Raw genomic sequence first — 55,019 nt, forward strand, 5'->3', positions numbered from 1 at the left:
AACATTATGTAAAACGATGCAAAAATTTGAGCTTACTTTGATTATTTTTGCATAACTTAGACACGATAAAATACAACAAAAGTATAAAATTAGGTACATTCGTCAAATGACCACGCCATGTCACTTCTTGGGTTTACTCTTTGAATAACTATTATAAATAATAAATTATAAATTTGAGCTTATCAATCTACTTAAACTTAAACACAAATGACAGTATGATACAACCAACACGAGCCAATGACATCTTTAATGTTGCAAAACGGGATTGCTGTGATGTGCTATTATTATACCATATGCGTTTTCCATATACTCTTTTTAAGAAAAAGTAAATGAAAATAACGCTATCTATATTCGTGCTAACCTGTTATAAATACCATCTCCAATTCCCCCATAAACCTTCATCATTCAAGCCTCGATATCTACTATTTCATCCGATCGTCTTGAGAGTTTGAAAAAATCCAGTAACTCTACAACAAATCAATCATGGGTCTTAAGGTTTATCTTTCTCTAATTTCTTTTCAATTCAATTGTTATTCTCAGCATTATTCATGTTGTTAATTTTTTATTTGCTTTGTAATTTTCATAATTTTATGATTTCATACATTTGATCTGAATTTATTTATAGCGCAAGAAATTGTCTGATTTTTTTAAATTATTCATTTATTGTTTACTTAATTTAATCTTTAGATCTGGATTTGTTGATGTGAACAAGATTAATGCTTGAAATGTTAACTCTTTTTTATTTTATTTTATTTTATTTTATTTTATTTTATTTTATTTTTTTTTTATCAATTTTATGTATGTAAGTTGTAATAATTATTATTGTTTAATCATTTTATGTTTGTTGAAGAATTTCTCCTGGAATTGGAAAAGGAAGAATTAAAGTAATGATAAATTAATTTATAGGAAGATGTGGTGAAAATAATTGATGGTTTTGATGGAGTTCATTGCTTAATGGCCTTAGGGTTTAGTTGATGACATGCTGTTCTGGTGAATCAAATAGGTTGATCTGTGATTTGTGAATTACATTGCAATTGTTTTATCGCCTTATAAAATTGAATGAACTATAATGGAGGAACTCGCTTGTACGCGAGCTTTAGCCCTCCATTGTTAGTGAGGAGGAAAATTGGTGCAATTTGCTTTGTAAGATCAAGCCCCCGGAAATGCCATTATGTCCTTAAACCAATTCGGGTGGTTTGACATCCGAATAGAGCTCTAACCGAGCCATCCTAGTGATGCGGCCAATCTGACCCGTGTTGCTAGTGTTAAAAGGTAGAAAGACTGGCTTTGTTTCATGCTAAGATTATGATGATATTGGATTCTCAGACACGTTTCCATATCGGAATATCATCTTTGTATTGTGTTTTGTCCTTGGTTTTGCTTCTTTATTCGTGTTGAAAAGGTTATTGAAATGGCATTGATATATTTGATGTCTTCATCTTATATGGGATAGGTTCCTAGCTTAATAATATAACTTGTGAGGTTATATTTTGCAGGAAGACTTTGAGGAGTATGCTGAGAAGGTCAAATCCTTGCCTAGTTGTTCTAATGAGGATCTGCTCATCCTCTATGGGTTATACAAGCAGGCCACAGTTGGAGATGTGAATACCGGTATACACACATTTCATCATCCGTTTATCTTCTGGTTTTCTTGAACTAGTGTTTATCTAACCCTGCGCTGCTCCTTACACTCTTGCTGTTATTTTTTTTCCCCATTTTTCAGAACGCCCTGGTTTGTTTGATCCAAAAGGAAAGGCGAAATGGGATGCTTGGAAGGGTAACGAAGGTATAACAACTCAGAACTATAATGCTCAGATTTCATTCTGTTTCAGCTATCTCTGCTTTGCAATTTACTCATCACTACGTTGCATGATTTCTTTTTTCCATAAACAGGAAAATCTACAGATGATTCCATGAATGATTACATCACAAAGGCCAAGCAGTTGTTGGAGGCAGCAGGTCTTCCCGCTTGATGCTTGTTCGTGGCTAATTAATATTAGCTCCATTCATGTTGTTTCTTCCTAAATTGATCAAATTTGATTGCTGTAGTTTATTAAGTCATGGGAATGGAGTTGTGTGAACCTTAAGTTGTAATCAAGGATCATAATATTTCAGTAATATCCACTTTAAAAATGCAGCTATCTTTTCGCTAATGATTGGTAATTTGGTATTTGATACCCCTTGATTTTATGTTGGCGAATCTTTGATGGCATAAGCCGCATAACACTTTAGCGAGTGGGGAAAGCATCTTCTAAATTTTACAAATATCCCGTCACTGAACCAAACCAAGGTTGATGTATTGCTCAATATATATTTGTATGATTGAAAACAGTATTACAGATTCACAGTATTCAATATCGAAACATCCTATGACAAGGAAAATTGAAGGAGTAGCAAACCCGAATACCATTTTTGCATCAAAAAAATCACTGTATACAATTAGCGTACATATATAGTTTGGCTGAGCACAAGCTTCTCTAAATGTTACAGGGTCAGGGGGAACATCTGTTTCTAAGAAATTATTTACCTACCTACCTGATCCACTATCAACATGAAGATTTTGCATTTTTACATGACAATCCTAAGACCACTTCTTGGCTTAAGGATCAGCAAAACACCAGGACTGATACATTAACATAGTCATAAGTTAGCTGTAACTATTAACATACGGATATCTAGGGCAAAAATAGTCTCTTGAACGAGAAGCACCATCCCTAGCTAGAATTCCTTCAAGATCTCCCATAATTCTGGCCAACCATACTTCTAAGTTTCTTTGGATTTCCTTGAAGTTGGTCCGAATGCTGTCAAGCGACCGTTTCATGGCAACTTTTGTTTCAACCCCCAGCTCATCCCCAATACAACTAGTATATATCTCAGTTTGTAATGTCATGAGCTTCTTCCCAGTTTCTGAAGCGCGTTGCTGGAGTTGAAATGCTTCAAGTAGAAACTCTGTTTGTCTCTGTGATCGAAACTCAGAACTCATTGTAGGTTCACTGGGATCACTAGCTTGCTGCAGGAACCAAGAATTGCACATTTTACAATCATGTACTTCATTATGCAAAAGACTTTAGATAGTTTAGAATTTAGATGATTCTAAAGTGATAAAAGGTTTATTGTTGTCCAGTATTCCTTACCCCACCTACACCTTTCTATATTCCCCTGTTTTTTCTTAGGCTGAGGTTGGGATGTTGGGTCATGACTCATGAATGGAGAAAGGGGGCATATATTCCTTGGAGAAAACAGCACATCTTATTTCCATATTTCAATTGCTTGCTTGGTTGATGATAATAGTGATTTTCTTTCCATCTTGTTACGGAAAAACCTGATGCCATAGTGATGACACAATTTTGAAGTACATGTTTCTCTTCACATATTACTATTTGGTCCATCCCGCCTAATACATCTATTAACTATAATGGTAAAAGACGATGCTGGAAAATTGAAGAAGAAATCAAGGGATACAGGCTGCATATTGCTAAGGACATCCGTCAAAATTTTAGAGAAGGGCCTGGGAAAGTCCAAAAGAAAGTCATCTTAGAGTTAGTTGGTGATGGGAGTAATAGCTACTAAGCTTACAAAGTGAATGATATCTCTCCTACTTTTTCACAAATGAGGGGTTAAGGGATTTCAAGTTCATACAATCCATTGTCATTATAGTCGTTAATAAGCCTAGTGCCTATAAAATAGGCCTTTAAAGGCTAGACAGAATCTCAAACCTAAGGACTAAGTCTAAAATTAAAACTCCATGGGTTTGTAGACATAATTCTGAATCCTAATTGGTTCTTAAAATCTCTTACACTTTGTTTGGATAGGAAGAAATGGAAGGAAAAGAAGAGAAGAGAAATGGATGGGGACAAAATCTCTTGTTTGGGTAAAAGATTGGGGGAAGGAAGGGGAAGGAGAGGGAGGGATCCATTTTCCCTCTCTCTTTAGTAACCATAATCTCTCCAAAATTGGAGAGATTTGGAGGGAAAATGGAGCTCACCTCCCCCTCCCTTTCTTTTCCCTTCCCTTCCTCCATTTTCCCTCCCCTTCTTTTTCTTCCTTCTTTGCTATCCAAACAAAGCGTTAGTCTCTAATTAGTTGACACTTGACAGGTTCTTAAGAAGAATTTACTATAATTATCTTTTCCAGGGGCTAGGATTTCAGTTAAGGAAAAATATCAGATTCTAGAGTGCATATAATAGCAGACAAAAACAAATATACTCTATTTTCGAGCAGTAAAAGTAACCTTGATTAGCAGATCTAAAGAACTAAACAAGCATTAGAATGATCAATATTACTCCGTACCATTCTCCTGCAAAGGTCGTCAATCTTTCCGGAAAGCTCTTGATACCGCTTAGCTTGCTTCCTCATTGATGAGGCCACCTTTGGTGAATTGCTCCTCCCTACTTTTTCCAAATTAAGTAGCTCTTCCTCAAGCACTTTCAACTTGGATGGAACTCCTGTTGATTCACCATCAATCTTCCATGGGGACTCTCTCCTGCAAAAGAAGAAATTTTACTTTTTTTACATGCTGATTATTTATCATCTCTTCCACTTGTGACTTACATGTCAGGAGGAGAGGTTTTACCTTACTACAAAATGCTTTACATGATGTGTGGGCTCAATAGAATCATATTGCATGTCCTGCTGCAAAACAAAATTTTGCAATGTAAGACTCTTTCTACCAGCAAAGTAAGCAGCAAAACAGCATATTATACACAGCATTTATTGATTGTATGAACAAGCATAGCCAAAATTTTTGCTAATAAGATAAAAAGACATTAGAGAATCTAAGCCAAGATGCACAATCACAAGACTAAACAACCCCAACGTTCTGAGTTCTGACAGATTTTTTTATCTTATTTGATGCCTCATCATGTTCCCCATGACTAATGAAGTTGGCGATATCATTGGAACACAAAGAGATGCCACGAGGTGGGATACAAGATGGGACATAAACTTCAAGATTCAAGAACAATAGAAATCCTCCTTTTTTTTTTTATTTTCCATTCTAAAGACAAAAATGGGGCACATGGTACAACAGAAGTTCCTATGTGGCCAATATCTGAAGTCTATAATCTTCTTTCATACAAACACATTACATACTTCGTATTGCAAGAACAATAGAGATCCTCCTTTTTTATTTTCCATTCTAACGACAAATATGGGGCACATGGTACAACAGAAGTTTCTATGTGGCCAATTTCTGAAATCTTCTTCCATACCAACATATTACATACTTCGTATTGCAAGAACAATAGAAATTCTCTCTTTTTTTTTTTCTTTTTTTTTTTTAATTTTTTATTTTCCATTCTAAAGACAAATGTGGAGCACATGGTACAACAGAAGTTCCTATGTTGCCAATTTCTGAAGTCTATAATCTTCTTTCATAAGAACATATTACATACTTCGTATTGCAAGAACAATAGAAATTCTCCTTTATTATTTTCCATTCTAAAGACAAATGTGGGGCACATGGTACAATAGAAGTTCCTATGTAGCCGATATCTGAAGTCTAAAATCTTCTCTCATACGAGCATATTACACACTTCGTATACCATTCCTTGTTGCTACAAGTATTAACATTTCAGTTTTCAGTTGAGATTAAAATAATGCTGGCATTATGCAGTTCAGTCGTGTAACTCAACTACACAAGGGAAAGAATAATAGGATGTTTTAGGAGAAAAGTCTATGATTACGACATGATGGAGACTCCACATAATTCTAGGCCAAGGATGAATCGAACATTACAAAGGAAGCATAACAAAGTTTAATTTACCCTACAAAGTAACAGTACACACACCACAGAATCAAAGTCCCACTTACAGCTGTAAATGAACACTATAATAGTCCAATCCAAAGACTAAACATTAAGACCCCGCTGTAAGGATAAAGAATTAATGATACCACCACAATAACATACAGGACATATCATTTACTTCACATGTTGCATAAGGGACAACGTTTTATCCACAAAAATCATCATAATACGGAACAATAATTCATCAACCACAAATCCAATGCTAATCACATACCAACTAAAAAAACAACATTAACACAAAGTTCATCCCGTTCGTTTCGGAGATTTGTGACAATCTCAACCTCACAAACTAGCTAGATACTACTAGAGAGAAGACATTAACAAAAAAAGGAAGTGGTGAATCACATGAATACAATAAATTCAGCTTGAAGAATACCCTTAATTACAACTGCCAAGTACAAACAACTTGAACTACATTGTAAAATTAAATCCAGCATTAATCATATTGTTTGAAGAACAAAAGTAACAATTATACACAAAATTAAATTCCCTAATATTTACAGAATTCTGCTAAAATTAGGCAAGTGAGGAGATAAGAGAGAAAAAGGATTTTAGCTAACCTGCCATAAATTAGGAGGAGAACGAGGTTCACCCCAGAATTTAGAACCAGAAGACAAGTAATTAGGATCAAACCCATCATTATAATCACCATTACCCAGATTCCCAAACATCAATTTCACACCCCCATTTCCTTCATCTTCACCACCCCACTCTCTCTCCTCCCCACTGACACTCTCGCTTTCTCCGGGTTCGCCCATTTCATGGGTTTTGTGGCGGGACATGAAGTTGAGGAGCTCGTCTCGCTCCCCAACTTCCCGCCTCAGGTCATCAGACTCAGCAAGAAGCTGAGCCTCGCGGGTCTCGACCTCAGAGAGGCGTGACCTGAGGCGGGAGATCTCTTCGGCTGATTCGTCGAGGCGGCGGAGGAGGCGACGCTCTTCCTGCTGCCAGGCGTTACGATGGGTGGCGAAGATCTCGACCACCCGAGCGTTCGCCTTGGAATCCTCCTGCCGCCTCGACCGCAGCTCGAAGAGCTCCTCCTCCGCTTTCCGAAGGCGGTGGAGGAGGTAATGGTTTCGAGACTGAAGAGTTGGCAGCAATGACATCACATTATCAGGTAACAATGACAAGAACACTGCAAAGCTAACTCCCAAGTAACTTGAGTATATTGTCTGGGTTTCTTCCATGATTACACCATTCTTTTGCTGCTGTTGTTGTAATGATGCCGCCATTGAAAAGGTGAGGAGAGAGAAAGAGAGAGAGTGAAGAAGAGAGAGTGTTAATGGGATTGGAAAATGTGATGTGTTCGGCTTTTAGCGTTTGGTTTTTGGTTTGGGGGTTGAGTAATTATCAGCTTTTTGATGGTCTCCTTTTCAAGAGCTTTTTCTTGGTTATTTAGATTATAAAAGCTTTTTTGGCCATATCCTTTGGTTTCATCAACTTTTAACAACTATATGGAGGTGTTTGTTTATTGGTTTAGCTAGCTTGCCTTTTGTTGGCTTTAAATATGGCATGGTGTGAGTTGGTGACATAAACATGGAAAAAGGAAGCGATTCATTAACCCATATGTCACCTTATATTTGTTGATCTAATCTACTCTCATCTTTGATATAAACTTAGGGCCTCTTCTGATATACTAAATTGAGCTGAACTAAACTGAACTGATTGGAGCCGAGCTGAAATGAATAGTTTATGAAAAAAAAAAAATTAAGAGTTGAACTGAACTGAACTAATTGGAGCTGAACTGAACTGAATTGAACTAACTAAACCGAAATTAAGCTGAAATCTGATTTGATATGATCTTATCTATTCTAATCTAATGGTATAATTTGACTAAATTTTAATCTTATATATACACTAATTTATGAAGGAAAAAAAAATGATGAAATTTTATTATATTTGTATTAGTGTATATCAAATACAGAGTAGTAAGTATGAAATTTCAAATAAGTAAAGTCATCATGGATCAAAGAGATTTAACAATACAAAGTCGCATATGAGACTTGAGTAAGATCTTAACTTCTTTATATAGGTATGATTGTAATAAGTAATTAATAAGATACTTAAATATAGTGAACTGAACAATAACTTAAGTTTTGGCCATTTAACCGTGTCAACCATATGTATATCAATTAAATTAGTTTATACTTTATACTCACTATGAATCTAAATAACTGTGTCGATTTGACTTTTGCATTATTCACATTTTAGATAAAGGACCAATATTAAGATGTTATATTTTGCTTACTTAGTCACAACGTACATGCATGTAATATCAACCTTTTTTTTTTTTTTTATTGTTTTTGCTAATAGACAATATAAGATATTAATGGTTAAAATTATGCTTTAGCATGCGTATTAGTCAAAATGATGCTAATTTTTTGTTGAATTAGTCAACATATATGGCATAACTGTAGTACCAACAGATACAAAATCAGAATTTGTTTTTTTTTAACTCTATATTTCATTTATATGATTTTTTTTTTTACAATATAGCTATCAAATAAATAAAAGCGATATTACAACCTAAGAGAGCTAAAAGAAACCAAAAAAAAAAAAAAAAAACTAACACGAACAACCACAAAAATAACCTTGTGTTTAGATGCTAAGACAACACACCTAAACCTACCATCATATAGCGGCATAGCGCATGCCAATGACCAATATAGGAAATACGAAGAGAACCAGAGTATTAGATAAGACTTGTAACACACCAAATACTACAGAGCTTAGCCAACCAAGAGAATCGTACCACATCCTCAATGTGGACCGAGAAATGCCGAATTAATCATAAAATTCGAGATGGACTGAAAACACAATATAACCACTCCACTCCTAGGGATCGAAAATATAACCACCGAAGAAAATCAAAAGTGGCACTGGCACCGAAAAATGAGTGTACCCTGATGTTGGAAAAAAGACCCTTGACACCTACGGATAGAAAGATATAGCCGCATTCTAGGAGTCTTGGAACAAACCCAATACAGTTATATATATACTTGAACGACTCTATCATGAACTATGCATTTCAATGCAAGTTCTCTTTCTGCAACCCTACCAATAAAGAGTGGAAGACAATAAAGGACTTTACTTACCCCAAACATTCGTATTTTGTTCTTTATGTAATTTTAGGCACCAAGGGCTAGATTTTATACTCCATTTGATTTTGTGGTTGGCTTTGAATTAGAAAATTCTTGTAATTTTGTAAAACCTCGTCCCCTTGAATATCTAGGGATAACATAAGCATTTTCTATTTTTCTACAAGGCTATAACAATACAGAATTTTATTCAGGTGCAAATTCGGCCCATCTAAAATCCGGCCCATCTAAAATCTGGCCCATATTAAAGCAAGCTACAATTGGGCCGAAAAAAAACGCTCAGAAATTACGAAAACTCCCAAATTTTTATGACGCCCAAATTGATAAAAAGAAATTAATTTTCAATTTGAGGCAAAAATCAAAATCATTTTCAACTGGGTTCAAATTTTAATTTTAAAACCAGCTAATGAAGAAAAATTATTGAGCCACAATTTTTATTTGGAAATTCTAAAATTTCAAATTCAGTGTATCGAGTATCTTACTCTCAAGGCAAGTCTCTTTATGATTTCTGCGATTATAATTTTCAACTATTCAATTATATTATTGCTGCAAATTGGTAGTTTAAATTCTATTGAATTGATAAATTTTCGATTTTTTTTGTATTATTATTTACTGGGAAATGGAATTTTAAATCCTTGAATTTATGTATCTATATTTTGTTTGAAATTATAAAAATATTCAATTTTTAGCGTATCGAGTAATAGAAGTGTTAAATTGCTGTGTAATGGTGTTAATTTTGGAAATATTTTCTGGGAAAATGGAATTATTTTTGGAATTATAATTATTTGATGAACTGGGTATTGTTTAATTTTAATTTTTCTAATGCTATTGCTAAAATGCTGATTACAGGTATATAATTGGGTGAATGAGTTGCTGGGAAAATTTGGTATTGGATTGATTAGTGGAGATGACTATTCTCAGCAGATTCTTCCACAAAAGACCCCCTGATGGGTTGCTTGAATTTGCTGATAGAGTTTATGGTGAGGAATTTGTGTAATTTTCTGTATTTAAAGCTGCTTTTATGAATCTATGGTGAATTGGTGATAGCTCTAATTTGTGGTGATTTTGGCTTAGTTTTTGAATGTTTATGCTTCTTGATAAATGGGGTTTAAGTGTTGTTGTATGCTGTTTTAATTTCTAAGTTTATTGATTAAGCATTGTTTGAAATTGTGATTTAACTGACAAATGCTGTTATTGACATTGGTTCATTTCATGGTGTTGGTGAATTTAGGAATGAGATTTAGTTGTATACACGCTATTGAGGTTTAATTTTAGGTGTATAGTTCGTTTACCATTCTCAGTTACTAGTTTTGTATACGGGTATGTGTCCATGTGTCATACTTGGTTGAGTTATTACAACTTTGCATGCTTTGGTCCAATACGAAGAGTCAAGTCACTTAAGTGTCTATATCCATGCTGGAGTGTTTTGTATTTGATAAGGGTGCATGAAATAAAAGCATACAGTCCAAGTAACAAAGGTCAATGTTGCCTTGCAGTTTTTGATACTTGTTTTTCTACGGACGTTCTGCGTGATGGAATTTACCAAATTTACCTCCATGAGGTCATAAATGAATTGCGTGAAGCATTTCCTGCTTCGTCCTTTCTTGCTTTTAATTTTCGAGAAGGCCAGAAGCGCAGTCTGTTTGCTGAGACAGTAAGTGGATATGATGTTATGGTACTGGATTATCCAAGGCAATATGAGGGATGCCCCGTCTTGCCATTGTCACTGGTACATCACTTTCTTCGTGTTTCTGATGGTTGGCTGTCTGGGCGTAATCAGCATAATATTATTTTGCTGCATTGCGAGAGAGGTGGTTGGCCACTTTTGGCATTTCTCTTGGCTAGTTATTTGATTTTTAGAAAATTGCATAGTGGTGAAAGAAGGACACTTGAAATGGTCCATCGCGAGGCACCAAAAGGTTTTTTAAAGCTGTTATCTCCCCTAAATCCGTTTGCGTCTCAGCTCCGCTATCTTCAATATGTTGCACGGAGGAATTTATCTCCGGAGTGGCCACCTCCTGAAAGGACACTTTCCTTGGATTGTCTTATCCTTCGAGGAATTCCTAGCTACGATAATTTCAGTGGCTGCAGGCCTGCCATCCGCATCTTTGGCAGAAACCTACATAATAAGGATGGCTTATCAACTCAGATGCTCTTCTCTATGTCTAACAAGAAAAAGAGCCTTCGACATTACCAACAGGTTTGTGTTTATAGGACACATCCAATGTTATCTTTTATCAGTACTATCTTTTGCTGCTGACGTGGATGATCTTTCTCTGCAGGCAGACTCTGATGTGATCAAAATTGATATCCAGTGTGTGGTTCAAGGAGATGTTGTACTGGAATGTGTCCATCTAGACCTGGACTTAGAAAGAGAGGTTATGATGTTCAGAATAGTATTCAACACTGCTTTTATTAGGTCAAACATCCTAATTCTGAATTGTGAAAACTTGGATATTCTATGGGATGCCAAGGAACGATATCCGAAAGGTTTTCGAGCTGAGGTTTGTGCATCGAATGGGTTGCATAATACTTGAGAGTTTGAGTATTTTCACTATTTCTTGCTGACTTGTTTGTTTCATTCGATGCCTAATTAAAACACAGGTACTGTTTGGTGAAATTGAGAGCTTGTCTCCCTTGAAAGAACCAACTGCTGTTTTGAATGGTGAAGAGAGGGGTGGATTGCCTATGGAAGCATTCTCAGCAGTCCAAGAGCTATTTAATGGTGCAGAATGGGTTGATAATAGTGATGATGCTACTATGTGGTTGCTCAAGCAACTTTCTGTTTTACAAAACAGATTAAGCTCGAATACATCGCCTGCTGATTCAGAAGAGGCATCGAGTGTTGCTGATTCAGATTTTATGGAGACTGAAAACTTCTATGAATCATCAAATGCAAGTATGACAAATTTTCTTGATGATCCTTTGTCTCATGATTCTGCATCTGATGAAGCATCAGATCTTCTGTCAAATCCTTCTGGAGATAGAAATTTAGTCCAACAAATTGTTAATTCGGACCTTGGCAATGGTGCTTTACATGATTTGCCCAATCAGCTGGAAAATATAGCACTGGTTGACGTTACTCCTTCATTGGTTGCAAATCAATCGCTAATTGATGTCAACGAAAGTGCAGCTCCACCTTCTATTGTCCCTGATACAAACAAGCGGGAAGTTTTGTCAGCACAATCAAGTACAAGATTGCCTCCAACTCCTACTCCTTACATGAGTACAAATCCAGAATCTCAATTGCCTATCACACTGGATGATAATAGTAGCTCTGATCCTATTCAGTCACTTTGTAATCCTCCACCACCCCCACCGCCGCCTCCACTTCCCTCTGTGGCTACCACTAAGAAGTCTGTACCTCCTCCTCCACCTCCTCCGCCCTCTTTTGGGGTTTCAACTAACAAATCTGTACCTCTGCCCCCACTTGAGGCTACAACTAACAAGTATGCACCTCCTCCACCTCCACCACCGCCTCCACCCCCTTTTGGGGCTACAACTAACAATAATGTACCTCCTCCTCCACCCCCGCCTCTACCCCCCTTTGGGGCTACAAATAACAAAAACATACCTCCTCCTCCACCACCTCCTCCACCTCCTTTTGGGGCTACAAATAACAAGAACATACCTCCTCCTCCACCACCTCCTTTTGGGGCTACACCTAACAAGAACATAGCTCCTCCTCCACCACCTCCTCCACCTCCTTTTGGGGCGACAACTAAACAATATTCACCTCCTCCACCACCTCCACCTCCACCTCCTTTTGGGGCGACAACTAAACAATATTCACCTCCTCCACTACCTCCACCTCCACCTCCTTTTGGGGCTAAAATTGACAAGTTCGTACCTCCTCCATGCCCCCCTCCACCACCACCTCCTCCTCGTTCTTCAGCACTTGGTCAAGGAGATTCTTCGAAGACATATGTCCCCACGCCCCCACCGCCGCCTCCTCCACCCCCCGGCTTAAGTAATCATTTGAAGGGATGTAGTCCTCCTCCCCCCCCACCACCACCACCACCACCTCCCCCATCTCACGGTCTAAGTAATTCTGCAAAATTAAGTGCTCCTCCTCCTCCCCCTCCTCCCCCATCATTAACTAGGCCATCTCCACCTCCGCCTCCGAAAGGAATGCCTCCCCCTCCACCTCCACCACCACCTCAGTCCAATAATTCAACAAGGCCGTCTCCACCACCCCCACCACCCCCACTTTCAACCAAAGGTAATTCCACTGTTATATCTACACCAGCACCACCTCCACCACCTCCACCTTTGCAACAATCATCAAAAGCTGCCCCACCTCCACCTCCTGCACCAAAAGGTCTTGCTCCCGGGCCGCCTCCACCACCTGCACCTAAGAGCACGGGTGCACCACCTCCCCCTCCTTCTGTTGGAAGGGGGAAAACCTCTGTAGGGATGGCTGGTTCAAGAAATAGACCTGCCTCTACAACCGCTAAAAAATCTTCATTAAGACCTCTGCATTGGTCAAAGGTTACTCGAGCAGTTAAGGGAAGTTTATGGGCTGATACACAAAAGCAGGAGAGTCAAGCAGCGTATGTACACTGGTTTATCTTCTTTATATTTGAGTTATTATGTTCTTGTAGCTACGGTCTGCACTTGTACAACTTCAATATCTTACTTTTCGTTTCTGTGTATTCTTTTCACTCAAAAGTTTGATTGCGTAAACTACTGCAGGGCCCCTGAGATAGATATATCAGAACTTGAAAGCTTGTTCTCGGCAAATACTGATGCAAGCGGCGGGGGTAAAGTAGGCGTTCGACGTGGCCCTAACATTAACAAACCCGAAAAAGTGCAATTGGTAAGAGATATTGCTATATTTTAAAATTTTGCCCCTTGTCTATGAAAAGTTCAACTTTGTGGGCTGAACATATGTTATTAAGCATTTAAGCATTCTAGTTTGTCATTTATTGCATTAATCAGCGTTCTCATAAGACCCTTATCCCATATACTTCCTCCGTTCTATTAATATTGCAACAATGGACTTTTTGCACTATTCATCACTCTTGTTTGACCATATAATATGATTTAGTTAAGCAAAGTATAGTCACGTGGGATCTTGTTGGATTTGTCTCATAAAATACTTTCACAGTATCAACTTTTTATAATTTTTACTCTTGCACAATTATAGATATTTAGCATATAAAATGTGCTTTGGGATGCGTAATTTCATACTTATTGCAATATTAATAGAACGGAGGAAGTACTTTATTTGAAAATTCCAGGGAGGCAAGAGGGTAGCTATTATGAAGGTTTGGTAGATAGTTTTAATACATTCTTTTGACCGGAGGACTTTTGATTCCCAATGTTTTCTCCCGAACTCTTGAAATTTGTCTGTAGGGTGTTAAGGCTTATGCATATCAAAATTATTGATATGGATCCCTGAGACAAAATTTCTATTTGAAAACTTTACTATGTGGTTTTTGAGAAATATCAAAGCTATTTTCATCTTTGATTTAGAAATTTGGGATAAAGAAGATTTATCTAGCAAATTGTTGATGTCCATGTTCGAAAAAATAGAGTTTCTATGATTTTTTTTGCCAATAGTTAACCGCTCCATGCTGTGGATGCCTTTGTGTGTGTGTTTTTTTTCTTTCTATTTCCTCAATCATAATCTTCTCTATTTATGTCAATGGAAAGCCAAGCTATGGAAGATAATTACTACATGGTCATAAGCTTAAGTGCAATTACCTTATAAGTATGAATAAATGGTGACCTGTGAGGGCTGTCTTTGAGCTTCTTCCTATTTGTTAAGTTACCTACAATTTCTGATTAGTTTTAGTCTGGTTTGAAGTTCAAAAATGCTATATTCATGTTTTTCAATATCCTGCTCGAGTACTATGAGATGGTTTGGCCTAAAATGAGCTGGAGTCGTAACAACTAGGATGCAGACTTTTATCATTTTATGGTAGAGTCAATGGGGTTTTATTTAATCTGACTGTACTGATTTCATGTACAGTGTTTGGAGGTACCTAGTTTTGTATTTGACTTGCTTTCCTGTTGAATTTTTAGCTTAATCAGATTTGAAGCGGGCATTATTGTTCTTTATGGGTTTCTTTAAATCTGTTCGTTTTTCTGTCTAAAATTTAAATCTGAAGTTGATTGTGTTGATTGTCAAGTAGTATAAAACTACCCTCGTAACTGAAAAGGGTGTTTCCATAATTCTTGAGTACTATAATGGTCTATTCACTTTTATCTTGGTTTTATCCTTTCACAGGTTGATTTGCGTAGAGCTTATAACTGTGAAATAATGCTTACAAAGATAAAGATGCCTCTCCCAGATATGTTGGTAAGCTTGTATGTTTAGCATACTTATGGTCAAGATGCTTATACCTATGGAAATGATCTCTCTCTCTCTCTCTCTCTCTCTCTCTCTCTCTCTCTCTCTCTCTCTCTTCAAATGTGACATTAGACCCGAATTAAAGGACCTTAGTGTTGTTATGGGCCTGGTTTCCGTTTGTTTCCCAATCAGGTTATTCTAAATGACAAATTATTGCTTTTAAGTAGCTCTCCTTTGAGTATTGGACTGGGTTGGGAGGATACACCATACACATTCTCCTCATCTCAGTATGATCTTTAATTCTGGCAAATATTTATATAATATATTTGACATATGCCTCTTCTTTGGATTACACATATAATGTTTTTATATATTATAGTTTATATCTTGCAGAGTGCTGTTCTTGCATTAGACTCTTCAACACTGGACATTGATCAAGTTGAAAATCTGATAAAATTTTGTCCCACAAAAGAGGAAATGGAGACGCTGAAGGTATTTTTTTTGGATGAATGTATTATTACAATTTTCTTTTTTCTGATTACAATGATACTCAAATAAATTAACAGATTCTCATTTGAATACCCATTTACCAGTGGGTTAATTCATGAATAACATGGTGGGTTGGCTGTATATCATCGAATGGTATCTGAATTCTGCAAGGAATCAATTTTAAGAAGAGGGCATGTTAGTCATAGTCTATCAGTAGTGACATGAGGAATAAGATAGTGATTTGTTAGGATAGATTTTCTATATATAGGCCTCATTAGGAGGGAAGAGGATATGTTGAATATTGTGAGGTTTGTTATTGGGAGAGAGTGATCCTCTCGAAAGCTCATACTTGGGAGAGAATACACTTCTCGAAAGTGGAATTATCATTTCTTTTCCTGTAAGTTTCATCCTCATACTACAATCTTCAATTTACTTCTTTTTTGCTGCCATTGTTAAGCTGACAAATTATGTCAATTCCTAGCAAAATCCTTCCACTTTTGTATCATTAGCTTTCTGATCATGGTATGATGGTATTATTACATAAATCTAGCTTTAATTTGCTTGATATTTCTTGCCTTATTTTTTTCCTCTGTTTATGCTGTCCAGAATTACAATGGGGACAGAACTATGCTTGGGAAATGCGAGCAAGTAAGTTTCGGAATTGGAATGCTTTTAGTGTTGGGCGACACAAATCATTTGTTTTACCTCTGAAAATGCTTTTTGCCATGGACATTTCAGTTTTTTTTGGAGCTGATGAAGGTCCCACGAGTAGAATCCAAATTACGAGTATTTGCTTTTAAAATTACATTTTCTAGCCAGGTATTTGGCATTTATATGCAATAATTAACACGTTTGTGTGTACTTAGTCTTGTTCTAGCTTTTCCAGTAGCTTTATGTCTGCTCTTTGTAAACATTATGTATCATGTGAGCCATGCAGGTTAGTGATTTGAAAGGCAACTTGGATACCATTAATGCTGCTTCACGAGAGGTACATTTAAATTAAGCTCATAAGATAATATTGTTGGCCGGACTCATTTCCCAGCTCTTAGCTTATTTATCTGTCTTGCCAATACTTATAGGTAAGAGAATCTGTGAAGTTGAGACAAATAATGCAGACTATTCTGACTTTAGGAAATGCATTGAATCAAGGCACTGCTAGAGGTAGAGATTATGTATGATAATTTTTTTTTGGTAATTATAATATGTCCAAGTTGATCATCATCTTCTGAAAAATTTCATATTTAAACTTGTGTACCAGGTGCTGCTGTTGGATTCAAACTAGACAGTCTTCTTAAATTGTCTGATACACGTGCCAAAAATAATAAAATGACTTTAATGCATTACCTGTGTAAGGTATGTAGCTGAAAGTATATTGGTATTTTTGGTAGTTTTAAAGTTCCTTTATTGTGTAATGTGTCATACTCATCTTAGACTTTTTTTAAGTCATTGCTTACAAATCACCACTGTTTTGTGTAAATCAACATTGTCAAACCCTCTACTGCTTTTTGGCAAACTGTTCTGAACCTCTACCACTGCTCTTTCTGCTGTCACAAGCTCATGAGTTCACCTTAAAATGGGGATCCAAAACATTTTATGAATACTGACATTGTATTCATTGCATCTTTTGCCTAAGCAGAATGGTCTTATACTCTCATCCCATTGTTAAAAGAAATTATACTACGTATCTTTGATCTTCTTCCTTCTTATAATGAAAAATAATTTTAATTGTTTGTGCTTGCTGCTAGGACAATTAATATTTCTATGCTGTTGACAACATAAATATTGAAAATAGTGTATTTGTTTTTTTCAAGCTTCTAGCTGAAAAAATGCCGGAGTTGCTGGATTTTGACAAGGATCTTGTTCACTTGGAAGGAGCTTCAAAGGTTGGCTTATTATGCTACACCTTAGCACATTTACATCTTATTAGTTCTTCTGTAGTCTGTTTTGTCCATAGTTTTTATTTTTTTTTACTAATGCGTTGCTCTGGCCTTCGCTTTTAAAATCAGATACAATTGAAGTCATTGGCTGAAGAAATGCAAGCTGTGAGCAAAGGCCTTGAGAAGGTTGAGCAGGAACTTGCTGCATCAGATAATGATGGAGCTATCTCTGCAGGCTTCCGGCAGGTGAAAGGAAAAACTTTAGTTGTTGCTATCTAAAGCTTTGTATCGTTTCATATTTCAGAAGTATATTCCACCAGGTGTAGCCTTGAATTTAAAATAATGTGCATTGTCAATTTGTAATTTGCTGGCAAGCCTGCCAAGCTTGAGATCCCTTGTTTCAATGTTTTGACTATAACTATAATGCTGAAATAGCATAAGATAGCGCAAGAAAAGAAAAGCCTATCAAAAGGGTAGTTTGATAAAGTAAAGGGTTGTTGAAACAGGAAACTGCCATGTGTTTGAGGATTTCCGTAATAGAATATGACATAGGCACATAGCTGATGATAATGAGGGAAATTTCTTGATGTTTTTGCAAACTGGCTTAATGCTCTTAGGCATTTAAGTCTATTGTATTAGGATACAGTGTTTTAGCTCTTGGGCAAGCGAGGCTGAAATTTCAGACTGAAGGCTTTGAACTAAATTTGGGGAAGAAAGCTAAGAAGTAATTTGAAAAGCTCACTGGCAGGGTGAACACCAAAGTCAAGATATTTAGTGCTGTTAAACTGCAAGGATTTATCATGCTGAAACTTGCATCATGTAAAAATTTTGAGTCTTGTACATAGACCAAATGATATAGGCCACATTTCTGAATTTAGAAAGGTTTAGCAAAACATTAAACTTACATATTTGTAATGCTAGTGCAAAGAACTATTGCAGTATATTCATTTTAACTTCTGGGTGAATGACCAAGCTTATGGTTCATGCTTGTTTGAGTATTAGCTATGAAACTTCCCAAGATCATGCTATTCTGACATCAGACTATCAAAGAAGATACATGGAGAATATTGACAACTAACCTTGGATTCAACATTTTATTGTTCATTATCTTTATGCTATCAATTGAATTCAAGGCTATCACTTTCATGCTTTTTAATTTCTGAACTATTATTTCCATGCCCATTTATTTAGGTTGTTTTTTCTGTCCTTGCATACTGTGTACAGTTTGTTAGGATTGAAATGTACTGTTTACATGATAGTCATAATTCTTGGCTATACAATTATCAATGTTTAATTTAATAAATATATCTACAAATTTGAAATATAATTGTCATGTTGCTTTGTCAGGTTTTAAAAGGCTTTCTATATACAGCTGAAGCTGAAGTCAGGTCTCTAACCACATTGTATACAGAAGTGGTAGGTCCTCTGTATAACTGAAATCGGTGAGAGTTTTAACTTTACGAAGTTATCTGATTTGTGTTTCATAATACGATTGCAGGGAAGAAATGCAGATTCGCTTTGCCAATACTTTGGGGAGGATCCTGCTCGGTGTCCGTTTGAGCAAGGTTTGATTTGACATACTTTACTCTGTTGGTCTCTTTTTCTAAATGCGACTTGCAGATTTATGGCTATATTATTTTTCTATATTAATGAGCCTCAATTGACAACTTTGAAGGATGTCTGACTTTGCTAAGCTACTTGCAATGCTTTGAACTTGTTAGATTCTCTTAGGAAGCAGTGATAAAATGGCTGGCTTCTACAAACCAAGGAAGAGAAAACAGGAGATTAATGATTTTGAATTTAGATTAAACGGTAACTGGTTAGGCTGAATAGTCTGTTGGTAGCACTTTGAAACAACCTTTTACATGAAGTATGGAACGACTGATGTACTGGTCAATATAGACCCCTGCTTATACCTACAAAACCTGTTGGAATTATTGAGTCTTCAGGCTATGGCTTTTCTTTCCAGAGTCCAAATTTTTTCAGCTAGTATTAAAAGATAAATGTTATATGTGTGTCATCAACCACACACAAGTAGTCAACCAATGTGGGATGTTGGGGCTCGATGGCGCACAGATTGTGAAGCAGGAGATTATGTGTGGTATTAACCCATATTTTGCGAAAAGCAGAAAACACCTAGGTTTTCCCTATAAGCAGTAGTGGGTATAGCATTCCTTCACATAGCCTACATTAAGCAACGTGTCTTTTGTGACAAATTCTGACTGTAGTTCTTGAAAAAACTCAAGCTTGTATCTCCACTCATATTTTATTAGCATTTTTCATGCCTACACTATACCTTATGTGCTCATGTTTTTCACCTTGATGGCTGAAAATTTTAGTTTCTCTGGAGTTTCTACTCATCTCTCTTCTGACCAATAACATGAAAAATGCTCACTACTATCTTTGATTGATACTTTTAGAGAAAATTTTCACATTTTGCCCCCTGCATACGTGTATCAAACTATCAATGTCCTGAAAATGCTTGCTTGTTGAATAACTGATATTTTCCTGCTTATTTGAACCGAATTACCTGACCCAGACCTTGTTGTTTTTGCAATATAATAAATTTGATGACCCAAACTATAATCAACTTAAAACCAACCCAAAAGCTAATATGACTAATATTGATTAGTTATCATAAATTTGATTATCAACCTCTAATATTTTTCCACCTCAATTGACTAGAATTGAAACAAATGACTCAACATCCATATTTAGCTAAAACCAAACCCAGTCTAAACTTTTTCCTCTAATATTTTTCTGCTTTTTTCTGCAGTGACACAAATACTGTTCGTCTTTGTGAAGCTTTTCAACAAATCTCGAGAAGAGAATGCACAGCAGGTTGAAGCCGAGAAGAAGAAATTGGAAAAAGAAGCTATGAAAGAAAAAGCAGCTGCCACTTCTGCTGCAAAAAAGGAAGGATTGGATCTTAACAGGTCAAAACTTAATCCTGTAAATAGAAGACAATCAACACGAGAGATTGAGAGGTGAAATAAATAATGAAAGAGATTGAGAGATGGAAGCTCCTCCGTCCTTCGACTTTTAAAGATTCTGGCTTGTGTCCAGAAGTCAGGATCTCTCAGCTCATGCATGCTGAGGACCGATTCACATGAAGCCAGTTAATGCGGTTCTGCTCCTAATACTCTGTAATCTCAAGGGTTCATGACTTGTGCAAAAGATCTCAAAGAACAGAAGTGAGTTCCTGCAACTACTGCCTACAAGTCATTACATCGCTTGTTAGGCATCTTTTTTTGCCTTTTGATGCCCCTGCAATTTTTCTTCTTCATATCTTTCATTATTTGTTCATCTTTTCAATTGTTTAGAACATCAATGCTTACTGTGTATATCGGGTGTACATTCTCTGTAATTAAGCGTTAGCATAGTAATGAAATGGTGTACTCTCTTCTTCCCTTTCATTCGTCTTCCCTTATTATTTCATTTGTATCGAGTTATAACAATTACTCTGTCAATATTATTACAGCAGTACACTATTCAGGAGTACTACTATCAGCCTGTGTTTCCGAGGTGTAGCTTACATGGCAACAATTTGTTGATATTAGTCGTTATTCTCTTTTGATATAAGCTCCTATGCTTGTTTTTGGATTGATCACATCGAGTCCTCAAAATGATAATTAATTACATCAAATTACAACTATTAATTAAAAAAGGCATGAAAAGAGGTAAAGAGTACTTCATATTAAAAGTGTTAATGAGAGAGTATCAGAAAGAATCTTGGCTACACATTGAAGAAAAAAACAAGTACTCCAATATTGATTTTTCTAAGTTTGACTAAAAGTATCTTGATTGTGATTTGTGACTTCCCAATCATGCAATCATAGAAGATTCCTTTCTCATTGATGCAACCAAAAGATCCCCCAAAAAATTTGTTGACTTTCTCCTCCAATCATTCAATGTGGAAGAACTCTCATTTAATCCCGTAAATTTAAATGAACTAAAACATCCAATCCTGTTTATTTTATAATAATTATATAACACCTCTAAACATACGTAGAATATTAATATATTCCACTTTATTTGGAATTATTTAATATTTTTCCAACCATCCATCTAAATATATACAATCACTAATCAAGAAAACATAGTGTAGTATAACTAGTCAAGGTATCAATGGAAACAAAGTGTCCTCCATTTGGGTTTGCAGGGAAATATTACCTAAACTCAGAAGGTAGTTGTGTAAGGCAAACTAGCTTCTTTGGTGGAAAGCCAGTGTTAAATCAAGGTGTTGGCTACTCTGTTATTTTGGGTTTTGGTGCTTTCTTTGCTGTCTTTACATCTTTTCTGGTAAGTCACCCGAACTTATTTTTAACTGGCTGTCTCAACCTCGTTTTCTGTGGTACGAAAAAAGGACCTTACTGGACTAGGCACCTCTCGGGTTAGTTTCACCAAGCTAGAATTTATCCCCTTAGCTAATATCTTCATTAATAGTTTCGTACGTGTGCTATGTCTCAATAATGTCCCAATATACGTCTTATCTTGTGTTCCGCTATTTGTAAGTGTAACATATCATTCAAAGCCACCAATGATATTAAATAACTTATGCTAGTTTGGTGATGTGCCTAAATAATATAGAGTTGTGACACAAAATGGGTATGTAACACGACTATTCGAGTACTTTGTGTAGGATACATAACAGAACATATAATCTTAACTCATGCCAACCACCCTCGATTCCACATGTGTTCGTGTTTATATGTAGGTGTGGCTGGAGAAACGATATGTTGGTTCTCGTCAGACATCAGAATGGTTCAACACTGCTGGTAGATCAGTAAAAACTGGGCTCATTGCTAGTGTGATTGTCTCACAGGTATGTTTTTCATTTGCATATCTTACTCTTTCAGAAATAATTTGCTAATTAATTTTGATTTTAATATAACAGCATTTAAATCATGTAATTTCATAATATTTGCAGTGGACATGGGCTGCCACTATCTTGCAAAGTTCAAATGTTGCCTGGCAGTATGGTATCAGTGGTCCTTCCTGGTATGCCAGTGGTGCTACTATCCAGGCATGTTTATCTTTCTTTTTCTTGGCTCGAGTTTTAGAAATAACTACTCCCTCTGTCCGATATTAGTAGTCACACCTCCAATGTCCTATGGCATCATTTCTGTGTTTGAATTCTTCCAGACTATCTAAGATGGATTAATTTAATGATTTTTGTAACGGAATTATTTGCAGGTGATTTTGTTTGGGATAATTGCAATAGAAATCAAGAGAAAAGCTCCTCATGCTCATACAGTCTGTGAAATTGTCAAGGCTAGGTTCGTAATATGTTACATGTACTCATTCAAAAAGTATAATGAAGCTGTGTTAATCTAATTGTTTTTCTGTATTGTTTTGTCTATGATTTCACAGATGGGGAACAGCTGCTCACGTCGTGTTTTTAATCTTCTGTTTCCTCACAAACATTATAGTCACTGCAATGCTACTTCTAGGAGGTTCTGCTGTTGTTAATGCACTTACAGGAGTAAATCTGTATGCTGCTAGTTTCCTGATACCCCTTGGAGTTGTTATCTACACACTCGCTGGAGGACTAAAAGCCACGTTCCTTGCAAGCTATATACATTCAGTGATCGGTACACCACTTTCAAGAAATTTTATCGCGTTTTATAGTAAATTATTGAATCATGTACATACACAGAAATGGTGCCATAAAATTAATTTGTCAGTTTGTCACATACCGTTACATCAGTGACATTGGTTTACCAATATATTAATTTTTGTTTTTTTTTGTTGTAAATTGCAGTGCATGTGGTGCTGGTAATTTTCGTGTTTCTAGTTTACACAGCAAGTAAAGAACTTGGTAGTCCTGCTGTAATATATGAGAGACTGAAAGAAGTTTCGAGCAGATCAAGACTATGTATGGAGCCTATTTCACATGATGGTCAATCTTGTGGTCCAGTGGATGGAAATTATAAAGGTTCTTACCTCACTATGTTGAGCTCAGGTGGACTTATCTTTGGGATTATTAACATTGTGGGAAACTTTGGGACCGTCTTTGTTGACAATGTAAGTACTAGCATACAGGTTTTATTCATTATATATTGGTCCTATACATTTGATAAAACTATGAAAAACTACACATGATCATATATGTGAACGAGTTAAATCAGTTTACTGCTCGAATATTATAATGTTACAGGGATATTGGGTTAGTGCAATAGCAGCAAGGCCTTCATCAACACATAAGGGTTATTTGTTGGGTGGTTTGGTGTGGTTTGCAGTGCCATTTTCTTTAGCCACGTCGTTAGGGATTGGGGCTCTTGCTCTGGATTTGCCTATTAATGCGAGTGAAGCTATCCATGGCCTTGTTCCTCCTGCTACCGCTGTTGCTTTGATGGGCACATCAGGGTCTGTTTTGATCCTCACTATGCTCTTTATGTAAGTAGCTAACAGGAAGCCGAGTTTTGTATATTATGATAACTTCAGTTAAGTCTACAATACTAAATTCTAACAGGAAGCCATTTATTTGTTGGTTAGGGCTGTAACATCAGCAGGATCAGCCGAGTTGATAGCAGTCTCATCACTATGCACATATGACATCTACAGAACTTACATAAACCCAAGCGCGACAGGAAAGCAAATCCTCAAAGTTTCAAGAATAATAATCCTAGCATTTGGGTGTTTCATGGGAGTACTAGCAGTGATACTTAACAAAGCAGGGGTTTCACTAGGTTGGATGTACTTGGCCATGGGAGTTTTCGTTGGATCAGCAGTTATGCCCATCGCGTTTTCTCTCATGTGGAGGAAGGCCAACTCCATAGGAGCCATCCTAGGAGTAACCATTGGTTGTATTTTGGGTGTCATTACTTGGGTGACTGTAACAAAGATCGAGTATGGAATGGTGAATCTTGATACAACAGGAAGAAACGCGCCTATGCTTGCAGGGAACCTTGTGTCAATTCTTAGTGGTGGAGCAATTCATGCTGTTTGTAGCTTCTTGTGGCCTCAGAATTATGACTGGGATACCACTAAGAAGATTAGCATGGTTGAGAAAGATAAGACCGAGATTTCTTCTGACGAGTTTGAGGAGGAGAAACTCAAGAAGGCTAAGGCATGGATTGTGAAATGGGGTCTTGTTTTTACTGTTGTGATTGTCATCCTTTGGCCTGCTCTTAGCCTCCCTGCAGGTATATGAACTATTCTTGCTCTTAAATTTTCGTTAATCTACAAGGTTTTAATTCAAATTTTTGATTTTGAAATTAAATTTTGATGATAAGATCACGAGTTTTATAACAGGTATTGATTAGTGCGTAGTGAAATATGTGGACTATAAGTTGTTATGCTAACATTGTAACATGATGTTAAACTTTCACCCAATTAATCGACGTAACAAAAAAAAATTAGATGTGACTGTAAAGGGTGTTACCTTAATAGTGTAACGTTTACACCAAAAATCTTTCGTAACTTTACTAAGATTTTTTATTTTTTGCAACTTAATGCGGGGGTGTTTAGTCTGAAATACTTCACAGTTTGGGTAGTCGTCGCAATAGCCTGGGGAACTATAGGATCAGCAGTTATAATAGCAATGCCTGTGTTAGAGAGCTGGAAAACAATTCAAAGTGTATTGACGGGCATGTTCACGAACGATAGGCTAATCGAAAGGATAGAGGAGTTGAACTCGAAGATGAACACGATCATACTAGCAATCCCTGAAGCAGAGCGCCTTTACTTGCTTGAGAAAGAGAAGACAAAGAAGAAAGATTTGTTAGATGATCAAGTGCAACAAGTACATCATTTAGCTTGACAAACATTCTATAGTTATTGGATATTTGTCTAATGAATCAATGCACGTCTATTAGATCAGATCATACTCGGTATATTGTAATGTATTAATAAAATAATATACACACAAAATCATTGGGATAAAATTTTACCAATGAATTGAAATATAACTTGTATATACTAGAAAATTGTTAACCCCTCCTGTGGAAGGTCAATGTAATTTTTCTTACATTTATGATGTACTGATGTCCATTCTGAATTAATCGCAACGGTTTAACTTTTGCACCATGCATATCAACTTTAACTATATTTACTATCGGTACATAAAAACGAATAAATCTTTATATACTTTCTTTGTATAAACTATTTATACTTATTACTAATATTTAATGTAATTGCAATTATCAATAGTTAAAGTTGTGTATTGGCACATATATCAGTCAAACTGTTACGTTTATACTGAAACAAAAAGAGTATATATTTTGATGAAATAATTATTACTCCATCATAAATAAAATTCTAAGTAATTTGATGGTGTACTAAAGTTTCTTCACCATTTTCTATTAATCTTCTTATTTATTGAATATTGTTATAACATAAGTTATGTAATTGAGGGAGCTGAGTAAGAAAGAGAGTGAAAGTTTTCCAAAAATTATAGCAATATATTAGTGAGATCAATAAATATATACTTCCTCCGTTTTCTTTTACTTGCAACACTTCCCTAAAAAGGAAATGTCACAATACTTACAACACACTATAAAAGGAAAGTTATTTTAGGGAAAAACTATACTATATCCCTTATTTAAAACACATGGCCCACTAAATTACACTTCTAACAATCACTCATCTTATTTTAAAGTTTATTATATCATTTAAACCCCACCTTTTTTAATTACCGCGCTAAAGGACGTGTTGCATCTAAAAGAAAACGGAAGAAGTACATTAAAACGAAAAGTAAAAAGGAATATCAACGGGAGAACGTAGGATATTCTAGTTGGGTTTGTTAAATTAGGAAGAAGTATACAAAAACAAGTGAAAGATTATTAATGCTGATTAACGCTGAACGTATGATCAAACATTCAAATGGAAGAATTGAGAATATAATAATGAGGTCACGGCTTACGTACGTCACTAACTCACTACTAACGTGAGTTTGAATATCAAGTTGGAGTATTTAAATTATTTTGCTCCTATTTTTTAAGTTCATAAGAAAACAAAAATGGCTTTCAATAAATTAAGTTGATTTATTATAGTTGGAAATAAAGAAAAGATCGATTTAGCTTTATAAACACATGGATAAAATTAAAACTAATATATACTCTCCAATGTCTCCATTTTGCCATGTTAATTGTTTTGCAATTTGCAACTTCACATTTTGGTTAGAGAGTTGATACAAAAAAGTTATTCTTATGTGAATTATGTTGAATTGTTAATTGTTAAAAGCAATTAAACATTTAGTTTTAATTTTGACCTTTTAGTTGACAAGATATGCACACTATTTTGATTATGTCAATTTTTTCAAAACTTGGAATTATTGTTGTATTATGCCATACATCTGAAGTGCGGAGTGTCGGAGTAATTGATTTTCAAAATTAACACATGTATGATGTATCGCATACATGATACATGTAGGGTTATTGTTCCGGGGTGGAACCAAAATGATGATCATGGGCCAACCCTAAGCATCTCAGTTAATAAGAGCATCAGAGAGTAAGAGAAATAGAAGAAACAGTGAAAGTGAGAGAGAGTCATACTAATATACTATGTGACTTGGTATTTATAATAGTTTGTAATGTTCTTACTTTTTTAGGTTATAGGCTTGGGCTAGTGTGTTTTTATTAACTTGCACAGTTCATTATTGAAGGCATTTTATATAAAGTAATTGTAATGAGTTGAGTCATTATATATCCCGTACATACAGTTATTTTTTCTCGTAAACTAAAATTAAATCGAATATATATATATATATATTAAAATCTTAGAAATATACAAAGAATGTTTTATTCTTAAAAGTTCGACTCACTTTACATTTGCGAAGTCTTTCAAGGTACATAAGATCAACTCCAATGGCAAGAAAATTAGCTTACCATACCACATAGGCTTTTAAGCAATGATGAAAATAGATGAAAATAGCTTAATTATTGCAATGAGCATTGTATTCTGGCAAATTCAATTCCCGAGCAAATTTGATTAGCCAAGTTAATTGAGTTTGCTTAAAAGCTTATGTGGTATAACAAGCTAATTTAACAATTAGCTTGCCATTGGAGTTGTTTTTATACACTAGTGATACAAAATACTTATGAAGTTTCAAATTTTCTTTTTAAACAGAGTATTGCAATTAACTTCTAACTTTGAGATTGAGAGTTCAATCCCAATTAGTCTATTAGAGGCCTTCTTGGGTGGGGGATTCTCTTACCCTTTCCCCCACACTTTCAAAGTGCCTAATTTGCTAATCTGGGTTGGGAGAACAGCCTAATAGGGTCCTTCCCCTTCCCAGCTTTATAAAAAAAAAATAATTAAAAAAAAATAATCAGGTGTTTTTGGATGTTCTCTTCCTCACGTATTCTTGGCGCTCAAGAAAAGGGCCCACATTCCACCCATAATTGAACTGTCTAGACGCCATCTTGACTTCAATTTGTTACACCCAACATAAATTGAAAAAAATAAAAAAATGTCCCTAAAAAATGGGGGTCCACGTCAGCACTCTAACACCGACTTATTTTGCTGGTATATAATCATCCAACTCCTCTTTTAAAGCCGTCATACAAATTGTCTTGAAAAGCAAGAAACTACTTTCTTTTTCTAAATAAAATAAATCAAATTAAAATTCCAGTTAATTCTTCTCCCACATTTTTGGCGTATATTTTCTTAATCTGACGGCTGTTATTGTTTCCGATCAAGATGATGATGTCACGTGCTGCAACTAGAGCCGCACGATCAATGGTGATGGGCATGATGGTCCCACGCTACTTCTCCTCCACCACTACCTCCGCCGCTGCCGTTGCCGGACTCCGGTACAACGAAACGACGGCGTTTAAGCTGCTGAATGGGGTAGGTGGTCATCACGTGAATGGAGGTTCATCTGGTCACGTGCCTGGAATGGTAGCAGGGTTTACCCGGTTACCGGTGAGGAATATGAGTACGGCGACGTTGCATGATAATTCCTCTGAGGAAAAAGAAAAGAAGGTGACCGATTCGGCCGGTGAAAATGGTGGGAATGATGAGAAGGCGGTTGTTAGTTATTGGGGTGTTCAACCTAAGAAGATCATGAAGGAAGATGGTAATGAATGGAAGTGGTCTTGTTTCATGGTATGCCAATTTTTTTTTTAGGGTTTTTCATTTTAATACTCGTATATAATAAGTATGATTTTAGGATAGAAACTTGTGACATACTTAATATGATTCGAGAATCGAAAGTTGTTGCAAAAATAATATTATTCGAGGTAAGAAAATCATCACGGATATGCAATTGATGCAAATACTGATTTTAAGATAGAAACTCGTGACATACTTAATATGATTCGAGAATCGAAAGTTGTTGCAAAAATAATATTATTCGAGGTAAGAAAATCATCACGGATATGCAATTGATGCAAATACGAACATGAATACGTTAGTACATGAACAATATTGTGTATATTGATGAATTATTATTTTGTTATTAATTTGATTTTTATTGTTTGGTGTAGCCATGGGAAACGTACAAGGCAGATTTATCGATTGATTTAGGGAAACATCATGTGCCTAAAACATTATTGGACAAATTCGCTTATTATACTGTTAAGTCTCTTCGTTTGCCTACTGATATCTTCTTTCAGGTATATTTCTTTCTTTGGATGATATTTTTCCCTATTTTGCCTTGTTAAATACTTAATTCGTATACTTCGTAATAAAGTACTACTGATTTTTCTAGCGTATGTTTATAGATCTGAAATGAATGGGTTGGATGTTATTGTTTCGTGAATATGTATTATTTTGGTTGGTTGATTGATTTGGTTATCATTAATTTATCTACTTCGTATAATTTAGGTCGTTTAATTATCACAAAAAATTATGTGATACATGTCAACTTGGACAAGTTTTATCCGTAGGGTCTTGGGGTGGAGACAAAGAAGGTTCCTTTCCTTGTTAATGGCATATAATTTGATTGGTTAATGTCTCTTTAGGTTTGATAGTGGTGGGGTTAGGTCAAAGGTAGTGGATCTGGCCCACGTTTAATAGTGATTTTTCCCCCTAATGAGACCAATTTGAATAGTTATTTTGATCCAAGTCAAAAATTTTATCAGTATAACCAAATTAATCATGATATGGTGATACTACATGCTAGTATACTTAACTTGTATTGTTGACTTTCTTTTGTACATTGTAAATTTGTAATGTAAGATGTAACATTTTTTTTTTATTTTTTCTCACATACTATTAAGTATCTAACGGACTAACACTACACGATTGTATGTACAATTTTAGATGCGACAGATGTAAAATAAACTCCCTATCAATTTTTGTTACTACTTTTGCCTTGGTTTCATTGGATCGACTTGTTGTTCTTAACAGTTTTTGTGATGTTTAATAGACTTTAGCTAGGTGGTCATGGCTTTTGTTAATGACTCATACACCAAACTTTTATAGCATATCATACAAAATAGACTTTACCTAGAATGATCCAAACTGAAGAAACTTGAATAGTCATGTGTAACTAACTCTATAGCATCATATCATTTTCTAATCTAATTCATCATATGGCATGATGCAGAGGAGGTATGGATGTCATGCAATGATGCTGGAAACAGTGGCAGCAGTGCCAGGCATGGTTGGAGGAATGCTTCTCCACTGCAAATCCCTCCGACGATTTGAGCAAAGTGGTGGGTGGATCAAGGCTCTCCTAGAAGAGGCCGAGAATGAGCGTATGCACCTCATGACCTTCATGGAGGTGGTAAAACCTCGGTGGTATGAACGTGCACTGGTGTTTACTGTCCAGGGTGTTTTCTTCAATGCTTACTTCCTCGCCTACATTGTGTCTCCTAAGCTTGCCCATCGTATTGTGGGTTACCTCGAGGAAGAAGCCATCCACTCATACACTGAATTTCTTAAGGAGATTGACAATGGAAACATCGAGAATGTGCCTGCTCCTGCAATCGCTATTGACTACTGGAGGTTGCCTGCTGACTCTACTCTTAGGGATGTTGTCATGGTGGTTAGGGCAGATGAAGCTCACCACCGCGATGTTAATCACTTTGCATCGGTAAGTCAGTTTACAATATGTTCATTATGGCCTTAAGCCGCCCCTGCCCCTTAACCCTTTTGGTTTTGTTTTCATCAGTACTTGTATAATTTGTCAACAAATTGGAGGATATATTCATTTTTCAATAAACGATGTCTTGTATTCCTGATTTTGGTATGCTGGATTGCTGGTGTATATTTTCTGAGTTTGAACTGAACAAATTGGCTGTTTTGGTTGATGTTAATGCAGGACATTCACTATCAAGGTCGCGAACTGAAGGAAGCTCCTGCTCCTGTTGGTTATCATTGAGAAGAGAGATTTATCTAGCTATCAACAGCTAATAAAAATCAAGATTCAGGATTCAGATTTGAAAGGCTACTACTAATACTAATATGTTCTCTGAAGATTTACTTAGCTAGCGATTGTTTAGCTTGCTAAGCTATCGCGAGCTATAAGCATATAAGCGTATTACATACTATTGTCATGTAAATACTTTGTACTACCTTGGGAGTTTTTTCATTAACTCTACTCACAAAATTTAATTGAATGCTATTATTACTCTTATCATATCATTAAGTTTCTTACAATGTTTTCCTTCCTACATCATTTACATGCCAGGTGACTGAATGCTGCAGAAATCCAGGGAAATTAGTCTCTGGTATGCCTTATTATTCTTTGCAGCTTTGTTTTTTGGTGTACATATAGTGTTTCTTAACCGCGTATTTAGGAAATGGAACCCTTACATAATCTTACAATTTTATTATATAATATTATTTACCAAGAAAAGCTTCATATCACTGATATCATCAGCAACAGAACAAGCTAATCAGACAATCTAAAAGATCAGCAGCGCAACTCATCAGGAACAATGCAGACTGAGTACATCCTTCTGTTCAAGGTGTAGGCAGTGTGTAGCTCTGGAATACACCACCAATATTGTGTCTAGCACGGCTGCACGGGCTGCACCCTTAGTGAAAATCCGTGAGGGTTGTGAAGATATGAAAGTTGATCAAGTAAATAATGGCCTAATTTGGGAAAGAGGCATGAAATATACTATCAGTGGAAGCAAATAAGCGTTGAAATGATTGATTAATTTGCTTAATTGCTTCCCTAGAGGGAGTAATCGATTCTCCAATTTTGGCTAGAGGTTTGGTTCTACAATATGCAATACTGTCACGTTTATGTAATTGTAATGATCAATTATTTTATTATTGATTACGAGTTATGTCGTTATGAGCTTATGAACAAGTTCATGATACCCTTAAATTATGACATGAGAGTGTCAAACTCTACTGATGTTGGCTTTGCTTCGCTTAGGTTAATTGATTTGATCTCAGCTTTGTAGATGCAAATACATGCATTGTAATAGCTTACTAGGTGTATTTATTTTTCTTGTTACCTTACGTCTGTTCTTAGGTAATCACAAATTCACAAGTTCACAACTGGCAATCTTGGGCTTGACTTTAAAAGTGATTATCTAATGGAACTCTTATAGAAGAGGCAAAAGACACTTGGATTTGACTTGATAAATTTGATTGTTATTGGGATGAGTATTCACATTGAAGAAAATAAAAAGTTGTGCACACCTTTAGCTTTAGGCTAAATTCCAAACTTATAAAGTGTATTTTCTTTTAGTGGTGGGTGTAATCTAGACTCTACTCATCATGACCGTTTTAACATATCATTTTCAAACTCTACAACTATTTTTTTTGTTGTTCAACTCAATTTAATTTTTAGAATTACGGAGTAAAAATTGTTTTTATTGAACATGCACATACACACATTTTTTTAACTTACTAAGCTAATAAGGCACACTAATCAATCAACTCAATTGTGTGAGAATGGACTTATCTTGACAAGAAGACATTTGGTAAGAGAATGAGAGTTTAGAGATTAGAGGTTGGGATTTGAATTAAGAATTATATTCAATAAAATTTTAACAATCCTTTGGTTTGTGGATCCTTGTGATCCATGAATTTTGATTGGGAATAAATCTTATACTTTTCTTTATGATTTTTGTTTTTTTTTTTTTGGTAAAGATTTGTGTTTACCCATATATTTTGGACTAAGGTGTTTTGATTTCACATATAAACCAAATACCAAACTTGTGATTCTTTAGCTGTAATAGTATTCGACATAATTAAGAAAAAATCAAGATTGACTAGCAAAAACCATAAAATACATATTGAAAATTCAACCTTTTTTTCCTTTAATTTTGAGGAAAAACAATCGTAGTACTTCATATCAATAGAAATTAGGCATATAAGATTCTCATAATTTTTAAAATAGAAATTCATATTAATAGTCATGCATAACGGAAAAAAAAAAAAAAAAAGTACAGTAGCTAAAATTATAAAGTTAAATGGCGCGTTGAGTAAATTAAATGTGTATAGATAGCATACATCAAAATAGTACATGAACGTGTATAGATTGCATATATTAAAATAGTGCATCAACGTGCTCTTTATATAGAGCCTTCAAACAACTAGCTAGCATAAAAATATGAAGAAACTCATTAACAACTTACTCCAAAACAAACTCTCTAATAATTATTCTCAGAATCTAATTAACCTAAGTAGGACTCTAAGACTCCACTAACAGTTAGTTTGACTAAGTAATCTTAACACCAACTACCAACTACTGTATTGGAACTACTGTTGGAGTTGGAGATGAGATAACAACCTATAATAAAAATAAAAATAAAAATAAAAAGAAGATGCAGACGCAAACCAAGTAATGAAAGTGATTATTACAGAAATATGGAACTGAGTACATGGCTTCAATTTGCAACTTTTCAAGTTATCGCCAAAGAAATGTAGAATGGTATATGACCCAACCGCTACCAAGAACAGTAGAAAAGTGGCACACTGCAAAATGGTAAATAGTTAGTTTGATTAGATATCAATTTACAACATAATATAAATAATTACTAACAATGCCGCCTAACTTACCCCATCAACAACAGCAAATGCTCTCGCGAATTGACGATTATAACCCTGGTTTGTCAAAATAAAGTATAAGTCTGTGGTCGCCATTGAAAAGCTCTGTATGAGCTGTAAGCCGGCAGCTGCTACTACAAGTCTGAAGTAATGTATAATACCTCGTATTAGGTATAATTGTATGTAAGAATGAAACGAGGAGTTTAATTTGTAAGGAAAAGAAATGTACCGTACCGGAGAGCAGAGACTACAGTCATCTCGTAGGTTCTGGATAAACATACGATCAGCCCAATAGAAAGCAATGTTTGTACAACACGCAATGCAAAACGCCCGATTCCAGGCACAGCCAAGTTATCTATATCAGCTTCAACCTCCATTTGACCAACAATTTATTCGATCATCCACGTAAAGGTATCAAAATAGATCCATTCGACTCAGTCCGATTCAACCCTAAAATAACCCGAGTTATGTATGATAACACAATAATTATTACCAAAATCCAACCCAAATTAACGTCTATCAATTTGCGTACATGGTAAAGCTTACTTATCTTATCTTATACGAATGAACTTATAAGACTAAGCTAATATCTTGTCACATACTATAGATATTATGTGCTTGGCAAAACTCAAGTTCGTCTTATAATTATTCCGGCACGTGATAAAGGCTTCCCTAGAATTAGCTTACCATATGGAGGCGTATAAAAGCTTTTTTTTCTAGGATACTGTTTACGTACATTTTATTATTTTTTTTTTTCAAAAATTCAATAAAAAAGAGTAAAGTTACTGAACTAGTCACACCAAACTTAGCAGATATATATTGTTATGTACTAAGGAGGAAGTATTTGTGTGTTGCTATTGTAACTTAGTGAGTTAATTTGATCTGAAACTGGTTAAGCAATTTTTAAAATAGTTAATTAAGCAGATATATATTGTTATGTAGATTATTTTAAAAATAGCATTTGAGTACAGCAACTCGATCGATCAGGTAGTGTTAAATTGCAAGCAATAGCATCAGTTAATTCCAAATTAAACCTTGCATTGTGGACCAAGAATTAACAAAACACAAGTAATTGAACAATGTTTTAACACAAAATAGGAATACATTAATAATAGGCGGAATTGCGGAAATCCTTAACATCAGAAAATTGATGAAGATTGCCCAAAGATACCAAACATAGAAGCTAAAACTAGAGTTGAAACGAAAAAACAGAAGATAATTAAACACATTACACAAATTATTCCATCCTAGAGCATAACATAAGGAACATATAACCAAACCAAACAAGTAATTGGACACGAAATTAAGGCAAGACATTCCATGTGATTCGAAATAGAGCAATTATAATAAAGGGTTTAGATATGTTACCTGTAATAAATACGCAGATTCGCAATTGCTGGCCTGGTGCTGTATTTGGGTAAACCTCTAACACAATTCGACCGCTTCACCACCATCTAAGCGAGATGCTTGAGGACGAGCAGGAGCAGTACGTAGTAACTAAACTACTTTTGAATTGTGTGTGTTTTATTCGGGTAAACCTCTAACACAATTCCTCTTATACCTCAGGCGTCGGAATGAAAACAAAAGTGAAACATGACAGAAGCTTATTAGGAGGCAGAATATAAGTAAGTAAATTTGGTTCATATGCGAATGCTTGAGGGTTTGGGTAGAAGATATAGAGTATGAAGTCGTTTTTTTATCAAAGTGTCAGTTAAAGAAAAAATGAAACCAACTCTTACCAAATATAGATTATATTCTTTTTTACCTCATTTGTTCATCCTATCAATAGCATTCAAATGATATATCAAATTATCAATATATTATATATCTATCTATCTATATCTAGGGTAAACCAAAGTAATCACTGGATAGCACATTTGGCATAATTTTGTGAAAATTTTTCCCTTCAAAATGCTTTTTTTTATTAAAAAAAAAAAATTTAAACTCTTTTAATAAATTATATTTATACTTCGTATATATTTGTAACACATGACAACATGACATGAATCAGATATGAATAAATATATATAGTCGCGCGGGTTCATTTGTGTTAATAAATATATATTATAGTTGTATTTTGTCCATGATACTTTTATTATTAAAAACTAAAATTGCTTTTCTAAATAGTGAAATTACCTAATTAAGAATAGTGAAATAAGTTAAAGTGCTAATTAATCTTTGATAAAATCATTTCATTTATATTTTAATCCCGTCCCGAGGTTAAAATAATTAAATTTTACTACTCCATATATGCGTTATTTTAGTGTTTTCTTTTTTAGATTTGGTATTATTTTATTGGAATGTGCATATTTACAATTATTGAACAATTTCCATAAAAATTGTTGAATTGTAAATTAATTCCCTATTTGCGTCTGTTTAAAAACTTATTCCCATAATATTGTCCACGTAGGATTGGAAAAAGGTTTGGTGTTTTTTTTTTACAAAGAACCGCTAACGGTGATAGCGGTTCTATACTTGTTATAAAACCGCTAACGTTGTTAGCGGTTCTTATATTAAGTTTTAACTTGTGAAGTTTTCTTATACAAGAGCCTAATACAGGAACCGCTAACGACATTAGTGGTTTTATAAGTATAGAACCGCTATCACCGTTAGCGGTTCTTTGCAAAAAAAAAAAAAAAAAAAAAAAAAAAAATCTACCAAACCTACGTGGACAATATTGTGGGAATAAGTTTTTAAACCAACGCAAATCGGGAATTAATTTACAATTCAACAATTTTTAGGGAAATCTTCCTACAATTATTGCTGAGGTGTTTAGAGTACTACAAAATATTAGAGTTTGGATTGTATTTTTATGACCAAATTTTAAAAGCCTAATATTGAGCTAGAGTAATTAGCATTGTGATTAAGGGCTTAATTCGGAGAAGAGTTAACTCGTTTAAAGACCCAAGCTTACAAGATCAAAAGAATAGTCTAAGAGACAGCTGACCGCTACAAAAATATTTTGGCCCGATCGAGTGGCCCAATCCCAGATTGGGCGTAAGAAACAATAGGCGGCTGCCGCCTTACTTTGTCTACTTCCGCATATTCTTAGGTGCACACTCATGAACCTAGAAATAGGTGTAACAACAACACAATATGAATATAAGCTTTTGAGAAAGTGAACATTAGCTTTCTTCTCTATTTTTCTCCTTCGTCGTTTATTTATTTTCTTTTTCCTCTGTTTTTTTTTTTATTATTATTATTATTTTTTATTATTTTCCCCATTTTTTACACTTTTTTGATTGAATTTGTTTCTTACAACATGAAAGTAGTTATTAAGTATGAATTTTTGTGTGAATTTCAATTTGGTGCTTTAATTTCAATTGATTAAGGTTTACATGAATCTTTGAATTCACAAATTATACTCTGTTTTTTCTCCTTCCTTCTTTAATTCCTTTTTCCTCTATTTTTTCTTTCTATTTTTCTTGTTTTTTCGATTTAACGATTGAATCTGTTCCTTACAATATGGAATTGGTTGTTTATCTGATTTTTTTTTTGAATTCATATGAACTTTTTTAGCTTCGATCAATTTCATCTGTGTATGAATTCATCTGATTTTCTGCATTTTTTTTATAAATGAACATAATCATGCAAAATATGAACATATGCATAGGTTCCCTTAAATGTGAACATTATCTTTTAAGAAAGTGAACATCGGCATAAAACATATGAACATATGCATTTCAGAAAGTAAACATAATAATTCAAAATATGAACGTAAGCATTGGTTTCCTTAAAGTGAATATAACCATTTAAAAGGTGAACATATGCGTAAAAAATATGAACATATGCATTTAAGAAAGAGAACATATGCATAAACAGACTTAATTTATGAACAACAAATATTTACTATGAATATTTACATTATGAATTTATAAAATATTATTATGAATATAAGGCATTAGATTATGAACATAAAAAATTGAAGAAATAAAAAAACAATATGATTATGAAACATAAGTATTAAAAATATGAACATATGCATTGGTTCATTTTTGAATGCGTATGAACATAATTAAGCATTTCAGAATGTGAACATATTCATAAAAAATATGAACATATGGATTTAGAAAGTGAATATAAGCATTTTCAGAAAGTTTACAAAAGGATTCAAAATATGAACATAAGAATTCAAAATATGAACATATGCATTTCAGAATATGTACATAAGGTATCCGTTTGATTTCACTAATTTGTTTTGACAATTCCAATAAAAAATTTCAAATAATAGAGAGTATCAAATAATATTCAAACAAAATAAAGTGATAATAGTATAAATTCAAACAAAATTAAGTGAAATTTACATAAAATTGCCTTTTTTTTGTAGGGAGGATCCTTTTGATTTTGCATCTCTTCTCTAATCTCCATTGATGTTTTTGCAGTTTTTTAATGAGAGAAAATGAAATAGAGGAGAGAGAAAGTGAAAAAGAGGAGAGAGAAAATCATATAGAAGAAAAAGAGTTTTGAGTTTGGAGGTGACGTTACATTTATTGGGTGAGGGTGGGTGTATTGGGTGTGAGTGCGTGTATTGGGTGTGGGTGGGTGAATTGCAGTTTTCGTGTTTTTTAGTTTTAGGGCTTTTTTTAATTGGGTTGTGTGAAATTGGGCTTCTGGGCTGCGTTGTTACACCTATCTAAGATGCACAAGGGTGCACCATAGACAAATTGGTCTACTTCGTGTTTTTGGGCTTTATTATAAAACCCATTTTATGCTTTTGATTAAGATGGTTTCATTAGTTTTGTTATTTTCGTTTTAATATTAGGAGAGCCAAGACCGTACACTCAGGTTATTTACTTATTAAATTTTGTTCATTTAATTCCTTTAGGACTTCTTTAAAAAAAAAAACAGTAAATTTCATTGTTGGTCATAAATTACCCGGGTGAATTTTATTAATGAACTAGTCGATGATCTTCCTATCAATAAAATGAAAAACAATCATTAAAATGAGAACAAATACTCATGGGTATACAATATACTCAGGTGTATATTACAATCTCTCATGATGCGGGGCATTGCCCGAACCAAAAACTAGTTATAATTAAAAACAAATAATGTAACACCCCAATAATTCTCTCTTAAAAACCTGTGAGAAACCTGAATATAACCTGAACAATTTCAAGAGAATTAATGGCGTGCTACCGCCACGTGTTCAAACGTTAAGGCTATCTCAGAAATTAACAGCGGAAAACTAAAACAGTTATAAATAAACCTCAAAACCAAAGGATTAAATCGAAGTAAGTGTTACAAGTTGGAACCATTAAGGCCCTTATTAAAACCCAACAAAAGTAGTAAGTGATTAAATCCAGTGTTCAAATAAATTCAAACCAAAAGAAATAGTGTCGAATAAAATCGAATTAGAATAAATTCAAACTTGCAAAAGAAATAAACTGCAGACAACCAACTCTCTACTCAAAATCTCACAACCCTGATGAATGCTGCATGTGTAAGAACCTGTGGTTATTCTGCTCCCCAATATTACAAGTGTAAAAATTGGATCGTCACAGGGTCATTGAAAGATGAAGGTCATGACCAAAGAAAGACATACAAAATTAAAACTTAATATTATTACAATATATGAAAATTTTGGTTAAATCGGGTCAAATACGGGTTGTTCGGATTTGGGTCGGGTCAGCCCGCTCTACCTAAAATAACACAGTAACACACACACACAAAAAAAGGGGAGTAATTCCCCCCCTCAGAACTCATTCACGTTTGCGGTTGCGCTGCGTAGCTGCACTCTCTCTCTCTCTGTGAGCTTTCTCTCCTCCATTGAAGCAGCTTTTAAGTTAAGGTAAGATGTTCTTACATTTTAAAACATCGATTATCAATTTCTCCATCTATTGTTAATTGCTAAATTAATTTAGTATTTTGATTGATTATAATTACTTGAAGATTTAACGTAATTATTGGACCCTAATTCGATAGTCGATTCAACTTTGGTTGCCAATGTGTTGCAGACTTTGGTTAGTATAACCTTCTAATTTCAATGTCAGGACGAAACCATGAAATTTTAGATGGTTTTCGAATGTAGTGTTCATGATTTCAGGTTAATATTTGATAGTTTTTAGGGTAGTTGACTTCAGGTTAATGTTAGGTAGTTTTTTAGGGTAGTGCTCATTGATTCAGCTTAATTTTAGATAGTTTTTAAGGGTGGTATTCATGATTTCGGGTTAATTTTAGATTGTTATTTAGGGTAGTGTTTAATTTCAGATAGTTTTTGAGGGGAATGTTCATGATTTCAGGTTAGATTTAGGTAGTTTTCTAGGGTAGTGTTAGTGAATTCGAGCCTGATGAAAAGGTTTGCATATGTTGGCATCATGTAATTTGAGTAACTATTGGAGAATTGCTATTATGTGACATGACCGGCTTTTTAGTTTGGGTTAAAGGGTTGCCTTTTCTTGCTTGAACATATGTTGACATGATATCTTTCTTCCTTTCTTTGATATCATGTATCTCAATAAAGCTCGCTCCCAAACAATATTAGTCAAACTTAATTTCTAAGTTCTCTTTACTTCTGTAGTAGATTGTGTGTGGGTTAAGGTCAAGATGTCGTATCTTGCTGACAGACATGCGTGGTTAGAAAATTATGATTGTTAATTTTGGTTTGGGGGAGTTTACAAGATTTGCTGTTTAAGGATGGTCATTTTTTAATTGGAGACTAATGCTACTAATGCTGCTGCATTTATTTCATTTTTTGGTTGAGCAGGGGAAGAGGAGATTGTATTATATTATGATTTCTTCTTTTATAACAAAAGGTCCCTCTTTTATGATTTTGGATGTGAAGTTCTTTTTGTCCACAATCACACTAAAACACTGAATAAAGTGATTTCTATGACTTAGATTAAATAGGAATTTGTGTTTTCATAAGGTGAAATGTGAATAATAAAAGATTAAAAGTCTTTTTGCTGCATTTATAGCTATTGGTTTATGCATTGTGAAAATGATGAAAAAAAAATTACATATAAAAAGTACTTATAATTTATAACAGATGCTTTTAACAAGACTGTTAACAATGTATAATTATCTATACTATTAAGCGATCAATTATTAAAGGACAAACGAGTATTCAAATGTTGCCAACTGTTTTGATAGAAGGGATTATATTTGTGTGTGTTGTGTGTGTGTGTGTTTTGTTTTTTTTTGGTTTTATCTCTATTTGCCAGCAAGTAATGTAATATTAATGGGGAAAATCTTCTGCACTGCAGTTAGTATACAGGAGATTGTCTTATAAAAAATCATTTAAATATTGATGGATCGTTCACCGCATGATTATGCTGCTATGGCATTTGCTCAGCAACAGCAGCAGCAACAAGCTGCTAATTTGCCAGGACAACAGTATGGATTTCCTCCACAGCATCAACAGTTTCCCCCTTCAGTTCACGGTCCTCCTTTTCTACCTCCTCCATCTGTCCAACAATTTCCTTACCAACATCAGCAACATCCTCAACAAATCCATCCTCATCCTCCTCACTCTCATCTTCTTCATCTTCAGCAGCAACAACAACCTCCACCACCTTTTCCTCCTCATATGCCTCCTCACATGGCACCATCTCCTTTTCCTGGAGGACCATATGACTCTGCCCCACCCCCAGCTCCTCCTCCTCAAGATCCTGAAATGCGAAAGCGTATTGACAAGCTAGTTGAGTATGTTGCCAAAAATGGCCCAGGATTCGAAGCGATGGTTTGTGAGAAAGAACATAAAAACCCAGAGTATAGTTTCTTGTTTGGCGGTGAGGGTCATGGATACTATCGCTATAAGCTGTTTTTGTTTACTCGATCTCCTGGTCCTTTTGGTGCCCCTTTTCCCCCTTCTATGCCTGGGATTCATCCACCTTCTATGAATCCTACTGCAGCCTCTGGTCAAATGATGGGCCTACCTCAGATGCACCAACCGCCTTTCTCTCATTATGATCAGCAACAGCCCTATTCTCAGTCTTACATGGGTGATGGTCGAATGGATTATGACCAACCTCCCAAGTCATTTAGAGGTCTTTCAGGTCCACTTCCTTCTGATATTGCAATGGAGTTGAACAATGTGCTTGTCAACCTCACTGGTACCAAGGAGTCGATTAAAGGTGCTAAAGCGTGGTTTATGCAGAGATCTCCTTTTGCTCCTGCTCTAGCTGAAGCGTTGAGAGATAGGGTCTTCACTTTAGAAGATTCTGAGAAGCTATTGCACATTATTTACCTTGCAAATGATATTCTCTTTGACAGGTATTTGAAGGCTATAATTGAGTTTGCTATAATTATTAAATTCTAAATGTTAAATCTAAATTAAAATTGTCTTGCTGATTTTGCTTTGTTTTCAAATTATTTTTCTATGTTCTTGCTCCTGTGGATTTTGTTGTTGGTTATAACCATATGGAGGCGGCATAACTCTAATCTTTTTCTTTTGTTTTGCTTTATCTTCTCAAAACAATGCTTTGCCCTTGGCATTTTTAAGCCATTTACCGGTTGCTACAGTAACATATTGCATTGATAGCTATTCTGCATCTCTTTTCATCCTCCCTTTCTCTTACAAATATTTCCATGCACCATAATGTTATAAAAACTGTCTTCCTCCATTTACAAATTTTGTCTGACAAAGACTTCCATACTTAATTCTAAAAAATTTACCCAAAATATTTAAGAGAAATTTATTGTGAAAACTAAATACTTCGTAAGCAACGTTGAGAGTAAAAATTTATTTTTATTTTTATTATTACTCTTTTACAGCACCCATTTTAGAAAATAATGGCTGGATAGTTGCATTTATTTTCCCCACCATGTAAATATATAATGGATGATTTACTGGTGTTCTGGAATCATTTTAGATATATTTTCCCCTACGTGTTTATGTAAATGTCATTGTTAAACTATTAAATAATTGGCATACACTGTTGTGGTACTTTCCATTTTCAATGGAGCTCAAAGATATACTATTCTTTGGCTTTGGTAAATAATAGATTAAATCAAAGTGGTTCAGTCCACTGTATGTGGTTAATCATGATGTTGACGTTAGCATATCCTTGTTTACATGGTTTTTCTTCATTAGTGGAATTGCACTATTTTGCTTTATGCACCATTTTTTAATACTATGGTTACTTGAATTTCACAGCTTCCAGCGACGCGCCAATCCTAACGAACTTGATAATGAGGCCCTTGCATTCAAACCCGTTCTGGGCTCCATGCTGGCAAGAATTTACCATCACCCACAAAATAAGGAAGAAAACCAGTCACGGTTGCAAAAAATATTGCAATTTTGGGCTTCAAAAGAAGTTTATGATCAAGAAACTATCCATGTGCTCGAGGGAGAGATGACTGGAGGACCACCTCCCAGTTCATTTTTTGGGCCTCCCAAAGAGCTGCATGGTTCATCAGCCGATCCTTCAAGTTCTGGGGGTAGGCCATCACCTTAAAATTCACCGTCTAATATTTTATCCTTTTGACATTTGAGTTAATAAATTTTTAAACATATTGGTGGGGGTTGTTTTTTTTTTTTTTTTTTTTGTTTTTTTAAACTAATATTCCTGCTATTCTTTGAAAATTTCGCTGGATAAAATTGTGTCAGTATGTTTCGAAAATGATATCTTCAAACAATAAGATGCATCTTACTTGTGGACTTTCATAGTGGTTTCACATTTTCTTTAACTTTTGAATTGATCATATATTTTTATGGACCTCGATGCAGGGATTCCTCACCAAACAGCAATCAGTAACCTTCAGTGGCAGCAGGACAAACACAGCATACTAAACCAAGAGCATCCTGATAGACATGGCTTCGGAGGTCAGCCATTTCTTCCACACACTGTCACACCTGGTGGTTTTCCAGGATCTGTTCCTTTACCTTCGGCAGTTCCACCTGTAAATCAACTTCCTTCCCCACTTGCACCACAGCCATCTGCTAATAATGTTGGCGAAAAGGTACCGCCATACCCTTTGTTCCCTCCCGGTCTTATACCTGGAATGGTAAAAAAACAGCAGGTTGGAAGTGGTGTACCTTATTCTCCGATGAGCCCTCTTGAAATCCCAACTGTCATACCATCATCTGATATTCCAGAATCTGATATCTTGGAGAGAGTGTCTAAATATTTTAAGGAGATTGGAGAGGTCAACCCTTCTGAAGGACCAATGAGCGGGTCTGAAGCAAGATATGATGATGACTATCAAAGAGATTCTCCAGTCCGCAAGGGAGGAGCTTGCATCCCTCCACCACCAAATCTGCAATTAGATGCAGAAAGAGAGACAGAACCGGGTTCATTTAGCTCTGGAAGATTAGGTCTTGGAGCCACTGCAAATCCAAATGAAGCAAGCCAATATGATGATGTGTATACTAGTTATCGCAAACAGAGAAGCTCTAATTACCATGTGTCAATGAGTACAAGAACAGGAACACGGTAGTAAAGCATAGTAGAAATTTTTTTGCTTTGTGAGCTTAAGTACCAGATACAAAAAGCTTAACTCTCTTGTATGACTTAATGTTTATTCTTGGTTTGAGTTTTGTAAAGCCTTAACGTAGTATTTGAATACAATTAATTTCAAACTAGTGTTAGGCCCGGACGATGCCCCGAGTTACTGTATTATTTTCATGATAAAAATCTTTATTAATGTGTCAATTAAGAATTCAGAGTACTACAATGAAGGAGAGATAGCTGCATCATTCTCTTCGCTTGACCCAAAAATACGTCATTAAGTTGTACATCTAAATAATCAATCAAATACTAGAGCTGTCAAAAGTTGACCTGACCCGAAATACCGACTCAAACCCGATTATTAACTGAACTAGACCTGGCAAATGGGTCATTCGGGTCGGGTATGGGTCGGGTCATTTCGGGTCGGGTCAAGTTCGGGTCAAAAGATTGTCGGGTCAAGTTCGGGTCGAGTCGGGTCATTTCGGGTTTCGGGTTGATTTCGGGTCGACTGATAATCGGGTCGGGTCGGGTATCGGGTCAACAGTTCGGGTCGAGTTCGGGTCGGGTCAAGTTTGGGTCGGGTCAGTTTGGGTCAAAAAATTGTCAGGTCGAGTCGGGTCATTTCGGGTTGACTGATAATCGGGTCGGGTCGGGTATCGGGTCAACAGTTCGGGTCGAGTTCGTGTCGGGTCAAGTTTGGGTCGGGTCAGTTTGGGTCGGGTCGGGTCAGTTCGGGTCAGGTCAATTTTCGGGTCCAATTTCCGGGTCAACTTCTAGTCGAGTCATATTCGGGTGATTCATTGGGTTAAATTCAACTCTGTATATATATTTATTTATTTTTTGACGAAAAACTCACTATATTTATTAAGGCTATTTTTTTTTTTTTTTTTTTTTTTTTTTTTTTTTTTTTGTGTTTAGAACTTTAGGCTGAGAATCACTTTTAGGATCTCCTGAAACTAAGAAGGATGCTCTAACTAATTGAGTTATACCTCACTCTCTTATTGATCTTAGTTTTAATACGTACTCTTATTATCATTGTCATTGTTGTAATAATTTCTTTGAATTATTCTTATACTCCCTTCGTCCCAAATTACTCTTAACGATTTGACATTTTGCACTATTCACACATCTCACTTTGACCATCTTTTTTAACTATTATATGAAAGTCAATGTAGTCATGTAAGATGTTATGGGTCTATTTTAATGTATAATTTCCTAATATAAACTTTTTATACTACCTCCGTTAACTTTTATTTGTAACTTTGGGGTATTATTTGTGAGATATAAAATATTCCAAAATTGCAAATAAAAGTTAACGGATGTAGTAACTTATATAATTATTTACTAAAAGAAGTTAAAGGTCGGGTCATTTTCGGGTCGGGTCAACTTCGGGTCGAGTCGTTTCGGGTCTCGGGTCAACTTTGGGTCAGGTCATCTTAGGTCGGGTCGTTTCGGGTTGGGTCATTTCGGGTTTCGGGTCAAGGTCGGGACAGTTTTTGTCACTGGTTTCGGGTCATGGGTCGGGTTATTCGGGTCGGGTCATCGGGTCTGGATCAGGATTGCCAGGTCTAAACCGAACCATATGAAGCCGAAAAAATGGTGACCCAAACCTGACCTGACCCAACCTAGACCCGAGTTGACCCGAGTATGTGAGACTCGAACCTGAACATGCTGACCTAGAGAAAACCCGGCCCAAATGTAACCCGTAAAATATTGACCAGAACCGAACTCGACTTGAACCGAAATTGACCCAAACCTGTTTTAACCCGTCAAAACCCGAATTTAACCCGATTTGTTACTAACCTGACCTGAATTCAACCCGACCTGTTCCTAACCCGACATGAATTTAACCCAACCTATTACAAAACCAATCCGAAATCAACCCGACTTGAAATTAACCTGACCCAAATTCAACCTGACTTGTTATTGACCCGACCCGGATTTTACCAGACCTATTACTAACCCGACCAAAAAATTCAACCCGATCTGTTACTAACCCGACTCGAAATCAACATGACTTGTTATTGACTCGACCTAAATTCAACCCAAATTGTTCCTGACCCGATTTCAAATCACCTTAAATGCAATTTAGACCACCTTATTATTGTTGATCAAAGCATTTTGTATAGGAAGACCAAGTCGGTCCAGGCCGGCAAAAGAAAGGAGCATCGTCCTCAAATTTAAGAATTAAATACAGTATATATTTGTTGTATGGTCAAAGGAGATAATTATCTTCCTAAATTATAGACTATAGTTCCCTAGTATATTGCCATATATATTATAGTCAAAGAAAATAATTAGCTTGATAAAAATGATAATTATCTATTTATAGTTAGTTCGAGCCGAATATGACCTGACTTGGAAAAGACCCGACCTGATTGTAACCTGCAAATTATTGACTTGAACATAATCCGACTTGAATCCGAGAATGAACCAACTTGGAAATGACCCAACCTGATTATAACCCGCAAATTATTGACTTGAACCGAACCCGACTTGAACCCGAGACTGACCCGACTTGATTATAACCCGTAAATTATTGACTTGAACCGAACCCGAATCAAACCCGAGAATAACCTGACCAGATTCTAACCCGCAAATTATTGACTTGAACCGAACCCAACTCGAACCCAACTCGAACCCGAGAATTACCCTAACCCGTTTTGATCCGTGAAAACCCGAATTAAACCCGATCTATTGTTCACCCGACCCGAATGTCACCCGACCTGTTATTAACCCAACCCAAACCCGATAAGAAGTATTACCCGACGTAACCCGACTCAAGCATGCATGACCCAACCCAAACCCGACCCACGTAGGTTATGGAATTAATCCAAATTGCCCCAACCCGACCCGAGTTGCTCTTACAGACCTAAACTCGACCCGTTTACCCGAATTGACAGCTTTACCCGAAACCTCCAAAATTTCTCAAAAAACGTGGATATTAGCCTTCAATTTTGGAATTTTTTGACTTTTTTTCACCCGAAAATAAAAATTGCCGAAATGTTTACCATGGTCCCTAATACCCTCCGGAAGTCCAATTGGCTGGGTGGAACCATCCAATCTGCCATTAAACGACCAATTTACCAATTTACAACTTGCACCAATTTCATTAACTCAAGCCTAACACGAACATTTAAGATAACATATAATGTTCATATATGGTTCCAAACGTCATTATATAACCCCGAGATGTATCCCCTAAAATTTCAATACTTTTCGACACCAGGCCCCAAAACAATCGAAATTTCTCAAAAGCATGGATATTTGAGTTCAATTTTGGATTTTTTTTTACTTTTTTTTCGCCCGAATATAAAAATTGCCGAAATGTTTACCATGATCCCTAAAACTCTCCGGGAGTCCAATTGGGTGGGTGAAACTATCCAATTTGCCATTATACAACCAATTTACCGGTTTACAACTAGCACCGAACTTATTAATTTCAAGCCTACCACGAACATTTATGACAACAAATAATGATCATATATGGTTCCAAACGACATTATATGACCCCGGGATGTATTCCCTAGAATTTCAAGACTTTTCGAAACCGGGCCTCAAAGACTCCAAAAATTCTTAAAAAGCGTGGATAAAAGCCTTCAATTTTTGAATTTTTTTAACTTTTTCTCGCCCGTAAATAAAAATTGCAGAAATGTTTACCATGTTCTCTAATATCCTTCGGGAGTCCAATTGGGTGGATGGAACCATCCAATTTGCCATTAAACGACCAATTTACCGGTTTACAACTTGCGCCAATTTCATTAACTCAAGCATACCACAAACATTTATTACAACATATAATGATCATATATGGTTCCAAATGGCATTATATGAACCCGAGATGTATCCCCTAAAATCTAACAGATTTTCGACACCGGGCTCCAAAACCTCCAATATTTCTAAAAAATCGTAGATATTAACCTTAAATTTTTTATTTTTTATTTTTTTTCTTTTTTCGCACGGAAATAAAAATTGCCGAAATGTTTACCATGATCCCTAATACCCTAAGGGAGTCCAATTGGGTGGGTGGAACCAGAGGCCTTCCAAAGGGAGGTTTGATAGGTTCTTGTATATACATATCGGGGGCATTTGAGACATTTCGCATGAAATTTACCCATCTCTCTCCTCCTTTTCTCTCACCCCCTCGTGTTGGATTTAAGTGTACCACTGGGTGATTAATAGTATCACTAGATGATCAAATAGTATCACTGAACATTGAGTGGTATTATATATTCATTCAATGGTACTGTATATTCATTTAGTGGTACCAACTACGTATAGAAATAATATCACTACATATTCAATGATATTATATAAGCTTTTAGTGGTACATTTAAAAATTGGTCCCACTTGCCAATCTCTCTCCTCCTTTCTCTCACCCCCATGTGCTTACAATACTTTTTAATATTTTAAGGTTTGATATGTATTTGCAAATACATATCAAACCTTCATTAGTACTTTCTCGGTGGAACCATCCTATTTGCCTTTAAACAACCAATTTACCGGTTTACAACTTGCACCGATTTAATTAACTCAAGCCTACTACGAACATTCATGACAACATATAATGATCATATATGGTTCTAAACGACATAATATAACCCTGGGATGAATCCCCTAAAATCTAAAATCTTTTCGACACTGGGCCTCGAAACCTCCATAAATTCTCAAAAAGCTTTGATATAAGCCTTCAATTTTGGAATTTTTTTGACTTATTTTTTCGTCTGAAAATAAAAATTGCTGAAATATTTACCATGGTCTATAATACCCTTCCAGAGTCCAATTGGGTGGGTGGAATCATCCAATTTGCCTTTAAACAGTCCATTTACTGGTTTATAACTTGCACCGATTTCATTAACTCAAGCTTACCACGAACATTTATGACAACAAATAATGATCATATATGGTTCCAGACGACATTATATGACCTCGAGATATATCCCCTAGAATTTCAAGACTTTTCGACATCGGCCTCAAAACCTCCAAAATTTCTAAAAAAAAAGTGGATATTAGCCTTCAATTTTGGAATTTTTTGACTTTTTTTCGCCCAAAAATAAAAATTGCCGAAATGTTTACCATGGTCTCTAATACCCTTCGGGAGTCCAATTGGGTGGGTGGAACCATCTAATTTGCCTTTAAACGACCAATTTACCGGTTTACAACTTGCACCGATTTCATTAACTTAAGCCTACCACGAACATTTATGCCAACATATAATGATCATTTATGGTTCCAAACAACATTATATGACCCCGAGATGTTTCCCCTAAAATCTTATTTCTTTTCGACACCGGGCCCCGAAACATTCGGAATTTCTCAAAAAGCATGGATATAAGCCTTCAATTTTGGATTTTTTTTTACTTTTTTTCACACGGAAATAAAAATTGCCAAAATTTTTTACCCTGGTCCCTATTACCCCACAAGAGTCCAATTGGGTGGGTGGAACCATCCAATTTGCCTTTAAACGACCAATTTACCGGTTTACAACTTGCACCGATTTCATCAACTCAAGTCTACCACAAACATTTATGACAACAAATAATGATCATATATGGTTCTAAACGACATTATATGACCCCGAGATGGATTCCCTAGAATTTCAAGACTTTTAAACACCGGGCCTCGAGACTCCAAAATTTCTCATAAAGCGTATATACTATTCTTCAATTTTTGAATTATTTTTAACTTTTTTTTGCCTGCAAATAAAAATTGCCGAAATGTTTACCATGTTTTCTAGTACCCTACGGGAGTCCAATTGGGTAGGTGGAACCATCCAATTTGCCTTCAAACGACCAATTTACTGATTTACAACTTTCATCGATTTCATTATATTAATTCAAGCCTAACACGAACATTTATGACAACATATAATGATCATATATGGTTCCAAACGTCATTATATGACCCTGAGATATATCCCCAAAAATTTCTCAATTTTGGAATTTTTTGACTTTTTTCGCCCTGTAGACACCCAAATGTGTCTCCCCAAAACCAAACCCAGTGTGAAAAGTCTAGTGATGAGGATGTTTTTTATTAAAATATCTCTTCTTTCTGTTTTTGAAAATATTTCCTTTCTTACCTTATTTTTGAAAAACGTGCATTCAAGCTTAGTTTGGTCCATGATAAGGGTCCAATAATGGTGTAGTTGGATGGGGTTTGAAAAGACCTTTCCAAAGATATATTATAAGCCCAATTCCGATGAATAATGAGGAAGTTATGGCCAAAATATATATACTAAACTAGGCCCGGTTTGGTTTTTATATGCGGCCCTATGATCTAGAGGAGGACCTATTATTAATTATCATTCCTAATGCTATTAGGATTGATTATAGTCTTCTAGAATACTCTAGAAGGTTCTTTTAAATCCTAATGGAGTTAGGATTGATCACTAATAGAAAAAAAGCATTAGGCACCCCCCATATGGCACCGGTTCAAGCTAAACCGGTGCTCAAAACCGGTCTAGAAATGGGCGGGATTTTACTAAAAGATAAAAGGCAGCGGTTCAGCCTGAACCGGTGCCAAAAATTAAAAAGGCACCGGCTTGAACCGGTGCCATTCAAACCGGTGCCAAATTCAAAAAAAAAAAAAACCGCGTATTTCTCTTTTCTTCCTCTCTTTCTCTTTCCTTCCCTTCATTCGTTCATCCCTTCTTTCGTTCTCTTTCAGAGTAATTGAAGTGCCTCCCCCTTTTCCCTCCACCACAGCCGCCACCTTCACCGGCCACAGAGGAGTCGAAAACCACCGCCGTTAATTCTCCCCTGCCCTGCCCTTCTCTGTCTTTCACGGCCGGCCTCCACCGCCCTTCTCTGTTCGAAACAAATTACAGCAGCGCGCACCGCCTCCACCTCCACCAGCGCGCACCGCCTCCACCTCCGCGCTGCCTCCGCTAGCGCGCACCACCGCATGTCGACCTCCACCAGCGAGGGTCTTCCTCAATCTCTCATCCCCTTAGCTTCTTCCACCTCCAAATAATTTAGGGTAAGTTTTTATTTTTTTGTTAAAAATTGAACAATTATTTTGAAATATGTAATTCTATTATTTTCAATAGCATTTTGAACAATTATTGTTAAGAAAATTAAAGTCAAGGAATGTATATAATTTTACCTAATTTTTTTAATTTTTGCATTGGTTGTTTATTTAGAAATTTTGAATACATATTATACATTAGAGTAATTTTGTATGTTTAGAGTAATTTTGAATACATATTATAGATTAGAGTAATTTTGCATTACCTTGTTCCTTAGTTGAAAATTTTGTATGTTATAATGGGTTATTTTGAGGTTGATTTAATGAGTAATTATTAATATAATAGAGATTAGTAAAAATGTTACTTAATTAGTTGAGTTTTTGTATGTTTTAATGTGTAATTTTAGGTTGTTTTAATGGGTAATTGTGAATATATTAGTAATTTTGCATTACCTTGTTCCTTAGTTGAGTTTTTGTATGTTTTAATGTGTATATTAGTGACCTTGCTACTAATTAGTTGTGAATAAGTTAGAAAATTGTGAATAAATTAGAGAATTGTGATTACATTATAGATTTGTGAATAATTTAGAGAATTGTGATTAAATTAGAGAATTGTGCATAAATTAGAGAAATAGTGATATTGCCACTTAATTAGTTGTGAATAAATTAGAGAATTGTGAATACATTAGAGATTTGTGAATATATTAGAGAATTAGTGACGTTGCTAATTTTTGAGGTTTTTTTAATATATAGATTCATATGTGAATTGAAGCACGAGTTTAATTAGCTTGAGGACTACATATTGAGCTCAAGTGGGTAGTTGCTATATTGGTATGACTTATAAACTTTACTTAGCTATATTTCTTTCTATTTATCCATTTAATAAAAGTTGATTCATGAAATTGCAACTTGTGTATTGTTTAATTGCAAATAAATACAACAATATATAGAATACTTGCATCATCATATGCCTAGATACCCGTTCAAGGCTTTCTCATTAGGAGAAAGTCTTGAATAGTCCCCGGTTGGGACTGTTCTTGAATGTGTACTCTCACTTAGGTGGTGAATGTATGTTTTCTTTTCGATTTTAAGGAACATCTTGGCTTACCATTTCCTCACTATGTTCTCTGTGTACATATGTGGGTAATTAATTATCTACATCGTGTACTTGGAGAACTAGGGGGAAATGCTGCCGGATTTTCCTTAAAATTGGAAAGTTAACATACATTCACTAGTGAGAGTAGACATTCAAGGATGGGTTAGTTTGGAGTGATAAGGACCCTTTGGAGACATGCATTTTTTCACTGTATGAATGGTATATTCACGTTTTGTACTTGAATTTGATTTACATAAAATATGTAGCACTTACACATTATAAATTATATGTTGCTATATATGTTTAGAGACAATTTACTAAATGGAGAAGGATCGTGGTTGGATGTATGGTAGACGCGATACATTGGAATTTTGGAATGGGGTTCAAGAGTTTTGCGAGAGGGCTTTAGCTTATCAACGCAAACTGGGAGGAAAAGGCCTTTATTGTCTTTGTGTTGATTGTAATAATGTGAATGTGGTCGATAGTGTTGAAATCATTAGAGATCATGTTTTATGTCGTGGGTTTAGGCAATTATACCATGTGTGGATTTGGCACGGAGAAAGTGGAGAGTACAATGGTGATCTTGATCGGAATGATGTGCGTGTTAGAAGCAATGAGATTCATATGGACGAGGAATACGAGAATGATGAGTATATTGTTGATAATGGTGAGGATGGAGTCGATGATGATCAGGCGGATGAGGTCGAGGATGAACAAGTGGATGAGATGTTTCATGGTGTTGAAGGTGAAGTGTTTGAGTTATTATCGGATGCTTCCAAAAAGCCTTTGTATCCCGGGTGCAAAAAATACTCCAAACTATCGGCCGTGCTAACACTTTTCAACATTAAGTCGAAGCATGGGTGGACGGACATCAGTTTTACTTCTTTGATGACCGCATTAAGTGATATGTTGCCTGATGGGAATGAAATTCCTAAGTCTTACTATTACACAAAGAAGCTCATGTAAGGGTTTGGAGTATAAGAAGATACATGCATGTCCTAATGACTGTATTTTGTATCGAAATGAGTATGAACAACTGCAGGAGTGTCCACGATGCAAGCGGTCGCGGTACAAGCGCATGAGTTGCAATCCTGGCACGGAGGGACCTCCTGCTAAGGTGTTGTGGTATCTTCCCATCATTCCAAGGTTTAAGCGTCTGTTCTCAATACCAAAAGACGCTAAAAACTTGAGGTGGCATGCAGAGGGAAGAAAGAAAAACAGAATTCTGAAGCATCCAACTGACTCTCCACAGTGGAAGAACATTGATTTGAAGTTTGAGAAATTTGGTAATGAAGTCAGAAATTTAAGGCTTGGGTTGTGCACGGACGGGATGAATCCATTTGGCACTCTTAGTACCCAACACAGCACATGACCGGTACTTTTAGTGATTTATAATTTGCCTCCTTGGCTATGCATGAAATGTAAGTATGTAATGCTTTCATTGCTAATAACTGGTCCTAAGCAACCTGGAAACGACATAGATGTTTACCTTGCGCCGCTTATTGACGACTTGAGAAAGATGTGGGACGAAGGGGTTTCCGTTTTCGATGCTTATCAGAACGAGATGTTCACATTGCGTGCAGCCCTTATGTGGACCATGAATGACTTCCCTGCATATGGAAACTTGTGTGGGTACAAGGTCAAAGGGAAAAAAGCATGCCCCATATGTATTGATGACACATCAAGCGTATACCTGACTCATTCTCACAAAGATGTCTACCTACGGACTCGAAGGTTCCTTAGGCGTGATCACCCGTACCGTAGGCAGAAAAAGGCTTTCGATGGAACGAAGAGGATACTGCGCCTAGACCATTGACTGGTGCTGAGATTAGTGCTCGGGTGAAAGGGATACGAACGGTGTTTGGAAAATCAGAAAAAACTGTGGTCTCAGCTGCTCTGTTTAAGAAAGAATCAATCTTTTGGAAGCTTCCGTACTGGAGAGAACATGACGTTAGGCATTGTCTTGATGTGATGCATATAGAGAAGAATGTGTGCGTTTCTCTTTTGGGGACTCTTATGAATATCCCAGGCAAAACAAAGGACGGAAAGGGTGCACGGTTAGATTTGAAAGAGATGGGGATTCGTCCAGAATTGTGGCCTCAAGAAAAGGTTAGAAAGGGGAAGGAGCCGAGAATAGAAGATGAAAATGTTTCGAAAAAAGGGAAGGAGAAGAGCAAGGGAAAGGGAAAGGCCAAAGATGCGTCAAAGAAGAAAGTTAAGGGTAAAGGGAAGGATGAAAAGAATTATTTACCCCCGGCTTGCTATACATTGTCAAGGGTAGAGAAACGTATGTTTTGTGCATGTCTGTACGGCATTAAGGTTCCATCAGGGTACTCATCTAACATGAAAAGATTTGTAACCTTAAATGGAGAATTGAAGCTGACAAGTATGAAATCCCATGATTGTCACATTATGATGCAAGTATTCCTACCGATTGCAATCCGTGGTATTCTACCAAAACGCGTGAGGGAAGCGATTACAAGCCTTTGTTCGTTTTTCAATACAATTTGTAGCAAAGTTCTTGATCCTTGTACACTAGATGCTTTGCAAGCAGATGTGGTTGTGACTTTGTGCAAATTTGAGATGTATTTCCCACCCTCATTTTTTGACATAATGGTTCATCTGGTTCTTCATTTGGTGCGTGAGATTAAGTTGTGCGGGCCAGTGTTCATGAGGTGGTGCTACCCTTTTGAAAGACACATGGGTACATTTGATAACACTACTAGAAAAGTGCCGTTTTCCGACGGAAAAAATTCCTCGGAAACACCCTGTTTTCCGTCGGAAATAGGGTTTCCGACGGAATTCCGTCGGAATGTGTCGTCGGAAAACATTTCGTAGGAAAAATGGCCTTTTCCGTCGGAAACACATTTCCGACGGAAATCATGCATAGGAAGACAAATTGGGGCCCGAAAAAAGTCCGTCGTAAATTTCCGACGGAAACCAAATCCGTCGGAAAATTCCGACGGAATTTTCGTCGGAAACTTCTACCAAAAAAAAAAAAAAAAACCCACCCCACCCCACCCCACACCACCACCCACCACCACGTCCAACCCCCACTGCCACCCCACAAGCCAAAAATAAAAAAAAAACCCACC

General features: G+C 35.8%; 6 protein-coding genes and 1 pseudogene across 9 annotated transcripts; 5 read left to right on the plus strand and 2 right to left on the minus strand.

Moving 5' to 3' along the window:
- The first annotated feature begins 334 nt into the window (after positions 1–334).
- LOC145594587 (acyl-CoA-binding protein-like) lies at positions 335–2,153 on the plus strand. The gene is made up of 4 exons (XM_081650910.1): positions 335–495; positions 1,497–1,611; positions 1,724–1,786; positions 1,894–2,153. Exons 1-4 carry the CDS (start codon positions 484–486, stop codon positions 1,971–1,973), a joined length of 270 nt encoding a protein of 89 aa, XP_081507036.1. The 5' UTR covers positions 335–483; the 3' UTR covers positions 1,974–2,153.
- A 229-nt stretch (positions 2,154–2,382) lies between these two features.
- LOC145594571 (uncharacterized) lies at positions 2,383–7,261 on the minus strand. 2 transcript variants are annotated; one of them, XM_081650900.1, is made up of 4 exons: positions 6,367–7,261; positions 4,574–4,629; positions 4,291–4,483; positions 2,383–3,010 (listed from the first exon to the last, which is right to left on the minus strand). In XM_081650900.1, the coding sequence occupies exons 1-4, from the start codon at positions 7,036–7,038 to the stop codon at positions 2,648–2,650; spliced, it is 1,284 nt and encodes a 427-aa protein (XP_081507026.1). In that variant the 5' UTR covers positions 7,039–7,261; the 3' UTR covers positions 2,383–2,647. The 2 variants fall into 2 exon arrangements, with proteins under 2 accessions (XP_081507026.1, XP_081507018.1); XM_081650892.1 differs by having other exon boundaries at positions 4,574–4,632.
- A 1,995-nt stretch (positions 7,262–9,256) lies between these two features.
- Positions 9,257–20,978, plus strand: LOC145594558 (formin-like protein 14). Of its 2 annotated transcripts, none has more exons than XR_014102844.1 (18): positions 9,257–9,393; positions 9,754–9,884; positions 10,401–11,104; positions 11,187–11,408; positions 11,509–13,457; positions 13,600–13,723; positions 15,140–15,211; positions 15,596–15,694; positions 16,298–16,339; positions 16,430–16,510; positions 16,629–16,679; positions 16,771–16,852; positions 16,950–17,044; positions 17,510–17,574; positions 17,698–17,814; positions 18,916–18,984; positions 19,067–19,133; positions 19,290–19,492. XR_014102844.1 is itself a non-coding variant. In XM_081650878.1 (18 exons), exons 2-18 carry the CDS (start codon positions 9,812–9,814, stop codon positions 20,557–20,559), a joined length of 4,134 nt encoding a protein of 1,377 aa, XP_081507004.1. In that variant the 5' UTR covers positions 9,257–9,393; positions 9,754–9,811; the 3' UTR covers positions 20,560–20,978. The 2 variants fall into 2 exon arrangements, 1 of the variants encoding a protein (XP_081507004.1); XM_081650878.1 differs by lacking the exon at positions 19,290–19,492 and adding an exon at positions 20,345–20,978 and having other exon boundaries at positions 17,503–17,574.
- A 718-nt stretch (positions 20,979–21,696) lies between these two features.
- LOC145581196 (urea-proton symporter DUR3-like) lies at positions 21,697–25,387 on the plus strand (annotated as a pseudogene). Its single transcript, XR_014099606.1, has 9 exons — positions 21,697–21,870; positions 22,286–22,393; positions 22,499–22,594; positions 22,765–22,847; positions 22,942–23,162; positions 23,333–23,595; positions 23,729–23,967; positions 24,067–24,747; positions 25,042–25,387. The product of XR_014099606.1 is annotated as an urea-proton symporter DUR3-like (transcript).
- Positions 25,388–28,068: 2,681 nt separating this feature from the next.
- Positions 28,069–31,101, plus strand: LOC145594597 (ubiquinol oxidase 2, mitochondrial-like). Its single transcript, XM_081650921.1, has 4 exons — positions 28,069–28,620; positions 29,001–29,129; positions 30,065–30,553; positions 30,782–31,101. The coding sequence occupies exons 1-4, from the start codon at positions 28,213–28,215 to the stop codon at positions 30,839–30,841; spliced, it is 1,086 nt and encodes a 361-aa protein (XP_081507047.1). The 5' UTR covers positions 28,069–28,212; the 3' UTR covers positions 30,842–31,101.
- Positions 31,102–33,152: 2,051 nt separating this feature from the next.
- On the minus strand, positions 33,153–33,848 carry LOC145567460 (CASP-like protein 5A2). Its single transcript, XM_081626742.1, has 4 exons — positions 33,706–33,848; positions 33,484–33,613; positions 33,306–33,399; positions 33,153–33,214 (listed from the first exon to the last, which is right to left on the minus strand). The coding sequence occupies exons 1-4, from the start codon at positions 33,846–33,848 to the stop codon at positions 33,153–33,155; spliced, it is 429 nt and encodes a 142-aa protein (XP_081482868.1).
- A 5,301-nt stretch (positions 33,849–39,149) lies between these two features.
- Positions 39,150–44,066, plus strand: LOC145581204 (SUPPRESSOR-OF-WHITE-APRICOT/SURP RNA-binding domain containing protein 1-like). The gene is made up of 4 exons (XM_081638257.1): positions 39,150–39,262; positions 40,677–41,685; positions 42,569–42,852; positions 43,142–44,066. Exons 2-4 carry the CDS (start codon positions 40,721–40,723, stop codon positions 43,849–43,851), a joined length of 1,959 nt encoding a protein of 652 aa, XP_081494383.1. The 5' UTR covers positions 39,150–39,262; positions 40,677–40,720; the 3' UTR covers positions 43,852–44,066.
- The last annotated feature ends 10,953 nt before the right edge of the window (positions 44,067–55,019 follow it).

The sequence above is a fragment of the Chenopodium album genome, chromosome 2, assembly GCF_948465745.1.
Source record: "Chenopodium album chromosome 2, dcCheAlbu1.1, whole genome shotgun sequence".
NCBI lineage: Eukaryota > Viridiplantae > Streptophyta > Magnoliopsida > Caryophyllales > Amaranthaceae > Chenopodium > Chenopodium album.

Coding starts and splice junctions, on each gene's coding strand:
- LOC145594587 (XM_081650910.1), top strand. Junction 1,612..1,723: donor AGTTGGAGATGTGAATACCG/GTATACACACAT, acceptor CCCATTTTTCAG/AACGCCCTGGTTTGTTTGAT. Junction 1,787..1,893: donor TGCTTGGAAGGGTAACGAAG/GTATAACAACTC, acceptor TTCCATAAACAG/GAAAATCTACAGATGATTCC.
- LOC145594571 (XM_081650892.1), bottom strand. CDS start 7,038: ATGGCGGCATCATTACAACAACAGCAGCAAAAGAATGGTGTAATCATG. Junction 4,633..6,366: donor CTCCTCCTAATTTATGGCAG/GTTAGCTAAAAT, acceptor TTTGTTTTGCAG/CAGGACATGCAATATGATTC. Junction 4,484..4,573: donor GTAAAGCATTTTGTAGTAAG/GTAAAACCTCTC, acceptor CTTCTTTTGCAG/GAGAGAGTCCCCATGGAAGA.
- LOC145594558 (XM_081650878.1), top strand. CDS start 9,812: ATGACTATTCTCAGCAGATTCTTCCACAAAAGACCCCCTGATGGGTTG. Junction 11,105..11,186: donor GCCTTCGACATTACCAACAG/GTTTGTGTTTAT, acceptor CTTTCTCTGCAG/GCAGACTCTGATGTGATCAA. Junction 15,212..15,595: donor TGCCTCTCCCAGATATGTTG/GTAAGCTTGTAT, acceptor TATATCTTGCAG/AGTGCTGTTCTTGCATTAGA.
- LOC145594597 (XM_081650921.1), top strand. CDS start 28,213: ATGATGATGTCACGTGCTGCAACTAGAGCCGCACGATCAATGGTGATG. Junction 28,621..29,000: donor GGAAGTGGTCTTGTTTCATG/GTATGCCAATTT, acceptor TGTTTGGTGTAG/CCATGGGAAACGTACAAGGC. Junction 29,130..30,064: donor CTACTGATATCTTCTTTCAG/GTATATTTCTTT, acceptor GGCATGATGCAG/AGGAGGTATGGATGTCATGC.
- LOC145567460 (XM_081626742.1), bottom strand. CDS start 33,848: ATGGAGGTTGAAGCTGATATAGATAACTTGGCTGTGCCTGGAATCGGG. Junction 33,614..33,705: donor ACTGTAGTCTCTGCTCTCCG/GTACGGTACATT, acceptor ACATTACTTCAG/ACTTGTAGTAGCAGCTGCCG. Junction 33,400..33,483: donor CATTTGCTGTTGTTGATGGG/GTAAGTTAGGCG, acceptor ACCATTTTGCAG/TGTGCCACTTTTCTACTGTT.
- LOC145581204 (XM_081638257.1), top strand. CDS start 40,721: ATGGATCGTTCACCGCATGATTATGCTGCTATGGCATTTGCTCAGCAA. Junction 41,686..42,568: donor AATGATATTCTCTTTGACAG/GTATTTGAAGGC, acceptor TGAATTTCACAG/CTTCCAGCGACGCGCCAATC. Junction 42,853..43,141: donor CGATCCTTCAAGTTCTGGGG/GTAGGCCATCAC, acceptor ACCTCGATGCAG/GGATTCCTCACCAAACAGCA.